This window comes from Hippopotamus amphibius, chromosome 4 (assembly GCF_030028045.1).
Source record: "Hippopotamus amphibius kiboko isolate mHipAmp2 chromosome 4, mHipAmp2.hap2, whole genome shotgun sequence".
Lineage (NCBI taxonomy): Eukaryota > Metazoa > Chordata > Mammalia > Artiodactyla > Hippopotamidae > Hippopotamus > Hippopotamus amphibius.
The window spans coordinates 136317507-136376693 of record NC_080189.1 but is presented as its reverse complement, the minus strand read 5'-3'; the positions used below and the strand labels follow the sequence as shown (position 1 = coordinate 136376693).

The 59187-nt window shown below is 38.6% G+C and overlaps 1 protein-coding gene and 1 pseudogene across 1 annotated transcript; both read right to left on the bottom strand.

Annotated features, from left to right (window-relative positions):
• Positions 1-3665: 3665 nt before the first annotated feature.
• Positions 3666-4159, bottom strand: LOC130851950 (malignant T-cell-amplified sequence 1-like; annotated as a pseudogene).
• Positions 4160-13598: 9439 nt separating this feature from the next.
• Positions 13599-43620, bottom strand: LOC130852577 (patched domain-containing protein 3). Its single transcript, XM_057733689.1, has 4 exons — positions 42601-43620; positions 41410-41531; positions 22689-22834; positions 13599-20211 (listed from the first exon to the last, which is right to left on the bottom strand). Exons 1-4 carry the CDS (start codon positions 43618-43620, stop codon positions 18707-18709), a joined length of 2793 nt encoding a protein of 930 aa, XP_057589672.1. The 3' UTR covers positions 13599-18706.
• Positions 43621-59187: the final 15567 nt, after the last annotated feature.

Sequence of the window (59187 nt, the reverse complement as noted above, 5' to 3'; positions counted from 1 at the left end):
CACAGCTCCCTCCCATCCTCCCTGTCCTGGCCCTCTAAGGCATCACCCATCATCGAGTTGATCTCCCTTTGTTATATAGCAACTTCCCACTAGCTATCTATTTTACAGTTGGTAGTGTATATATGTCTATGCTCCTCTCTCACTTCGTCCCAGCTTCTCCTTCGCCCCCCACCCCCACCCCAACCCCATGTCCTCCAGTCCATTCTCAGGGTGTTTTGCTTTTAATGGAACAATCCATGATGGAATATGCCCAAACAAGTTTTGAGAATAAAATGTACATTTTCTTCCCCTGAGAGATACTGGCAGCCAAATTAATTAAAACACGTCTTGTCCGTGAGCCTGGCATAAGTTATAAACTTCCTTTGGGCAAATAACTAAATTCACAGCTGACTTTAGGCCAGCAAATGCTTAAGGAATGTTCTAATGACAGACCCCTGTTGCATCAGCTTCCCCAAAACAACCCCTAGACTATTATTCTCAAAGATTTTTCTAACTTTTGGGCAATGGCTGTAAATAAATACTATGTGTTACTTTACAACTTTCTTTTGTCATAACAGTATGACTTTGAGGTATCACCATTTCCTGTTTGGGGTTTTTCCACTGCTGTACAATAACAGTGAAAAAAGCTTTCCCTAGAACCATATGATTCTGCTATAGGCAAGTCCAGGTTCATATTTCATTTCTGTCTCTCACTTACCATGCTAATCACTATGTGTATTACTAAAAGTTTCTAGTGTTTCAGAGATAAATTGTATTTAAAGTGAACATAAAGCCCAGTCACCAAGCAGTTTCTGTGGTATCTTAACATATTCCAGCCTTGTCTTGAATTCCTTAAAACTTTGAGGCAAAAACTTCATTGTAACAAGTTTCCAAAAGTGGAAAATCAGAAGACTAGATTAAAATTTAGGCTGTCAAGTATCTAGTGCAGCTAATTCTTTTATTGAAATTGGTGGCAATAACCAGCTTTCAGATTAATTGTAATAAAAATATCCAGCACATTAATGATAAAACAAAGTTATTATGAATGAGTTCATAACGTGAGGCTTTTGAAGCCACAGGAGTCAGTAGCGGCCTCTCCATGTGTAGAGGCTGAGGAGCCTCCTCTGTCTCCCTTCTGCACCATGAAGGGGTGAGAGGGTCTGACTCAGCAGGGGTATGGGGAGAGAACAAATTGAACCAGTAAACATGCCCCTGAACCTGACCTCCTCCCCACTCAGCCCTGTTCCAGACATTCACACGCAGGCAGACCTCAGCTGAGACGCAGACCTCAGCTGAGACGTGGCCCTGAACTGACTACTAAAACTTCAGACCCCTGTTGCATCATCTTCCCCAAACAACCCCTAGACTATTATTCTTAAGGAATTTTCTAACTTTTGGACAATGTCTGTAAATTAGTAAGTGATCTTCCAATGATTGGAGAGAATTTTCATTTTGTTTAATTATGCCTTTAAAACTAATTTTGGGGACTTTCCTGGTGATCCAGTGGTTAACACTGCCCGCTTCCACTGCAGGGGGCGCAGGTTCGACCCCTGGTCAGGGAACTAAGATCCCGTAAGCGGTGGGGTGTGGCCAAAAAATATATAAGTGAAACTAATTTTGTGGACAATATCATCTCTTTCCTTCCTTGCCACACCCAACACAGGGTTCAACTCAGTTCATAAGCAATTCAGAGGAAATGGAAATTGAAACTTAATACGCAGCATTGGGTGTATATGAAACTTCATGTGGTTTCAGTTTTTATTCCTTTTGATGTTACTGTATAGACTCTTTATATTAGTTCATTAATTTTGACCACTCCCTCAAAGCTCTCCAGATGTTAGCACTGCAACAGTTTCTACCTTGTCTCTGTTCATGTGAGGCAGAGGAAAGCCCAGCGGCTCCTGGGCACCTGGGGAGACAGAATCTGAAAACACCGCCTCTGTACACGGAGACGATTCTGCAGTTACCGTTTCAAGAGTCATCAGTAACTGAGCATAGAAAATGCATTTCCATCATGTGTCACTGCCCCCATCACCCAGTCCTTGAAAGCTGGCCGAACTGAAGTAGCATCACGTAGCTTGCCTCTGCTTATTCCAAGAGCCTGTTCAGAAGGTGTCTGACTCTGTATCATAAAATCCAGTGTGGTCTTCCTAACAATCATCTCTTATTTAGAAAGTCTTAGTGCAACACATTCATTTAAATGAGTTAGTTATCATCCCCCAAAGCCTGAGCCTTGAGGGGCCCCTGTGCTGAGGTCAGCAGCACTGATGGCGCAGAGCCCTTGAGAACAGCAGGTGGAGCAGGACCAGAGAGCTGCTTAACCCTGAACCCCACCTCTCCCCATTCAGCTCGTGTGTCCATCGTGGCAGCACTGAGGTGACAAATGACCGAGACTGGCCAACATCACCTGTCCTACATAGTCCTTTAGTTCCTCTTCTGTTCTGGGAGTTCTCTGGTGGACATGAACATGACACAGCAATCTGCACACATTCCTGGCCATCCAACCACAAACCAGTACTCAAGCCTTGTCCCCAAACTTACAGGCTCCTGGCCAGTGAGCCAGGTAATTCACCACTCTCTTGGGTCAGTAAGTAGTTAACCCTGACCTGCTTCTTCTACATCAGGTAGATGACCAGGCACATACCCCACTGAGGAGCATTTTCTCTCATCACCGTCTTTTCAATCCACTGCTGAGTGAGGCTCCAGGGATGTTGCCATCTGTATTTTAGCTTGCACACCCACAAGTGTAGCCAGCCCACCCATGAGCCAAGGTTGCTGATAGGGAACCCCCCATATAACTGCAGGTGTGAGCTGAGGCAGGGTGCTGGTGCACCAAGGGTAGGTAACCTGGGATCTGGGCCACCTGCTCACACAGCTGCCTGTGCCCTCTGCTGTCTGAGCCTGATTCCAGTAGAGCACGTGCCAATGGTGCTTCCTTGGCCTTATACTTTGGTGGTTCTGATAGAACTTAGCTCATGATGGACTTTTCCAATGCGTGTCCCGTGGACAGACATTCTGTCATTATCAGGGCTCAGTAAGAACTCCAGCAGTTGTTTTTGTAAAAGCACACACTCTGATGTGACAGTATGGCCTCGCTCTGTAACCCCAGGGGCCTGACCTGTGATCCTTACTCTGGCAGGTGCCACCAGCTCCAAGTAGCCTCTTGTCCCTCCCCCTGCACTGTAAGCTGCGGCAACTCTGGCGTTTCAGCGTCACTTGGCCTAGGCCATCACTTCCTCCATGTTCCTAGGACACATCTCAGTAGCAAGGTCATGCCCTTTCCTGGGGAACACGCTGGGGTGTTGAATCGTGTATCTTGGGAGAACTCACAAATCACTGATTCCTCCTATGCACCTTTGTGGTCTGGCCCTGGGTTGAGCACCCTTAGAATTCAGTCCCATTTGTCCTCTCCCAGCACTCTCTAGATGGATTGTGAAGCTCTTCTGGGAGAGTTATACCCTGATGGCCAGGAGAGGAGCAGGGGCAGGTCTTAAAGGAAGTGATATTGTCTTGCAGAGAAACATCTTTATTGCCTCCAAGCAAGATGGCCACACTTGTTGTTGCTGGGTGTTTTTAGCATCTGTTGAATTTATTCAACATAATCACAGAGATATTGTCTTCAGACTGCCACAGACACACATACCGCACTATATCCATATTGAGCCCAAGTGCATTCCTTCTGAGACTTATTTATATGTTTTCATATGCCAAAGTCCATCATTTAAATAATGGATGTTTTCACTGTCAATTCCTTTGTTGACTTTCTCAATGTTGTCTGCACACATCTTCATGACTTCAACACACAGAGCGAGCTGTTTTCCTTCTGCCGTGATTGCAACCATCCTATCTGCTGCAGCAGAGTGAAGCTCAGCTCCTGCATAAGCTAAGCCTGGACACATGATGTTTGCTCCTCTGAGTACAAATCTGACGGCTCCTTCATCCACCTGCTGCTGAGGCAAGAAGGGGCTTTGCATCTCTATTTGTGAAGTAACCTGAGGGTTGGATAAAAAGGCCCTTCTCTTTTTTCTAAATAGAGTAACTCCCATTCACTATAAGGATTTCTATATGTTCACGGCACCCTACGCTTCTAACTAGTTCCTTCTTAGGCATCTTTGATTAAGCCGTGGTTCAATGCCTGGTAGTTGCTCTGTTGGTTCTTAATACCTTTAATAACAGGTTTTCAACTGGATGAAGTTGGACATACATTTTCTTTTACAAAAAATTGCTGAAACATGATTCAAGGTGAAGGGGTGACGGTAGGGAAGGGCTGGGAATGGGGAAAAATAGAAGTAGCAGGGGCTCAGCAAACACCCCACACCTGGAAGGCCAAAGGGACACTCACAGCTGGTGTTGGTATCTGGAAGTGAGACCGCTGGCTACACTCTATGGTTCTAGGAATATATGTATATATATAGCCGATTCCCTTCGTTGTACAGCAGAAACTAACACAAAATTTTAAAGCAATTATACTCCAGTAAAAAAAGATTATTTCTCATTTTAGAGTAAATATTCTTGTAGATAAAATATTGTACCTAATTATTTGCTATAAATTCTCAGAAGTGAAAATTGAAATTTCCATGCCAAACAGAAATCATTTTTACAGCTTTTTGATCTATATGTACTACTAAAGGGCTAAGCAAGAAGGAACGTAGAAAAATAGATCTGCAGTAGCTGTGTTATGTTAACTGTATATGATATTACTTTAAGAGGCTCTTGTCTCCTAATAGAAGAGAGAAGACTACCTCAGTGTTAATTTGTTCGGGAAAGTTGATAACTTTTCTATTTTCTAGCAAGCATTTGTTTTTCCTTATGTGATCATGCCAGCTTAAGGATCTTGACAAATTTTTTGCTGGATTAATTTTATTGTAGATTTGTAGAACCTATTTATTGGCAATATCAGAGTTTTGTAAACTGTGTTATAACTAGCTTTATGAGTTTGTAGTTTTCCCTTTATTTTTACATAGTAAAACCCACTAAGCTTTTTCTGTGTAATTTGGCATTCAGGGTAATACTTATATACTAGTTTGCTGGGGCTGCCATGACAAAGTAACATCTACCAGGAAGCTTGAACAACAGACATTTGTTTTCTCACAGCTCCAGAGGCTGAAAGTCCAAGATGACAGTGTTGTCAGGGTCAATTCTCTGGAGGCCTCTCTCCTTGACTCGCAGACGACCACCTTCTCTCTATGTCCTCACGTGGCCTTTCTTCTGTATGCAACCACCCCTGGGGTTTCTTTTTGTGTCCAATTTTCCTCTTTTTATGGGGACATCAGTCATATTGGATTAGAGCACAACTTAAAGGCCTCTTTTTTTTTTTTCATTTTAAAAAGAATTTTATTGAGATATAATTGACATACAATAAACTGCATATATTTAATAAAGGCCTCTTTTTTAATTTATTTATTTCCTTAAAAACTCTGTCTGCGAATACAGTCACATTCTGAGTCTCTGCATGTTAGGGCTTCAACATATCTATACAGGGGTATACAATCCAGTCCATAATAGTTTATAAAGGTCTTCCCCATCTCAAGATCACAAAAATGTGATATTTTATTCTTAGGGTTTATGGTATCAAAATTTATATCTAAATGTCACTTGGAATTTATGTTGATGTGTGGCTCAATTTTTACTGAGAAATATATTATACAAAGAAAGGTGCATAGGTAATATAATTGCATAGTGTACAGAATAACAGTAAAAAAATTCCCATCTTCTCACCACTCACCTTCATAAATAGAACATTCTAATTTCTCTCTGTATCTCAACCCTATGACAGTCCGTGCACTGGCCTTTCTTCTTTGGCTCTTTACGTAGGTAGAATCACAGTGATTACCCTTTTGTGATGTAATTTTTATTTTGTGTTCAGTATCGATTTCTGAGAGTCATACAGTTGGATGCATGCCATTGAAATATTTTTACTGCTATTTAGTAGTCCGTACTTTAAATATACCAAAATCCATCCATTCTATGGTTAATGGATACTGGAATTGTTTACAGCTCTTTGCTCATATGAAAATGGTTCACATGCATCTACTTTATGAGTTGGATAAGAATGAAGGAAACCTAGGGTATGCACTTGTGCAGCTGTACTATGTAATGCCAAACAGTGGACTTTCCCCCTAACACAGAATGACTTCTCATTTTCCACATCTGGACCAGCCTTTTCATTGCCATTCATTAATGTTTGCCTGACTGTGAGGTGTCAGATGGTGTTTCATTGTGATTTTAATTAGCATTTAAATTATCACAAATGAAATCGATCATATTTTAAATTTTCATTGAACATCCGTATTTTACCTCCCATGAAATGCCTGTTGATGTCTTTTTAACATCTTCTACTTTTTAAAATATATTTATTTATTTTATTGGCTGTGTTGGGTCTTTTTTGCTGTGCGCAGGCTTTCTTTTAATTGCAGTGTGTGGGAGCTACTCTTTGTTGTGGTGCACGGGCTCCTCATTGCCGTGGCTTCTCTTGTTGGGGAGCATGGGCTCTAGGCGTGTGGGCTTCAGTAGTTGCAGCACATGGGCTCAATAGTTGTGGCTCACAGGCTCTAAAGCACAGGCTCAATAGTTGTGGCACACGGGCTTAGTTGCTCTGCAGCATGTGGGATCTTCCTGGAACAGGGATCGAACCCGCATTGGCAGGCAGATTCTCAACCACTGTGCCACCTAGGGAGCCCGACATCTTCTACTTTTAAAAAATATTTACTGGTGAAAGATCTTTTCACTTGTTACCCATGTCACTTCCCACTTCTTGGCTTTTATTTTCCTCCTTTTTATGATTTTTTTGATGAAAAGTAGGTCTTACTTGTAAGATAGTCATATTTTTCCATTTTTTTCTCTTTTTTGTCTTTTATTGAGATATAATTGACATATAATAAAATGCATATATTTAAAGTGTACAATTTATTTTTTTTTCTTATTAGTAATGTATATATGGCAATCCCAATCTCCCAGTTCATCCCAACCCAACCCCCACCCCCGCTTTCCCCCCTTGGTGTCCATCTTTTTCTTTATGATTACTACTCTGTTTGACATTTAAAGTTCTTCATACCTCAGACATCATAATAACATTCTCTTATCTGTGCATCTAAAGGTTTCATGTTTTTTTTTTCTTTCACACTTAACCTTCAAATTATCTTCGATTTAATCTTCATTTTACCTGGAGTTTATATTCATGCCCTTTCTCTGAAGGAAATCAGCTTCTCTTCCAGCAAAATCTGTAGGGAGAAGATGCCACACCAACCCCTCCTCACATCTCCCTTTACCCACAGCCCCCACTTGGGCTTAAGATCCCACATTTCCTGGCTGTCGGAGATACAAAAAAGAGAGGCTAGGACACATGGACAGAGAAAGATGGGGACTGATATTTACCATGGGTGGTGTGGAAGCTCTCTCCAAAGAGGGGGCATTTAAGTCGAAGCCTTGAAGACAACAAAGGAATCAGCTCTTCACTGCTGGAGGAGAAGCACATTTCAGACAAATCACAGAAGAAAGGGAAATGTTCTGTGGCTGGAGGGTGCCCGGAGATTTCAAAGAGCAGCACGAGGTATGAATGTGGTCTGAGCACATGTGAGAGGAAAAAGAGGGGAACCAGGATTCAGGTTTATTTTTACAAGCTTTCCTCCCCTCCTGATTAGCTCCAATTTACCTACTGGCTTCAAAAATATCTCCCTTGTATTTACGTATGTGTGTGTGTGTGTATGTGTATGTGTGCATATGTGTGTATGTGTGTGTGTGTGTATGTGTGCATATGTGTGTGTGTTTGTGTGTATGTGTGTGTTTATGTGAGTGTGTGTGTGTCTGTGTATGTATGTGTGTGTGTGTGTATGTATGTATGTGTATGTGTTGTGTGTGTATTTATGGCTGCACCATGTGTAATGCAGATCTGTTCCTGGACCAGGGATTGAACCCACTCCCCCTGCAGTGGAAGCATGGAGTCTTAACCCCTGGACCACCAGGGAAAGCAGCAACTTGAATATCCCCACATGTGAAAACTGCAAGCCCCCTCCCTTCTCTCTCTCTCTCTCTCTCTCTAGTAGGCAGAGCAGACACTGCGTTGCACTCTCATGAGCTTTTACTTTCTGTTTCACTACTAGATGATTTTCTCAAAGACATAGGTTTGTCCTTTTTAGTTGTATATCCCTAGTGATAAAAATGGCCATTGCTCAATAAATATTGAATGAATTTACAAATGAACTCAGGAATGAGTGATTGCAACATTTTCTTCAGTCTTCACCTTGGGCCATTAAGAGCCAGGTGTAGAAGGAACCCAGGGCTTCTGCTACAAAGAATGTAGAAAAGGTCCGTTCTGCCTTTAACCATGTCAGTGGGCCTTAGGAATGAGACTCAGGCCACAGCTTCCTGCCATCCCCCCTCAGTGAGGAGTGGTGACTGGCCATCCCCCTGTCTGTCTGTGTTCTGACCAGTGGGCGCCAAGTCCTGCTGGCTCAGGGGGTTGGCTTCTTGTCTGGCTTGGCTCTCCTTGTCTCCCATTGGCTGTCCCAGATTCACAGGTGCCTGCCTGGTACAGAGAACTGAAGATCTGAAGTAATTACCTACCTTGGGTTAGAGCCTTGGGACCCTGTTGATTTGCATTTCTTCAGGCAACAAGAGTGTCAGCCTGTCCCTGGACAGAGGGTCTGGCCATGCTGCCCTGGTCAGCTTCCCCTCACAGACAGCCTCCTGTCACTTCAGCCTTGACCCTGCCTGTTTATTTCACTCACTGGGACTTCCTGCATGTCACAGACATTGCTGTTCCTCTCCCTAAAATCAGGAAGTAGATAAGTTCTCATGACACTGAGAATCCCTGTGGCAGCGAGTTATGTGGCCAGCCCTGGCCCTGACACCACAGTGATTAGCAACGACCAGGCCAGCATTGCAATGGTGTCAATTCATTCTGCCTGAGAGAGAAGGAGAGGGTGGACTGAAGGCTAATCTTGGAGGGTTTCTGGGTTCAGGAATGAGGAGAGCAGATCTGGGTTTCCTGGTGGGGAATCAGAATCATCATTGAAAAACAGCATCCCTCACCAGCAGTATAGAGGCATCAGGAAGCACAGCCAGGGCCTGCGGACCCTCTGCTGCCACGTGAGAGAGAGCCCTGCAGACGGCTCCTCCAGGGGCACGTGGGCTGCTCTCTCTTGGTGTTTTCTGATGGTTTTGGTGAATTGCTGGCCTCATGTCTCCACGGTCCATTCAGCAGAAGTGATGCACACCTGTTCCCTGAGACTCTGAACACTAACTGGAAATTCCTGCTTTTCAATGACCTGAATTGTAAGCCTTCTAAATGTCTAACAGAGTCAGACACAAGAGAGTCAGAAGAAGAATGAAAATAAGGAGGAATGAAATGTCATTTAAATTTTTTGCTGGACTCAATCTTTTTGAAAGAAGTGAATTATTTTCAGAAGAGAAGTATAGCAGTGGCAAATGAGGCCAATGTTGGCTGGGGAATCTTTCAAGAACTACTCTAAAGGAAGTCTTAGGATGGCTGGAAAGAGTTCCCATGGCTGGGAATGAGAAGCCAGAGCCAGAATGAGAGCTGCTGGGCGACAGAATGGGGCTGTGCTAGTCCTCTGGGCACCCACATCTCTTTCAAGTCAGCTGATGCCCACAGACATCATTCTTTAGGATAATGACCTTGAGGGGAGGAAGGCTTGGCAGGAGGTTTAGCCAGGGAGGCAACCCACAGGTTTCTCACTGCATTAATGACAGCTGCTCATCTCCTCAGGCTGCAAGGTCATCTGAGTTGTTTGTGTTGGAGGGAAATTCTACATAAACTTATGGTTGAGGCTTGAGCTTTCTTATGGAGACAGGGGAGTGAGTGAGGCTTGTACTCGGAGGAAGCACACCCTTCTGGGAAAATAGAAAACCTAGAGATGGGCAGGGGGGAATGATGAAAATGAGTATACTTCCTACCTTTTTATAAGATGGACCTAAATGACAGAATATGTTTTGAGTGGACTTACAAATCTGTTCAATGGAAGATATAGTTGGTTCAATTTTTTTTCTTAAATACTAAACCAAGGGTCTAGGTTGATGGCCCTAGGTGGTGCTCCAGACATAAGTGGTACATGGGGATCCACATTTCTGCTTGAGAAGGTGCTGAGCCCCTTTGGGGTTGCCCTGTGTGGACACAACTTACTTCAAGTGGAAGAATACACATGGTGTCCCTGCAAACAGGGGTTGGGGGCCTTGGCACTCATAAGGGGCTCCAAAGTATTAAAGGAAGAGCCCCCAGCACCTGTTGCTGGGTGAGAGCAGACAGTGGCGAAACCAGCCCAATGGCAGGTGCCTAAATCCCATTAGATGGGGAAGGATCAATTATCCTTTGGCATCACTTCACTTTACTCCATCTTAAGTTCTATATTTAGTCTCCATTTTTGGTCAAAGGTTTTGTAGAATAAAAAAATTAGTATACATGGGGTGGGTACCTCTTAGACCCTGATCCACTTTCTTTCTGAAATAAAAAATTTCCAGTTAGGTCAATGGTTGAGATAAAATTTAGAACACCTCCTATAATTACCAATAAAAACCTAGTTTCCTTGTGCTGAAAGTGACCTCCATCCCACATGTGCAAGTGCAGGCAGATGAACTGGTCACGTGTGACTCATGTAACTGCACTGGGAAGTACAGGAATGGAATGATGAGGGTGAATGACCATGTGTGATTTCTTGTTTCAACTCCAGGGCTCTGTGAGGACTGTGAGGGGGTTACACTTTAAGTATTACTGCTGGCCTAAGAGATAGTGTGAACTGCACTTTATAGATGCGTGAGTGCACATGTGAGAAGCCCAAGGTAAACACTGCCTACAAGTATCATTGTTTATTGACAGATTAAAAAAAAGACACTAGAGAGTTTCTGGCTCTTGCAAAAGCATGTATTAATCAGCTGCTTGGAGGCCTGACATGGTACTACTGTCCGCCTAGACTCTGAACCGGCCTCACCCACCCTCCTCCTCTCCCTTCTCCTCATTTTCATTTGTCTGTTTTCTAAGAGATGCGGTTTCCTCTCTAGAATAACAAAATTACGAGGTAATTTATTAGAGCTACCCATTGTGGTAAGTCTCTTTACTACTGGAGCCATCTTTCTGCTCCTTAAATCCATGCCTAGATCCCAGCAGTTGCAAGGACCAAGGCGGACTTCCTGCGTGGCGCGGGCTCGGCCTGGGCTCTGACAACCGCGACGTCTCCTGAACCGCCCGCCGCAGGTCTCCAGTTAGGCCAGTTCCCCTGCCCAGAGTACCGGTGGCCTGGTCTGGATGTGAGGCTTGGATGTGGCCCCTGCCTCACTACCCCTCCTCTTTCTAGAGCCGCTCCAACATTCCCCCTGAGGCCCCAAACGCTGTGACCCCGTGCCGACTGACGACTGCAGAGACGCCTCTCAGGTTGACAACCAGCTCCTCTCCCCGCCTCTGACTCCACTTCGGGCTGCAGCTTCGCTTCCGGTTCAGCTTTACTTCCGGCCCCAGGCTACATTCCCGCTAGGATTCCGATTCGGCTCGGGCTCTCCCTCCGGACCAGCTTTAGGGAGAGTAAGGCTCATGTCCGGGAAGGAAAGGCAACGTTCTCAAACGGGACAGCAGGATAGAAAGGAGCTGCGGGACCCAGCACCCATCTCCACCCACCGGACGGTTTCCTGGAGAAATTCTAAGAAAGTCTGTTTCAGCCCGGGCTGCTCGAGCCCGGATGCGGGAGCTTCGTTGGTGGGCACGTGGTGCCTAAGCAGCCCCAAATTTGTTCCTGGGCCCATCCTCTCAGGTGTCATTTAATACAAGAAACATTTCTTAAAGGCGAACGAAATGCGTGCCTGTCCTACACAACTCGCAATTTATGGGGAGAATCTGGCTTGTTTACGGCACGTGCACACACACAGACACGCACACAGACACACACACACACACACACAAATGGCACAGATATTTCATGTGTCCTAAGTGGCAGCTTTTACCTTTGGGCGGATCATCCAGAAGCATGGTTCTCAGGTAAGGCTTTGGTGAACCTTGTACACTTAATTTAGTTATTTTTATTCTATACACACATAACATTCTCCTTGTAAAAAGTTAGAAGTAAATGCATAGAATGAAAAGTGAAAAAAAAAAAAAGAAAATAACCCCAAAACCCAACCCTAAAACTTCCTTCTGTCTCATTCCTCTTCTTAAGGGAAGTGTTAAAAAGTGGGTGTTTAGCCTTACAAACCGTTTTCTTTGTATTTGCTCACATGTCAAAATATATGCAGGTATATCTTTGTCATAAATATTATCGCACTGTGTATGCAGATTACATTATTCACCAAATATGTCAGAGGATCTTAACATGTTACTGCATGTAGATTTACCTTATTCTTTTGAATTGCTTTTTAATTTTCCAGTGTATGGGTGAAACATAAATTAATTAGCCATAACCCTATTGATAGATTTGTGGGTTGTTTACAATGTTTTGCTGTTTACAATGTTTCGCACGAACAGTGCTAAGTGAATGAATGTCTTTTACTTCGAGCACAAGAACTATATTTGTGAGATGTTATTTTAGAAAGGGATTTAGTGGAGCAAAAGATATCCCATTTAAATTTCAGAGTTATTGATAAAATCCATAGAAGCTGTATCAATTTGCACCCTCATGAGCAGGGTATGCAGTTTTGTTTTGCCACAGCCTATCCCAGAATGTCATTAAAGTGTTTGATTTGTCTCATTGGTATCTTACTTGGATTTTACTTTTTTAATTTGTTGCTTAGACTCACCATATTTCCCCTTTGAGTGAACTATCATCTTATATCTTTTCCTGGTTTCCCTTTTGGACTGTTAGAATTTTCTTCTTGAATTTTCCTGTGTTTTGAGTCATGAAGACTCCATGTCCTGACCCCATCTTACTGGTTGCCATTCCTTATGTTTGTGATTGAATTAACTAATGCTTTTTTTTTTTTTTAATGAGTTCAGGATTTTGTGTCATAGTAGACAGACTTTTCCCTTTCTGAGATTACAATTATCTATTTTTAACATTTAAATATTGATCCATCTGGAAATTTAATTTAGTGTAATGTAAAGAGGTTAAGAATCGATGACACTGAGTGCTTGTGTCAACCAAAAACTGTGCTACCTTTCCATAACATGGAATTTAATTGAAACATGGCTGCCCAATCAAGGACTACATTTTCTAATTCCTCTGACTTACACCTGTGGCCATGTGACCAGTAGTTGACTACAAGATATGCATGGAAGTGATGTGTTTCACCTATAGGCCAAGATCTTTAAGAAGTTCTCAGTCCCATCTGCCCTCTAGACATAGGCAACAGAAGAGGCCATTTGGGTTGTGATACCATAAGTTGGCAGGAGCCTGGGTCCCTGAATCATCATGGTCAGGATAGCTATTCACTGACCAGGAACATCTACAGTGACTGCTACATGAGTGAGAAGTACACTTTTTTATTGTAATAAGGGAAGTGTTAGTCGCATAGCATTTGTAAAGGATCTGGAAGGGAGGCGGTTTATCAGTGGGTGACTTTCACAGTTAACTACAATTTAAAGTGAAAATTCTATTTAGTGCACTTGTATCATCCACATCACTAGACTAGACCATGGAAGAACCTGAAAGTAAAAAGCAGAAGTATATCAAACCAATCCAGGCTTATTTTAATTCATCTCTTAATAATAATAATACATTTAAAACAAGACATCCAGGACAAACTTAAAATAGGTGGTATACCAGGACAATAGTAGAAACCAGTTTTGGCTGCTGGAGACAGAATTAACAATTGCATGGGAAATGTATCAATGATCTATACTAGGCAAAATAGGCTTCATTTGTAAATATGAATGGATTGCCAAAGATTACATCTGAGGAATACATGAAGAAGGAGGAGATGAGCTAATAAAAACACCTAAAGTAAGTGAACGACAAATATTTGGCGATTACGTTGAGGTTGAATTAAAAATACTCAAGCATGACAGTACACACTTGTTCTTCTTAGTTGCCCAATATCAGACAGATTTTACAAATGTTTGATTCTTTGAAGAGCTACTTTGAAAATCAATCAATCTAGTGCCCTACAAAATTATTGAGCTAGTTTGTGAATGTCTTCCATTCTTTTTTGTTGCAGTATGTTCAAAATCAGTTGTGAATCTTTAATCAAAGTGTTCAGTGAATGGAAAACCATAGAAACTTAAAAGTTTTGCAGCCTTTAGCAAATTGTAGTTCTTGAAAACATGGTGTATAAATAGGAAGTCATTGAATCTGTCACTACAAAAGTGAGGAAGGAAATGACCAAATCAAATAAGGGGAGTTCAAACAGTGTACCTGATTGAAATTTTATAATTGTGCTTTGTAATTTCATAACTTGTGAGAAGAACTTTTGTATGAGCTTCCATTTGGGGGATAAATTTACATTCTGTAATGAATAGAATGAAATTGAAAAGCCCTATTATTTTGTGACATCTCTATTGTGTTTGGCAAAATATTCAAGATAATTAGAAATAGAGACAACATAGTTGATGGGTTTTGTTATAAAAATATTTGTCTAAGAATGACAGTCTCAATGAAATAAAAATGGACAGTATGATGAAAATATTGGGACTAAAATATTTAAACATTTCCATACATAAAAGCATAATTAAGTACCTTCACTGAGCAGAATTTTCCTGAGCTTACCATGTGTAGAAAGAGTATTTTTTCAATAAAATATGGGCTACAGAGAAGAGTTTATTGAAGGTGTCAATAAATTTCAATTTATTAATGATAAAATGCAACCTTGGAGACTGTTACAATTTTATGAACCAACTGAAAATAACGAGAACATATTTGTAATTAAAGTCGCTAAAGGAGAGGGGAGAGATGATGTGGCAGAAAAACATTTGAAGAAATAAAGGCTAAAATTTTTCCAAATATGATGGAAAATATCAAGCCACAGGTGCTCAGTGATTAAAGATACCTAAGAAGATTGAACAGAAAAAACACCATATATGATCTCATCACAGTCAAATTGCTGAAAACCAGTACTAAAGAAAAAAATCTTAAATGAAGCTAGAGGGGAAAAAGTCATATTGCACAGTGATCAGTATAACAGTAAAGGGGAGAGAATATTTGCAAATGAAGCAATTGATGAGGGATTGATCTCCAAAATATCCAAACAGTTCATGTAGCTCAACATGAAAAAAAAAAAAATGAGCGGAAGACCTACATAGACATTTCTCCAAAGAAGACATACAGATGGCCAACAAACACATGAAAAGATGCTCAACATCATTAATTATTAGAGAAATGCAAATCAAAACTATAATGAGGTATCACCTCTCACCGGTCAGAATGGCCGTCATCAAAAAATCTACAAATAATAAGTGCTGGAGAGGGTGTGCAGAAAAGGGAACCCTCTTGCATTGTTGGTAGAAGTGTATATTGATACAGCCACTATGGAGAACAGTGTGGAGGTTCCTTAAAAAAACTAAAAATAGAACTACCATATGACCCAGTAATCCCACTACTGGGCATATACCCAGAGAAAACCATAATCCAAAAAGACACATGCACCCTAATGTTCATTGCAGCACTATTTACAATAGCCAGATCATGGAAGCAAACTAAATATCTATCAACAGATGAATGGATCAAGAATTTGTGGTACATATATACAATGGAATATTAATCAGCCATAAAAAGGAATGAAATTGGGTAATTTGTAGAGACATGGATGGACCTAGAGACTGTCATACAGAGTGAATTAAGTCAGAAAGAGAAAAATATTGTATATTAATGCATGTATGTGGCGTATAGAAAAATGGTATAGGTGATCTTATTTGCAAAACAGAAATAGAGACACAGATATAGACAACAAACATATGGACACCAAGCGCAGGTGGGATGAATTGGGAGATTGGGACTGACATATATACACCATTGATACTGTGTATAAAATAGGTAACTAATGAGAAGCTACTGTATAGCACAGGGAACTCTACTCAGTGCTCTGTGGTGACCTAAAAGGGAAGGAAATCCAAAAAAGAAAGGATATATGTATACGTATAGCTGATCCACTTTGCTGTACAGTAGAAACTGACATAACATTGTAAAGCAACTATACTCCAATAAAAATTAATTTGAAAAAATAACATGCAGAAGACAATGCAATGACATTTTTAATGTGCTGAATGAAAAATAATCTTCTCAGCCTAGAATTCTATATCCAGTTAAACTATTCTTAAAAAATGAAGAGAAAATAAATGTATTGTTTGATTCATGGTCAAAGAGATCACAAGGAAAATAGGAGCTTATTTTGAAATGAATGCTAATGAACACCCCTCATACAGAAATTTGTGCATACAGTTAAAACAGTAGTTAGAAGGAAATTTATAGCATTAAAAGCTTTCTTAGAAAAGAATAAATGTTAAAATCAGTGATTTATCCTACCACCTTAAAAAGCTAGAAAATGGAGAGAAAGTTAAAGTCAAAGAAAAGAAGAAGGACTAAAGAGTAGAAATCAATCAATTAGCAAATCGAGAAATAAAAGAGAAAATCAATAAAGCCAAAAGTTGGTTCTTGGAAAAATTTAATTAAAATTGATAATCCCTTAATCAAGAAATAAAAGGTATATGATACAAATTACCAATATCAAGAATGGCACAGGGAACATCACTAGAGACATAAAGAAAATAATCGATTAGCCAGTTAGCAAAATAGGCAAATTCCTTATAAAACAAAACACACCAAAATTGACCCAAGAAGAAAAAGAACATCTGAATGGCCTTCTATTTATTAAAGAAAGTGAATCTGAAATAAAAGATCCTTCCCAGAAAAACTCCATGCCCAGAAGACTTCACTGCTGAATTCTACCAAATATTTAAGTAAGAAATAAAAGAATGATATCAACTATACATCATATATTTCAGAAAACAGAAGAGGAGGAATATTTACTGGCTTGTTTCCTAAGGGCAGCAGAACCCTGATATCAACACCTGAGAAAGGCATTACAAAAAAGGGAATTGTAGACCAGTATCCCTCATGACAAAATATTAACAAAACAAAAACAGCAATATATGAAAATAATAACTTGCCATGACTAAAGGTGAGTCATCCTAGGAATTAAAGGTTGGTATAATATTTAAAAATCATTCAATATAAACTGTTAGATTCACACATTAAAGTAGAAAAATAGACATAATAATCTCAGTCAATGGACAGAAATTACTTGACAAAATTTAATACCCATTCATGTTAAAACATCCCAGAAAACTAGATGTAGAAAGGAGATTCCACAATCTGACAGAAGATGGCTATGAAAAACTTCCAGGTAATCATCATACTTGATGAGATATTGACCACATTCCTTACAAAGCTGGGAACAAGGCAGTGATGTCTGCTTTTAGTACATTTTCCCACATTTTACTGAACATTTTAAGCCAGAGCAATAAGTAGGGGATAAAGTTTTGTAGGGAGAAATAAGATGGTCTTTATGTGACCTTTACATAATTGCATAGATAAAAACTACTAGAGAAACTACACAATTCTACATGAACTAATAAATGAACCTAAAAAGATTACACAGCATAAGTATACCAAAACCAACTGTATTTTTATGTAAAAAAAATGGAAAAGGGATTTTAAATATTTACAATGCTATAAAAAATTAATGTCCTTAGAAGTAAATCTATGTAAATCTATAACATATTCCTGAGAGAAATTAAAGAAGATATAAATAAATGGAGAGAGAAACCATGTTCACAGATTGGAAGACTCCATGTTGCTAAGATATCTTTTTTCCTCAAATTGATCTGTAGATTCACCATAACCCAATCATGATCCCAGAAGCCTTTTTTTTTTCTTTTGGATAAATTGACAAGTGATTCTAAAATTTGTATCTAAATGCAAAGAACCTAGAATAGCCAAAACAATTTGGAAAAGAGGAAAAATGTTGGATAACTTGCCTAACCTAATTTCAATAATTAATATAAAGCTTCAGTAATCAATGCAGTGTGGTGTCCACTTTAATACAGACAGATTAATGCACAAAAATAGAGCCACACATAAATTGTCAATTGGTTCTTTGACAGAGGTGGCAAATTAATCCTATGGTGAAAGGATAGTCTTTTCACTAATGATGCTGGGACAACTGGATAACTATAATGGGAAGAAAATGAACCTCTACCCATACTTCCCAACACACACAGGTCTATGAATCATAGACCTGAATGTAAAAATAAAACTACTAGCTTTGAGAAGAAAACACTGATGAATTTTTTGTCATCTTGGACTAGGCAAAAAGATTCCAAAACTTTAAAAACCTCAGTTCATCAAAATACACCACTAAGAAAATGCAAAAAAAACCCCATACTAGGAGAATAAATAATAATCAGTTGTACTTTTACACACTATTGCATATGGGAAGTACAACGAAAATAACACTCCATTTATAGTATAATGCATAAAATGTCTGAATTCCAGGTATAAACTACTAATGAAGAAATAAAAGGAAAAAATAACTGGAAAGTTATACTTATGCTTGCTTGTATAGACCATAATAAAGATGACAACACTTCCTAATTTAGTAAAGATATTTTAATGTAAGACTAATTTTTCTCAGGATATTTTAAATAACATTTTAAAATGGGATTTCCAAGCCAAGGAAACATGCCTTTGTTTTTAGTTTACTGACTATTCTTAATAGTGCATTTTTATCAGACTGGATTGGGGCAATCAGGAATTCTATAATTGGTCTTTGATTTGTTAGTGGCTAGTCAAACAAACTTTCAAAAAAAGGTTAAGAATACTGGAATAAAAATTAGGCCATGAGCAGCTCCAAATACCATAACAAGAAACATAATCTTAAAAAATGTCCTGAAGATGTATGCTTTAGCTGCAGATAAGACACACACCCCTATTATTGTTGAAATTGTACTTTGTAATACGGGGTAGCCTAGCAGATACAATGCCTCGATGGTTTTTTGGTTTACTGAGGGCTTTGAACTGGAAACAAATGCATAGGAAATGTGTGCAGAAAAATCAAAAGAAAACCCTATACAAATGACAAGATTAATCATGGATATGGAATCAAGATTGACATTCCAGAATGCCATGAAACCTGTTACTCCCACAATCACAGAAGCAATAGCAAAAGTGACCCACAAAGAACACAGGGGATGAGGAATTAACAATAAGGAAACAATGAACATAGCTGTTGATGCAACAATTACATTTCGAACAGTGTTTTCTAATATTGCAGAATACTGATCAAAATATATGAACGCCTGGTTATACACCATTAGGGGAATTTCACACTTTTCGGCCATGTTTCGGAACTGGAGCAACATCAGCTTCTTACTGGTTGAAGAAGAAACATCCATGGTCTGAACGAAGGCCCGGGAACAAATGATATCCTGTGATGATGTAATATTAATATCATACATAAAAAGTGGAAAATCCACCAGAAAATTGGGAATATTTTTTAGAAAAGTTATCTTATCATTTACATCTTGATGGTGGTTTTGCATATATTTCACATATTCGCGTAACCAAAACTCTGTAAGATTTTTATCTACATAGTCACTGTTTTCAAAATCTGCCAGACATTTTTCCAATTTTTGCCTAGCATCTTTATCCCAGTAGTCAAGAGCTTCAGTAACAATAACCATAACCCTGGGACCGTAACTTGAAAAATGTTCTTCCTCTACGTTAAAATATGGTGTGATGTAGGAGTCATCACTTGCCAAATTGCGAAGGTCTAAACCTTCCTGCACTTGGAAACACCCATAGATACTACTTATGATGTACAAAATGTATAAAAGCACTACAAAAAACTTGGACTCGGTGCTTGTGAGAAAAGGACCAAAATAGTCTCTAAAGAACAAATTCATTGGATGGATATCAGCTTTATGTTCATCTCGGAGAGAATCACACGGGAGGCAGCAGGACTTTTTTAATGAGGGGCATTTTTGCTCAGGAGTTTCTGGCTTCTTCAACCAGCGTAGACAGACTACTTCTCTTTTACCATCCAGGGCCATAAATGCTCCAAAACAGGTGATGTTATAAAAATAACAAAAGAGCAGGGTTGTTCCCGTATAGATGCAAAAGTACTGTACAGACCTGAAAGAGGTCATAATTCCTGTATAGAAGGCCAGGACGTTGGTGATGGTGGTGATTGTAATGGACACTGCCACTTTCGAATAGACATTGGACATCCGCTCTTTTATGCCATCCATGAGGTTGGTCTTCTGCCAGGCAGAAATCATGATAAACATGTCATCGACTCCAACACCTGTTAAAAAAAGAAACAGAATCGTCATACGCATGAACATCCATTAAAAAAATTAGATCAATTCAAACCATTCCCTTTGTCCATCTCTTAAGGTCTTACTTATCTGGCTCAGTCTGTGTTTTGATACTACTTTCTCTGGTTGCCTCTGAATCCACAACAGAACGTATCACTCCTTGCTCTGTAATAACTCTGTGCTTTGTACATACCCCTGTTTGCACATAGCACAGGATACTTGACTCCTAGTTGTCATGCAGGGTGTTTTCATGATGAGTCAGGAAACCTGGCTGACTGGGTATTAGGTGAAGCAGGATTAGCAGTGTATCTTCGATTCCATTAGAATACTCGAGAGACCATTTTCTCTCACAAACCATTTTATTCTAATGCACTAACACTGAGCCAACGTTCTATTGCTTAAAATATGAGCCGGATTTATCTGTTCTCCAGTTAGCATCTAGCTATCCATGTGGTATGATTTTAGAGGCATCCCATCATTTATAGACGCGCGCCCGTGCGTGCGAACACACACACACACACATGCAGTTTTCCTGCTAGTCTGTTGTTGATACCCAGAATGCTGTCATTCAGATTTCACTTGCCCAGGTTAAGGCATTATCTCAACAAAATGCAGGTACTCTTGAGATCAGAAATATGTACCAAAGTAAATATTAAGAATCCTCTACATATTAAATGCCTACTAAGGTACTCAGTCTTTTCCACAGTGAGATTTCCTGATTGGTTTGGAATAAAGAGGACAGGAGAACATCTGAGGACGGGAAATCATCATTGAAGGCGGGGAGAGGAGAACTACAGAGACGAACAGGGATTACAGAGCACAGCAGGAGCCTGCTGCAGATCAAGCTCACCTCCCTCAAGCTCTCCACTGCTCTCCCTCATGCACACCTCTGTTTCTGTGTGCTTGGATACAAAAGCAGTACTTGGAACTGAGATGCTGATTTTAATTTCAATTTAGAGAGATCTTCTCCATGGATTGCACGGGAGGGTACTGGGAACTGCACTTTGCCTCTCATTCAGATGTTCAATGTGTATGATCAAGGTAGGAGGGCTTACGTTGACACAAGTTTACGCAGTCTCTCATAAACTGCGTCCTGACACTCCCCCGCTGCCAGCTTAATGGATTTCAGTTGTATGCAGCTGGACAGAAGGGAGGAATCAGAAGTACTAAGGACCACGAATAAACTCATTGATATTTATTAGGTATTTAAAAACCAGTTTTATTATTTATAGAACCTTGTTCAGAAATTGTCCTCACATTTCTTGAGTTACTGAAATCCCCACACACACACACTCACACACCCCTACACTCATACACACACACCCCTACACTCATAATTCTGTGTCTACACAGACAATACAAAGATGGTTTATATTAAATCAGTTGTATACGCTTTGACTATAGTTATTTATGGCTGTGGGAACATTGAGTGCTTACGTGTGGGTCTGCACTAGGAAGGTTTCCTCCACTATCTCCCCTAGGAAACCAAATATTGTTTCTTACAAGTTGCTTACTTTCCAGAATATAAATATATTTATCTTCTCATGCTTATTGTAAAATAAATCCTGAAAGTACAGGAAAATGCAAAGAAAAAATTTTAACAACTGCAATTCCACCCTTCAGGGATAATCCTTGCTAATATTTTAAGTATATCCATCCAGAATTTGCTGTGTACAAATATACACGTATATTTGTATATCTGTCTATTTTAAACATCTTGTTTCATAAACAGCATTTTTCATTTAACACTTTATATCTACCTCTTTTTAAAGACTGAATAGGATTCCAAAACTTTAATTTGCTATGTTCGAGAGGACAAATTCCATGTTGATATGGGATTAGGTTTTTTTTTTTCCTATTCTAAATCACACTGAAATGAACACACCTGTTCTACTTTGTGAGCACTTGTCCAATAATTAGGACAAATTCCTAGAAGTGGAGTTGGCAAGTCAAAGGTGTTCCCTTTTAAATTTTTAAATCTTTTGATTTGCTGCAAAGTTGTATTTTAAAAGTGCATGAATTTACAAATTTCTGCAGCAGAATATGAGTGTTCATTTGCAGGCAACCTTCCCTAAACCTTCAATCTTGCTAATATTCATTAATCTAATAAGAAAACAAGGTGTCTCACTTTTGGTTTAACTTGCATCCCCTGATTAATTGAAAGATCAAATATTTTTTTCTTATATTTTCCGTGATTAGTATTTTGGGTTTTGTGTGTGTGTGTGTGTGTGTGTGTGAACTGCCTGTTCATGTCCCTGGTCTGTGTTTTTCCATTTGGGGTACTAGATTTCTAACTATAAAGACACATAATTCCATTTGATTTTCTTCTTTCCTGATACCCCATTTTGGATCTGTAGAGCCACCTAAATATAATTATTTTGGTTAATCAAACATGATCCCCTTCCTTTATCCACCCCACACCCCCACATACACAATGTGCAGCCTTGTGTTTTGTTTTACTCACCTAGAATAAGAAATGGTGAATTTGCAACTATGATCACAAATGGAACCCCAATGTACAACATCAGGCCAAAGCTGCTCACCACTGCCAAGGCAGCAGAAATCACTCCAAAGGCCGCAACCCACATTTTGTTTCGTACACAGTCACACCTGTGAATTTGGAGGGAAAAATCATGGAACTTGTGGTGGTAGCTTCCATACTGAAATTCCAGCAATTCATAACATTCTTGACATGGACACCTATTCAGAGCCCTCTTGGCAATAATTCCCATATCTGTCTGCTGGAGAACTTTAATTTCCAGGCACCAGCCCAGACCAACTGAAAAAAAAAGGGGGGGGAGGTGGAGACAGAAAAAGTTGGGAATCTGTACTTTTACGAAACTATACTGGTTCATTTTTTTTTTTAAAGTGAAGAGCATTTTATTTTATTATTCTTTCTTTCTTTCTTTCTTTCTTTCTTTATTTATTTATTTATTGGCTGTGTTGGGTGTTTGTTGCTGCACATGGGCTTTCTCTAGTTGCAGTGAGCAGGGGCTACTCTTTGTTGCAGTCAATGGGGTTCTCATTGCAGTGGCTTCTCTTGTCGCAGAGCATGGGCTCTAGGTGCACAGACTTAGTAGTTGCAGCGCATGGGCTCAGTAGTTGTGGCGCACAGGCTTAGTTGCTCCACGGCATGTGGGATCTTCCTGAACCAGGGCTTGAACCCGTGTCCCCTGCGTTGGCAGGCAGATTCTTAACCACTGTGCCACTAGGGAAGTCCCTATCCTGGTTGACTCTTATGCAGCTAGCCAAGCACAAATCCACTGACTGGCATTTCAGAACCACAAAGATATACTAATACAGATAGTTAATTCCACTCTGATCTTCAAAGGAGTGTGAATGGAGTAAAACAGCAAATGAAAAGCAGGCAGTAGGAAGGTACCTGTATCCAGTTATCTTCTCACCCACTGGTGACTCCAATTAGCCACAAACACAACCCTATATAGCTCCTGTATTTCAAAGATGGTTCACTATGTACTGTGGCTAACAAAAAACATGAAAGCCTCCTTCTAAAAGATTTTCATGACTCTCCTCTGCTGGAGAAGTGGGCTCTAGAAAAGTGGCTGCTAACTGCAAAAAAAACCATGATATGTACTTCATTTTGAATAACACAACCTATGCCTTTTTCTTGGTTGGACCAACAGAAATGGGAATATATACACAGCATTTTAAAGAATGGATTTAATACTTTACCTCCCTGACAACCACAACTTTACATTTTAAAATACTGACAACAACCTCTGGTTTTCTATTTTACTCATTTGCTACCTGCTACAAAACAAATGACTGATACCCGCCTCTAGATATTTTTAGTAGGAGACAGAAACTAAGTTTGGTTTGAAGACTAGGAGAGTCAGCTATGAAAATGGAGCTACTGATTCCAAAACAACAAGAATATAACTAAAGACCCTATTCAGGCAAGACCACATTAAAATAGCTAAACTTTCTTATTATTACAGAAAAAGAAAAAAAAAAAAACTACATTGTGGCTGTATCTCACAGTTTTTCTCAAACTGCTGGTGCCATCAGTTAAACTCTGGGCCCAAAACCCACACACACACACACACACACACACACACTCCAGAGCAAAAGTAAATCTGTTAGGACAAAATTTGATTATAATGGATTCTTCCTTAAAGCAACAAAATTGGTTTATAGGAGTTTAAGATAAGAAAGTAACACAGATGAACCTTCAAATCAGAAAGGTTAATGAGAATAAAAGCTATATATGACATGTTTATCCCCATTCCCTCTTTCAGGTTTCTGGACTTTTTGGTGTAAATTTTTCAGAGGATGGGGGCGGAGGTGAAGTATATTATTGGCTACATAAACTTGACTTTGACTAGTTGCTGTGTTGACTTTCCCTAAATGACCTTCATTTTAGTGGTCAATAGGCAATGGAAGGAAAGATGTGAATGTAAAACAGTTTAGTGAATACACTTGCAGATTTTCTAGTCCCCAAGAAGGACCTTGGTTAAGCAGTTTCTCAGAATGAGAGTCTTAGAACTTCATATTCCTGCAGTCCTGAGACACAGCTCTGAAGATTGATGAATAGGTTTGTAGAGAAGCTGCAAAATCCACATATCTAAACATTTCTTCATACGATTTCAATACTCAGGCAGAGTTGGGCATCACTGGCAGCAAAACAGCAATTTTCTGAATGTTCTATTCACTTATCAGGAGAGGGCTAAATCAGAAGTCATTCCATTTAGAAAACCATCTGTATATCTGCTTGGTGAGGGATCCACTTCTTCCTTGTAAGATAACAATGTCTGTCTAGACTGAAAAATAGTTTACAGTGTATTTCAGAAGGGAAAGAGTCTCCAGATTTTTTTCCTGAAATTGATCTCACATTTGGTATAAGTTTTGTCATTTTCAAAATGTCAGACAATTTTGAAATAGTCTGGAAGCTGAACATATCAGTACTTGCTATAGAATGAAGTTCAATTTGGAGCATACCTTTTGTTTAAATGACTTCACTGCAAGACAGTAAATATGGAACCACATAATGTGTTTGAATAATGGTTCTGTATGAGGTAAATGCATGTAGGCAAGGAATACCTTCATATATAAGTGTGTGAGACAGGCAGGATGGGACTGTCTGGGACATCCCACCCAGAACAGAGATAAGATTCTTAGTGATAACAGAGAAGTGGGAGTGAGAAATAACCAAGGAATTACAAAAGCTCTCACTGGAGAATCAGTTGTATATTCAAACCCAGAAAAAGCATCTATTAGACCATCACTCAGCATGTGTGGCTTAAGAATCTTCCTGTTCCCTTTCCTCCTTGGGCATGCTCCAGCCCAGGAGCTGGTACAGCAAGATGAGAAGGGATAGAAGAGGGCAGGCAGGTCCTGTTTTCCTGTAAAAGGCTCTCATGCAGCTCCAGCTAAGAGGGGGGGAACCTTAGCTTCAAATCAAGTTACCACTTTTGTTTATTGCATAGACATGAACATTTTAATTCTGATTGGAGGACTTCATCTTACCTAAGAATGACAAAAGTCATGGAGCCTGCCTCAGTTTTCATGGGGCAGAGGAAGAACTTGCTCTACCTACAAAACTTAAAGGGAACAAAAGGAGATGAAAATAAAGTTGCTTTATGTTTACACCTCATGAGTCTTGTGTGTTCAATATGTTGGTTACATACGCATAAAAAGTCTTCAAAGACAAATATAAGTCATTTTCTAATTGCCTTCAATACAAGATTATCTGTATTACTGTCCACAATTATTTGCCAAAGATAAGCAAGAATTGACATAACTTTGTATATTCAGAACCAACTATCTAGTAGAAAAGTTTTGTCACACTAGTTGTTGGTACCTTGTAGATTCCATACTAATTTAAAAAAATTCTTTATCCTACTAACTTTAACAAGATTGAATTTTGCTTTCTTTCCTCCTCCCCTCCCTCCCTTCTTCCTTCCCTCCCTCCTTCCTTCCCTCCTTCCTTCCCTCCTTTCCTCCTTCCTTCCTTCCTCCTTTCCTCCCCTTCTTTTTTCTTCCTTCATTTTTTTTTTTTGTTTATTTTCTAAGGGATGTGATCTTCCTTTCCAGAATAACAATGTTATATATTAGTTTATTTACTGTAATGGGGTACCCAGTGTGGTTAAGTTTCTTTACCTATTGGAGCCTATCTTTCTCTACCTTAAACCTAGAGTGTTAAATTATATCATTTCCCCCAAACTTATGTACATATGAGAGTAAACTAGAGAAATTTTTGAAATATAGATTCTCAGATTTAGCCTCCAGATACTTGATTCAATAGGGCAGGGCCTCAGAATATGTGGTTTTAGGGCTCTCTCTCTGACTCTGATGTGACAATCACTAGAATAATATTATTTGTGAGGTTCTTTCTACATCTAAATTCTATTTTTTTATTGCTGATATTTTTCATATTTTAGCTTTCTGGCCCAAAGAGCTCAAACTAACCCTAATGCCTAGATAACAAGTATTTAAGAAGGTAAACTCCACATCAGAACATTGGAGATGCCCATGTCAATTAAATTAGAGCCTAATTTTTTGTGTAGTTAAAAGTACTAGTTCAAATTTATAATAGAAATAAAGATTTGTTTCTTAGTTCTATCAGCATATCTGCCTCCAAACGACACAACTAATCATAATTGCCACAACATGTAAGGTAATAAACATATGCCAATTCAAACAAAACTGGCCAAAACTTCTTTTTACTATTCCATTTGATTGCATACTATTGCTAATGGGCATTTTCTTTTAAGTCATTAGGTTTAAAAAATAAGAGTTTACTGCTGGACATGAGAAAAACATAGAGTAAGAATTTTCCAACTCTTGTCTCCCAACCAACACATAGAAAAACAAGCAGAAGTTGTCAGAACTAACTCTGATCTCTGGAAAACAGTCAAAAGTTTAGAGAGTGCTGAAAGTTAAAAAAAAAAAAAAGGGTGGGGGGAACCTCAAAACAGTAGGAAGGTTTGTATTGAGTTTATATGTTTTACCTCACCTCCCTCCCTGGTGGGATAGAAGTTGTAAAGTGGCAGTGACCATAAAGTGGCAGATGTGTGAAACTGTCCCTAGTCTTAAAGTGACAAGAGCCATAAAGCAACAGCAGTCTTAAAGCATCAACAGCCCATGTTACCAGCATGGGACTATTTCCCTATTTCTGGAAGGAGTAGAGCAGACCTTATTCACATAATATTTTATATATCTGTTCTAATCTGAAGGACTGATGCAAGGCACTTGTATGTTTTGTGTAACTCAAAAGTCAGGTTGAGAAAGGTGGATACACCACAAACTGAAAAAACAACCTTCACGTGCATAGGGCAAGAGATTACAGCCCAAACATGCAAAAGACTGCCTAAAGTAAAAGCTGGGGAGCATTTCTTTGGGAATTTAGGATATTCAGAAGTGCCCGTGTATACTGGGGAATTGAGAAACTCACCCAGAGCAAGATATAATGCTCAGAAAGGACTGAAGACACTAAGCTTTTACCCGTGGCTAATCCCCAGGCATGGCATAAGCCTGGGTAAGTGTTGAAGGAGGGTCCAGGCACAGAACCATTTTGAAAAGACTGGGAGAGCTCCTGGCAATCAAGGACATTTCTGTCAAAACATTAGGTGAATACAAGCCAAGGAACAGGGCTTCAGTGACAACATAAAGAGGGAATACAATCTTTGCAATAATAGTTAGGGAAAGTCACTAAGAAAATCAACTACTACAATATTAAATGAACAAGCAAACAAACAACAGGAAACCCTGGGGAGGTGGGAAATATGATTTCCAGTTACCACATTATAATAGTCAAATACCAAGTTTTCAACAACAACAACAAATCACAAGGCATACAAAGAAATAGGAAAGTATTGCTCATGCAAAGGAACAAAGTAAATTGACAGGAATGACAGAGACAGCACTTAGTAGACAAAGACTATAAAACACTGTCCTAAATATGCTTAGAGAATTAAAAGAGAGCACTGACAAGGATATAAGGAAAATAATATATTAACAAAGTGATAATTTAAATAAGGAGCTAGAAAAAAATTTTTAAGGAACTAAAATTCTGGAGCTGAAAAGTACAATAACTGAAATAAAAAACAAAATACTAGAGATGTTCAACAACAGACTTAGTAGTCAGAATAAAGAACCAGTGAACTTAAAGATAGGACAATTGAAATTATTGAGTCTGAGAGGCTGAAAGAGAAAAGAATGATGTGAAAAGTACCTCAGAGACCTGTTAGATTCCAGCAAGCAGGCCAACATACATATTATGGTTGTCCCTGAAAAAGAAGGGAGGGAAAAAAAGGCAGAAAGAATATTTGAAGAAATAATAGCTGAAAGCTTCCCAGATTTGATAGAAGACATGAAGCTACAAATCCAAAAAGCATAACAAACTCCAAGTAGGCTAAACTCAAAAAGAATCACACCAAGAGACATTATAATCAAACTGTTGAAAGACAAAGACAAAGAGAGAGTCTTAGAAGCAGCAAGAGAGAAGCAACTGATCACATACAAAGGATATTTAATAAGTATAAAAGTTGATTTCTCATCAGAAACCATGGAGGCCAAGGGACAATGGATGATATTTAAAGTGTTAAAAGAAAAAACCTGGGGGACTTCCCTGGTGGCCCAGTGTTAACAAATCCGTCCTGCAATGCAGGGGATGCAGGTTCAATCCCTGATCAGGGAACTAAAATCCCACATGCCACAGGGCAACTAAGCCCACATGCCACAAATACTGAGCCCATGCTCCTCAACTAGAGAAGAGAAAACCCACAAGCCACAACTACAGAGAAGCCTATGCACTGCAGTGAACTGCCTGCATGCAGCAACAAAGACCTTGCATGCTGCAACAAAGACCTGACGCAGCCAAAAATAAAAAATAAATAAATTAAAAAAAAAAAAAGAAAGAAAGGAAAAAGCCCAATCAACTTAAAGATGGTATCCAGAAAAACTGTTCTTCAAAAAGGAAGGGGGCATACAGAGTGAAGTAAGTCAGAAAGAGAAGGACAAATATTGTATGCTAACTCACATATACGGAATCTAAAAATGGTACTGATGAACTCAGTGACAAGAACAAGGACGCAGATACCGAGAATGGACTGGAGAACTCGAGGTATGGGAGGGGGTAGGGGGTGAAGAGGAAACTGAGACGAAGCGAGAGAGTAGCACAGACACATATATACTACCAACTGTAAAACAGATAATCAGTGGGAAGTTGTTGTATAACAAAGGGAGTCCAACTCGAGGATGGAAGATGCCTTAGAGGACTGGGGCGGGGAGGGTGGGGGGGACTTGAGGAGGCGGGGAGTCAAGGAAGGGAGGGAATACGGGGATATGTGTATAAAAACAGATGATTGAACTTGGTGTACCCCCCAAAAAATAATAAATAAATAAATAAATAAAAAAGGAAGGGGGGGATGAATTAGGAGATGGGGATTGACATATATACACTAATATGTATAAAATAGGAAAAAAAATTAAAATAAACTTTAAAATATATACAAAAAAATGAAGGAGAAATTAAGACATTCACAGATAAAGAAGAGCTGAGGGAGTCTGTCATCACTAGGCCTATGAGAAATGCTCAAGGGACTCCTTCAGATTGAAATGAAAGAAACATAAAAAGTAACTCTAAGTCATAAAGAAATACAGATCTCCAGTTAAGGTAAATATATGGGCAAATATAAAAGCAAGTATTATTGTATTTTTTGGTCTGTAACTCTACCTTTTACTTACTACAGAATTGAAAAGACAAATACATGAAAATAATTATAATCCTATGTTATAGTGCATACAATGTATAAGGATGTAATTTGTGACAAAAACATAAGGGAGGGAGGACAGAGATGTATAGAAGCAGTATAGTTGTATGCTTTAGAATTCATTTAATATAGATTATTTTAAATTTAGGATGTTATATGAATCTCCATGGTAACCACAAAGAAAATCTCTAAAAATCACCACAAAGGAAATGAGAAAAGAAACAAAACAGGTCACTAGAAAAATAGAAACTAAAAATAAAAGAAGGCATAAATCAGGAATTCCTTGGTTGCCTAGTGGTTAGGACTCAGCACTTTCACTGCCAGGGCCCAGGTTCAATCCCTGGTCAGGGAACTAAGATCCCACAAGCCGAGTAGCATGGCCCAAAAAAAAAAAAAAAAAAAAAAGGCATACATGGATGAAATGAAGGGCATAAAGGACAATAAGCTATAATATATACAGAATACAAACAGCAAAACACAGAAGTAAATCCTTCCTTGTCAGCAATTATTTTAAATGCAAATAGATTAACCTTTCCAATCAAAAAGCAGACACTGTCAGAATGGATAAAAAAGCATGATTCAACTATATGCTGTCTATAAGAAACTCACTTTAGATCCAAAGGCATGAATAAATTGAAAGTTAGAGAAGTGAAAAAGATACTCCATATGAATAGTAACTAAAAGAGACCAGGGTGGCTATACTGATATCAGACAAAATAGACTTTATTTCAAAAACTATTAAAACAGACTGAAGGACACTGTATATTGATAAAAGGGCCAATTAATTTGGAAGATATAACTACTGTAAACATAAATGAACCATATAACAAAGACCTCAAATATATGAAGCAAATATTAACAGAATAATAGAATTATATAACTCTACAATAATATTTGGAAAATACAATACATCATTTTCAATAATGCATAAAACATCTAGGCAGATAATCTATAAGGAAAATGAAAACAAACATACAAAATACCATAACTTATGAGATATAGTGACACCAGTGCCCAGAGGTAAATTTATAGCTACATTAAAAAAGAGAAAAGATCTCAAACCACTCTATGGATTTAGACACCTTGTGGAACCAGAAAAAGAAGAGAAAACCAAACACAAAGCTAACAGCAGGAAGAAAATAATAAAGATTAGAACAGTAATAAATAAAATTGAGAACAGAAAAACAATAGAGAAGACTAACAAAACCAAAAGTTGGTTATTGACAAAGATGAACAAAATTGACAAACATTTATCTAGAGTGACAAAGGAAAAAAAAAGATACAAATAACTAAATCAGATATGAAAGTGAGGACATTACTACTGAACTTACAGAAATATAAAGGATTATAAGAGGCTACTCTAAACAACTTATGCCAACAAACTGGATAACCTAGATAAAATGCACAAATTCCTAGAAATACACAAAGACCTAAACTGACTCAAGATGAAACAGAAAATCTCAACAGACATGTAACAAGTAAAAGGATTGAATCAGTAATCAAAAACCTCCCAATAAAAAAAGTCCAGGACCAGATGGCTTCACTAGTGAATTTTACCAAACATGTAAAGAAGAATTAATACCAATCCTTTTCAAACCCTTCCAAAAAATTGAAAGGAAGGGAACACTTTCTAACTCATTTGATGAGACCATCATTACATTGATATCAATGCTGGACAAAGATATCACAAGAAAGCTACAGATAATACCTCTTATAAATATAGATACAAAAATCCTCAACAAAATTCTAGCAAGCACAATTCAATAGCATATTAAAAGGATTATACATCATGACCATGTGGAATCTACCCCAGGAATGCAAGAGTGGTTCAACATGGGAAAATCAATGTAATACACCACACTAACAGAACAAAGGATAAAAACCACACGATCATCTCAAAAGACGCAGAAAAAGCATTTGACAAAATATCTTTTTGTGATAAAAACACTCAAAAACAAGGAATGGAAGGAAATTTCTCAAAATTATAAAGGCAAGTACGAAAACTGCACAGCTAACATCATACTCAATGGTGAAAAATGGAAAGCTTTCCATCTAAGATCAGGAACAAGATAAGGATGCCCACTTTCACCAATGACATTCAACATTGCACTGGAAGCGCTAGCCAGAACAATTAGATAAGAAATCTAAATAAAAGGCATTCAAATTGGAAAGGAAGAATTGTAACTATCTCTTTTCACAGATTATATGATCACATATATGAAAAATAAAAAGAATCCACAAGAAAACTATTAAAGTTAGTAAACAAATTCAGTAAAGCTGCAGGATACAAGATCAACACACAGGATTCAGTTGTTTCTATCCATGCACAATAAACAATCCCAAAAAGAACTTAACAAAAGTAACTCCATTTAGTGTTTAAAATAATGAAATACTCAGGAATACATTTAACCAAAGAAGTGAAAGACCTATACACTGAAAACTACAAAACATTGGTGAAAGAAATTTAAAGAGACAGAAGTTAATGGAAAGACATTCTTAGTTCATGGGAAGGAAGACTTAATATTGTCAAAATGACAATCTCACCTAAAGCAATCTACAGATTCAACACAATCTCTATCAAAATTCCAATGTTTTTTTTTTCAGAAGTAGAAATATCAACACTCAAATTCATATGGCATTATTTTGGATATCCAAGGAGCCCTGGATATCCAAAATAACCTTAAAAAGAAAAATAATTGGACAACTGAGATTTCCAGATTTCAAAACTTATAACAAAGCTATAGTAATTAAAGCAGAGTGGTACTAGTATATATGGATACACATATAGACCAAAGGAATAGAACTGAGTGTCTAGAAATAAACCCATACATCTACAGCCCATTGATTTTTGACAAGAATATCAAGTCCAATCAACAGGCAAAGAACAGTCTCTTCATCAAATGGTACCTGGAAATTGGATTTCCACATGTACAAGAATGAAGTTGAACCCCCTACTCCACATCATATACACCTATGAATTAAAAATTGCAATCACCTAAATATCAGAGCTAAAACCATAAAACTCTTGAAGGAAGCACAGGATAAATGTGCATGACCTTGTACTTGTCAATGGATTCATAGATATAACATCAAATGTAGCAAAAATAAAAATAAATAAGCTGAATTTCATCAAAATTAAAACTTTTGTGCATTAAAGGACATTATCGAGAAAGTAAAGTGATAATCTACAGAGTGGGAGAAAATATTTGCAAATCATTTATCTTGATAAGGATTTAATATCCAAAATAAAGTACTCATCAACAACAAGACTCAACAACAAGAGGTCAAACTTCATTAAAAATACGCAAAGGTGGGAATTCCCTGGCAGTCCAGTGGCTAGGACTCTGCACTTTCACTGCTGAGGGCCTGAGTTCATTTCCTAGTTGGGGAACTAAGATCCTGCAAGCTGTGTGGCGCAGCCAAGAAAAAAAAAAGTGGGCAAAGGACTTGAATAAACATTTCTCCAAAGAAGATATACAAATGACCAATAGACACATAAAAAGATACTTAACCTCATTAGTAATTAGGGAAATGCAAATCAAAACCACAATGAGATGTCACTTTGCACCTCCTAGGATGGCTATAATCAACAAAACTGAAAATAACAAGTGTTGGTGAGGATGTGGAGAAATTGGAAAACTTATACATTGTTGATGGGATATAAAATGGTGTAGCTTCTGTGAAAAAAAAGTTTGGTGGTTCTTCAAAAAGCTAACCAGAGAATTATCATGCAACTCACTAATTCCACTCCTAGGTCTATAGTGAAAAGAATTGAAAACAGGGGCTCAAACAGAGGTTTGTACACCAAGATTCACTGCAGCATCACTCACTATAGTCAAAAAGCAGAAATATTCCAAGTGTCTATCAACAGATAAGTAGATAAGCAAAATGTGGTATACACATAAATGGAATATTACTCAGCCATAGAAAGGAACTCACACTACAACATGGATAAACCTTGAAAACATGCTAAGTGAAATAAGCCAGTCACAAAAGGGCAAATACTGTATGATTCTACTTATTTGAAATCTCTAGATTAGGCAAATTCATGGAAACAAAGTAGAGTAAAAACTAACCAAGACTTGGGGGAGACAATGGGGAGTTACTATTTAATGGTTACAGAGTTTCTGTTTGGGGTGATGGAAAATATTTGTAAAGAGATAGTTGTGACGGTTGCACAACAGTGTGAATTTAATTAATGCCACTGAATTGTACACTTAAAAATAGTTTCTAGGGACTTCCCTGGTGGTCCAGTGGTTAAGACTCCATGTTCCCAATGCAGTGGGCCAAGGTTGGATCCCTGGTCAAGGAACTAGATCCCACATGCCTCACTGAGAGCCCACATGCTACAACGAAGATCCAGCACACGGCAACAAAGATCCCACATGCCACAGCTAAGACCCAGCGTGGGCAAATAAATAAATAAATACATTTAAAAAATGATTTTTAAAATGGTAAATTTTATGTTATACATATTATATATATATTACCACAATAAAATATTTTGAAGTTAGAGTTTAAAAAACTAATAATAGACAGCTCTGATGGGCTGATTGTGAGGCCTCTCTCTGCACCAGCAACCCACGAGCAATTGAAACTGGGCTAAGCGCAAAGGAAAGACTTAGTATTTGTTTAACCCAACACCCGGACATTAGTCTGGGGCTTGGACAGTCTTCTATAAGCCCCTCTATCACCGGGACAAGCAACCCCAGAAGTTTGGACAACCAGGAGGAAACAAAGAAACACCATGGAGAGAAAAGATGGCGGCAAAGTAGAGAGACGTGGAGTGCATCCCTCTCCACAGATGCATTGGGAATGCACGGAAGGACGCAGTGATTCCCACAGAGAACCAGCTGAACACCAGCAGACAGCCTCGGACACCAGGGAGGGCTGCGGGGAGCCCGACATAGCCGGTAGGGAGGCATCTACGAGGGCTCAGAGACGGTGAAGCGGCGGAGCTGTGGCAGACGGGAGGGAGTGAGAAACATACGGAGGGTCCGCGGTGCAGCTCAGTGTTCCCGGACCGAGACATCGATCCGCGGCTGAATGGAGGGTCCAGGAGCGGGAGCGTGGGAACTGGAGAGCTGGTTCAGGGTGAGAAACATTGTTGCTGGTAGGGTGACGGACCGAGAGGACAGGAGGGAGGAGGTCCGCGGAGAGGAGTGCCGGTCCCTGAGAGCTGCCCGGCCATGATGGCGGCTGGAGGCTGCAGGCTCCCGGGCGGGGGGGAGGAGCCGCTCAAGTAGCCTCTCCCTCTCTTTTGGCGCCTCTGCAACAGGCAGTGGAGAGACGCCCTGCAGGCCACCTAAGGCACTCAGGGATAACAAGCACCCTCAGGCGCTCGGGCGGGGCTAGATTAAAACCCCTTGCAATGCCAGCAGCAGGGAGGCTGCCCAGAGGAAAAAAAAAAAAAAAACGGCATCAAAAAGAAAAAAAAACCCCGAGAGAGGCCCAACTCTAAGACTTTCTGTTTACGCCTGAGCCACCAGCGCCCTCTGCAACAGGCACCTCCAAGCCTGACTGAAACAACAGTGCGCCACTGCTCACTCACTCCCAGGAGAAGGAGCCACTATTGTACCCTCTCCCTCCCCACACACCGACGCTTACAGACGAACAATAAAGGAACCTCTGCTGGTCACAGAATAACGGAAAAAAAAACCCAAGGCAAGGAGAAGGACACTTACAGCTGAGACGCTAAGGAAACAGAAATAGTAGTATCAGTACCTATTGAACTGGTCCATTCTGGGATCAGTTCTGGATTTTTTTTTTTTTCTTTCTCTTTTTTTTTTTTTTTTCTGATTTATTAAATACGATCTTAGCCCTAAGAGATCTACAAGTTTTATAACATAATTTTTTAATGATATTTTTTATTCTTTTTTTTTGTTTTGCCTTTTTATATATTTCTATATCTAGCTAAGTTTTTGGTAGTACGGACAAAATATCTCTCATACTTTCCTTTCATCCCTATCTTTTATACATTTCTATTCCTTTCTTTTTATTTGCATATTTCCAACCACATTACGCTCTTCTGTTCCCCTTTCTTCCAGCCTTTTTAAGTTTATTTTATCTTAACATACTTATAAGCAACACTATCGGTCTGCTCAGACGCCTTGCTCTATTCTCCAGATGATGCACTGCCTTGGTATTTAATATTAGGCTTTTGTCTTTATCTTAGTTCTTAGTACAGTTGTCTAATTACATTCTGAGAATCTCCACTCTCTCTGGTGGTACTCTAGCTCTTTTCTATATTTGATCCTAGCTTACAAAATCTCCCTGGATTGATGTTTTGTATGTGTAGGGTGTTATTTGTTGTTTGTTTGCTTTTGCTTTTGCCTCTGATTTGTTCTGTTTCAGTTGTCAATTTCTGCTGGGTTTCTCTTTGAATATCTGATAGCACACTGAGGTTCTGTCAGGTCTTTCTAGAGCCTTATGCCCTAACGGATTCAGTATTTGTGTGTCTTATACATGTATGTGTTTCCTAGACTGAATATTCATTTAATCCAATACTTGGACATTAGTCTGAGGCTTGGACAGTCTTCTATAAACACCTCTATTGCCAGGACAAGCAACCCCAAAAGTTTGGACAACCATGAGGAAACAAAGAAACACCATGCAGGCAAAGGAGCAGGAAAAAACCCACAAGACCAAATAAATGAAGAGGAAATAGGATAAATGCCTGAAAAAGAATTTAGAGTCATGATAGTAAAAATGATACAAAATCTCGATAACAAAATAGAGAAAGTACAAGAAACAGTTCATAAGAACTCAGAAAAACAAATAGCAATGGATAACAAAATAACTGAAATTAAAAATACTCTAGATGCTCTAACCAGCAGAATGACTGAGGCAGAAGAACGAATAAGTGAGTTGGAAGATAGAATGGGGGAAATAACTGCCACAGAGCAGGAAAAAGAAAAAAGAATAAAAAGATTAGAAGACAGTCTCAGAGACCTCAGTGATAATCTTAAACGTACCAACATTCGAATTATAGGCATCCCAGAAGAAGAAGAAAACAAGAAAGGGTCTGAGAAAATCTTTGAAGAGGTTCTAGTGGAAAACTTCCCCAACATGGGAAAGGAAATAATTCACCAAGTCCAAGAAGCACAGAGAGTCCCATACAGAATAAACCCAAGGAGAAATACACCAAGACACATATCAATCAAACTAACGACAATTAAACACAAAGAAAAAATATTAAAAGCAGCAAGAGAAAAGCAACAAACAACATATAAGGGAAAACCCATCAGGATAACAGCTGACCTTTCTACAGAAACTCTGCAGGCCAGAAGGGAATGGCAGGATATACTGAAAGTCCTGAAAGAGAGAAACCTACAGCCAAGAATACTCTACCCAGCAAGAATCTCATTCAGATTTGAGGGAGAAATCAAAAGCTTTCCAGACAAGCAAAAGTTAAGGGAATTCAGCACCACCAAACCAGCCTTACAACAAATGCTAAAGGAACTTCTCTAAGTAGGAAACACAAGAAAAGGAAAACACCTACAAATACAAACCCAAAACAATTGAGAAAATGGTAATTGGAACACACATGTCAATAATCACTTTAAATGTAAATGGATTAAATGCTCCAACCAAAAGACACAGACTGGCTGAATGGATACAAAAACAAGACCCTTCTATATGCTGCCTACAAGAAACCCACTTCAGACCAAGGGATACATATAGACTGAAAGGAAAGGGATGGAAAAAGATATTCCATGCAAATGGAAGTCAAAAGAAAGCTGGAGTAGCAATACTTATATCAGACAAATTAGACAAGACACACAAGCTTTAAATGACACATTAGACCCTCTCGACTTAATTGATATTTATAGGACATTCCATCCAAAAACGACAGAATACACTTTCTTCTCAAGTGCACATGGAACATTTTCCAGGATAGATCACATCTTGGGTCACAAATCAAAACTCGGCAAATTCAAGAAAACTGAAATCATATCAAGCATCTTCTCAGACCACAACGCCATGAGACTAGATATCAATTACAGGAAAAAAACTGCAAAAAATACAAACACATGGAGGCTAAACAATTCACTCTTAAACAACCAAGGAATCACTAAAGAAATCAAAGAGGAAATCAAAAAATATCTGGAAACAAACAACAACGAAGACACAACAACCCAAAACCTATGGGACGCAGCAAAAGCAGTTCTAAGAGGGAAGTTTATAGCAATACAGTCCTACCTTAAGAAACAAGAAAAGTATTGAATAAACAACCTAACCCTACACCTAAAACGATTAGAAAAAGAAGAACAAAGAAACCCCAAAGTGAGCAGAAGGAAAGAAATCATAAAGATCAGAGCAGAAATAAATGAAAAAGAAAGGAAAGAAGCAATAGCAAAAATTAATAAAACTAAAAGCTGGTTCTTTGAGAAGATTAACAAAATTGATAAACCATTAGCCAGACTCATCAAGAAAAAAAGGGAGAAGATGCAAATCAACAGAGTTAGAAATGGAAAGGGAGAAGTAACAACGGACACCACAGAAATACAAAACATCATGAGAGACTACTACAAGCAACTATATGCCAATAAATTGGATAACCTGGAAGAAATGGATACATTCTTAGAAAAATACAATCTTCCAAGACTGAACCAGGAAGAAATAGAAACTATGCACAGACCAATCACAAGTACGGAAATTGAGGCAGTGATTAAAAATCTCCCAACACACAAAAGCCCAGGGCCAGATGGATTCACGGGCAAATTCTATCAAACATTTAGAGAAGAGCTAACACCTATCCTTCTCAAACTTGTCCAAAATATTGCAGAAGGAGGAACACTCCCAAACTCATTCTACGAGGCCACCATCACCCTGATACCAAAACCAGGCAAAGATGTCACAAAGAAAGAAAATTACAGACCAATATCACTGATGAATATAGATGCAAAAATCCTCAACAAAATACTAGCTAACAGACTCCAACAGCACATTAAAAAAATCATACACCATGATCAAGTGGGGTTTATCCCTGGGATGCAAGGATTCTTCAATGTACGCAAATCAATCAACGTGATACATCCTACCAACAAATTGAAGCATAAAAACCATATGATCATCTCAATAGATGCAGAAAAAGCTTTTGACAAAGTTCAACATCCATTTATGATAAAAGCTCTCCAGAAAATGGGCATAGAAGGAAATTACCTCAACATAATAAAAGCCATATATGAGAAACCAAAAGCCAACATTGTTCTAAATGGGGAAACACTGAAAGAATTCCCTCTTAGAACAAGAACAAGACAAGGGTGTCCACTCTCACCATTATTATTCAACATAGTTTTCGAAGTTTTAGCCACAGCAATCAGAGAAGAAAAAGAAATAAAAGGAATCCAAACTGGAAAAGAAGAAGTAAAATTGTCACTCTTTGCAGATGACATGATATTATACATAGAAAACCCTAAAGACTCTACCAGAAAACTGCTAGCACTCATTGATGAGTCTAGTAAAGTAGCAGGATACAAAATTAATGCACAGAAATCTCTTGCATTCCTATACACTAACAATGGAAGAGCAGAAAGAGAAATTAAGAAAACTCTCCCATTTACCATTGCAACAAAAAGAATAAAATACCTAGGAATAAACCTGCCTAAGGAGGCAAAAGATCTGTATGCAGAAAACTTTAAGACACTGGTGAAAGAAATCAAAGACGACACAAACAGATGGAGGGACATACCATGTTCCTGGATTGGAAGAATCAACATCGTGAAAATGACTGTACTACCAAAAGCAATTTACAGATTCAATGCAATCCTGATCAAATTACCAATGGCATGTTTCACAGAACTAGAACAAGAAATCTTATGATTTGTATGGAAACTCAAAAGACCCTGAATAGCCAAAGCAATCTTGAGAAGGAAAAATGGAGTTGGTTGAATCAGGCTTCCTGACTTCAAACTATACTACAAGGCCATAGTGATCAAGACAGTATGGTACTGGCACAAAAATAGAAAGGAAGATCAATGGAATAGAATAGAGAACTCAGAGGTAAGCCCAAACACATATGGGCACCTTATCTTTGACAAAGGAGGCACGAATATACAATGGAAAAAAGACAGCCTCTTCAATAAGTGTTGCCGGGAAAATTGGACAGCTACATGTAAAAGAATGAAATTAGAACACTTCCTAACACCATACACAAAAATAAACTCCAAATGGATTAAAGACCTACATGTAAGGCCAGACACTATAAAACTCCGAGAGGAAAACATAAGCAGAACACTCTATGACATCCATCAAAGCAAGATCCCTTTTGTCCCACCTCCTAGAATCATGGAAATAAAATCAAGAATAAACAAATGGGATCTCATGAAACTTAAAAGCTTTTGCACAGTGAAAGAAACCATAAACAAGACAAGAAGGCAACCCTCAGAATGGGAGAAAATACTTGCCAACGAAACAACGGACAAAGGATTAACCTCCAAATTATACAAGCAGCTCATGCAGCTTAATACCAAAAAAGCAAATAACCCAATCCACAAATGGGCAGAAGACCTAAACAGACATTTCTCCAAAGAAGACATACAGATGGCCAACAAACACATGAAAAGATGATCAACATCACTCATCATCAGAGAAATGCAAGTCAAAGCCACAATGAGGTATCACCTCACACCGATCAGAATGGCCATCATCACAAAATCTGGAAACCACAAATGTTGGAGAGGGTGTGGAGAAAAGGGAACTCTCCTGCACTGTTGGTGGGACTGTAAGTTGGTACAGCCACTATGGAAAACAATTTGGAGGTTCCTTAAAAAACTACAAATAGAACTACCATATGATCCAGTAATCCCACTCCTGGGCATATACCCAAAGAAAACCATAATCCCAAAAGAAACTTGTACCATAATGTTTATTGCAGCACTATTTACAATAGCCAGGACATGGGAGCAACCTAAATGCCCATCAACAAATGAATGGATAAAGAAGATGTGGCATATATATACAATGGAATATTACTCAGCTATAAAAAGGGATGAGATGGAGCTATATGTAATGAGGTGGATAGAACTACAATCTGTCATACATAGTGAAGTAAGTCAGAAAGAGAAGGACAAATATTGTATGCTAACTCACATATACGGAATCTAAAAATGGTACTGATGAACTCAGTGACAAGACAAGAACAAGGACGTAGATGCAGAGAATGGACTGGAGAACTCGAGGTTTGGGGGGGTGGGGGGTGAAGGGGAAGCTGATACAAAGTGAGAGAGTAGCATAGACATATATGTACTACCAACTGTAAAATAGCCAGTGGGAAGTTGCTGTATAACAAAGGGAGTTCAACTCGAGGATGGCTGATGCCTTAGAGGACTGGGAGGGGGAGGGTGGGGGGGAGTCAAGGGAGGGAGGGAATTCGGGGATATGTGTATAAATACAGATGATTGAACTTGATGTACCTCAAGAAAAAAAAAACTAATAAAAGTGTTTTACCTGTAGCATGATGTGATCGCAAATAATATGATTAGAAGGTATGCCAGGTGAAACAAGGGGATCACTGTCATAGAAGTTGCCTCAAATTCCAGTTGTCTAGAAAGTGATGTAAAGTAGACCACCTGCCACAAAAAATATACTCAGATAAGTAATTTTAATTCTGATATTGTGTGTGAGTTACAAATATTAAAACACTGCAGCTTATTGATTGAAACATTAAAAGTCAGTAAAAAATCAAGATATATGGATTATGATTTTAGAATAAATAATAAAAGGTAATAAAGATTGCTTCTTTCCACAAATCTCTGGCATGTTTTCCAAAGTTTAAAACTCCTGAATATACAAAATCTGAATCATATAAAACTGTGAAATCATTAATAAGTATAGACATTTTGGCTTTTTCTAAATTTTTATTAGTTTGCTATCTATTACTATTTTAATTGCACAAGTATCATTTCATTAAGGCCTGGGTATTCAAAGGCTTTTTCCAGAAGGTGTCTCACTTGCACCAGTTTTATTCAGAGAATTAGATGTGCCAGTCCAACAATTACTGAACAGCTAACATGTGCCTGGCACTATGATATACTTTACTTTAAAAATGCTAAGCTTTCTTTCTTAATAACACCATGGAACTTTTGCTTAAAGATTTGTTTTTTTTTATTCCAATGAACTCCAAACAAATTTTAGGGGGCTCCCAAAAACAGCAAAGACTTTAACTAAAAGTAAGAATTTCAAAGTAATATGACCAGAAAACCAAACTACACCTGAAGAGCAATGTTTGTACTGAACAGAACAACCTCGAGGATGTAGGATTTGTGTTTTTCACCAGAATGTTACCAAGGATTTAAGATTTGTGGCTTTTTCTTTTTTAGTTCCTAGCTCTCTTTTTTATTTTATTTTAAAAAATTTTTATTGTAGTACAGTTGATTTACAGCCATGTGTTATTTTCAGGTGTACAGCAAAGTGAATCGATTATACTTATACATATATCCACTCTTTTTAAAATTCTTTTGTGGCACTCTTCAGTGTGCTCTTTTAAGAGAGTTGGGTTAAGGACAAAATACAGCAGAACACACCCAGCTTCAAGTCAAGGGCTCGATCATACTCAGGGAGTGCTGCTGCTACGGTCCTCAGAACAAGTCTTATCCCTCCCACCTTCTAGCCTCCCTATAAACCCCAGCCGCTAGGTACCTGGATCTTCTTCAAGGCCAGACTCTTTTCAAGGTTGCCAACCTGGCTCAGGAAATGGTTCAGCCACGTCTTGCTTCGTTTGTTGTCCTCTCCTTCACCGGTCTTCAGGTAGTACTGCAGCCGCATGGCTTTGGCCTTCAGGAGTAACTGGCTCAGTCCCATACTCTCGCCTACAACAGTTCCTCCAAGGATGTTGGCCAGGTAGACGACTTGACCGGCTAGGCTGTAGATGGGGAAGGTGATGTTTTTCAGGTTGAGGTCACTGTTCGTTTTCCAGGCGAACAAGAGTGGGTTGGAGGGTACACAGTAGCCCTGATTCTTGGAGCACACCTCATTGTAGAGGATCTGGGTTCCGTTTTCCTGTGTCACAGACAAAGCCTGCACCGCGTCGTCCACTTTACTAATTTCTGATAAGATTTCTCGTTCCAGCAGCGAGTTGGTGTTAGAGACCACTAGGATGGAAGCATAATTGACCTCGGTGCTCTTCCTGGAAATGGAGAAGACATTAGAGTCGTTAGCGGTGAAATATCCCTGCACGAAGCGTCGCTCAGCCTTGGCGGGGCTCCCTATGGGGGTGTACTGCTCCTCGAGGTCTTCTTCTTCATCCTTGGGCAGGTAAATCAGGCCAGTGCCTAGAGCGGCCGTTAAAACCATGGGCAGCAGCAGGAAGATCCAGGGGTGCGAGCCCACCTCCCACCCCAGCCGCCGGAAGGCCCGGGAGAGCGGCGCCTCCAGGCAGTCGGTGTGGCAGCGGGGCCTCTGGGGCACTTGATTCTCAGACTCCGACGCCGGCAGAGGCTGCGCCTCCAGTCCCGGATCCCACACCGAGAGCGGCTCCGGCTCTGGCTTCGCGGCCGGGAGGGGCTCCGAGCCCGGCCCTGCGGGCGGCTGCGACCGGCTCTCGGCGTCCGGCCATGGCCCAGCCTCCGGCCCCTCCGACCTCGACCTCGACCCCGGCTCCTGCTCCGCCTCCGGCCAGGGCTCCGCCTCCGGCGCAACCGTAGAGGGATTAAGGCTCATGTCCGGGAAGAGGAGGCAACGTTCTCAGATGGGACAGCCCGTTAGAAAGGAGCTGCGGGACCCAGCACCCATCTCCACCACCCGACGGTTTCCTGGAGAAATTCTAAGAGAGTCTGTTTTAGCCCAGGCTTGCTCGCGCCCGGCTGCTGGAGCTTCGTTGGCGGGCTCGTGGTATCTAAGCAGTCCCAAATTTGTCCCTGCGCCCATCCTCTCAGGATTCAGTTAATACAAGAAACACTTCTTAAAGGCGAATGAAATGCGTGCCCGTCCTACACGATTCGCAATTTATGGGGAGAATTTGGCTTCTTTACGGCGCGTGCACACACACACGCACACACAGACACACGCACACAAATGGCACAGATATTTCATGTGTCCTAAGTGGCAGCTTTTACCTTTGGGCGGATCATCCAGAAGCATGGTTCTCAGGTAAGGCTTTGGTGAACCTTGTACACTTAATTTAGTTATTTTTATTCTTTACACACATAACATTCTCCTTGTAAAAAGTTAGAAATAAATGCATAGAATGAAAAGTGAAAAAAAAAAGAAAGAACCCCAAAACCCAACCCTAAAACTTCCTTCTGTCTCATTCCTCTTCTTAAGGGAAGTGTTAAAAAGTGGGTGTTTAGCCTTACAAACCGTTTTCTTTGCATTTGCAGGCATGTCAAAATATATGCAGGTATATCTTTGTCATAAATATTATCGCACTGTGTATGCAGATTACATTATTCACTAAATATGTCAAAGGATCTTAACATGTGACTGCATGTAGATTTATCTTATTCTTTTGAATTGCTTTGTAATTTTCCACTGTGTGGGTGAAACATAAATTAATTAGCCATAACCCTATTGATAGATCTGTGGGTTGTTTACAATGATTTGCTGACATGAACAGTGCTAAGTGAATGAATGTCTTTTACTTTGAGCACAAGAACTATATTTGTGAGATGTTAGTTTAGAAAGGGATTTACTGGGCCAAAGGATATCCCATTTTAAATTTCAGAGTTATTGATAAAATCCCTAGAAGCTGTATCGATTTACACCCTCGTAAGCAGGGTATGCAGTTTTGTTTTGCCACAGCCTATCCCAGAATGTCATTAAAGTGCTTGATTTGTGCCATTGGTATCTTTTTTAAAATTAATTAATTAATTTTTTGGCTGAGGTGGGTCTTCGTTGCTGCCGGTGGGTTTTCCTCTAGTTGCCACGAGCGGGGGCTACTCTTTGTTGTGCTGCCCGGGCTTCTCATTGCAGTGGCTTGTCTTGCTGTGGAGCACGAGCTCTAGGTGCATGGGCTTCAGTGATTGAAGCATGTGGGCTCAACAGTTGTGGCTCACGGGCTCTAAAGCGCAGGCTCAGTAGTTGTGGCACACGGGCTTAGTTGCTCCACGGCACGTGGGATCTGTCCGGACCAGGGATCGAACCTGTGTCCCCTGCATTGGCAGATGGATTCTTAACCACTGCACCACCAAGGAAGCCCTGTGTCATTGGTATCTTGTTTGGATTTTACTTTTTTAATTTGTTTCTTAGACTCACCATATTTCCTTTTTGGGTGAACTATCAATTTATATCTTTTCCTGATTTCCCTTTTGGACTGTTGGAATTTTTTTCCTGGTTATGGAAACCATTCATATACTAACGAAATGATCACTTCTTGAGTCATAAGTCTCCCCACCCCCCTACTCCCCCATCCCCATTTTGCTGATTGCCATGCCTTATGTTTGTAGTTGAAATAACTAATTTTTAAAATGAGTTCTGGATTTGTTTCATAATAGACAGCCATTTCCCTTTCAGTGATTATAATCTACATTAAAAATTTTGCACTTATTCCGTTTTATTGTTGAAGTATAGTTGACTTACAATTTTGTGTTAGTTTCTGGTGTACAGTAAAGTGATTCAGTTATACATATAAATACATATTCTTTGTCATATTCTTTTCCATAATGGTTTATTACAAGATATTGAATACAGTCAATATCCAGTAGGATCTTTTTGTATGTAGTATCTATTTTATATGTAGTAGTTTGTATCTGCTAATCCCAAACTTCTAATTTACCCCTCTCACCCCCTTTACCCTTTGGTAACCATAAGTTTGTTTTCTATGTCTGTTTCGTAAGTAAGTTCATTTGTGTCACGTTTTAGATTCCATATATAAGTGATATCATATGGTATTTGTCTTTCTCTTTCTCACTTAACTTCACTTAGTATGATAATCTCTAGGTTCATCCATGTTGCTGCAAATGACATTATTTCATTCTTTTTTATAGCTGAATAGTATTCCATTGTATATATGTACCACATCTTTTTTTATCCATTCATCTGTCGATGGACATTTAGGTTGCTTCCATGCCTTGGCTATTGTAAATAGTGCTCCTATGAACATTAGGGTGCCTATGTCTTTTTGAATTAGAGTTTTCTCTGGATATATGCCCAGGAGTGGAATTGCTGGATCATAATAGTAGTTCTATTTTTAGTTTTTTAAGGAACCTCCATACTGTTTTCCGTAGTGACTGCACCAATTTACATTCATGCCAAGTATAGGAGGATTGCCTTTTCTCCACACCTTCTCCAGCACTTATTACTTGTAGACTCTTTATTAATGGCTAATGGTGTGAGGTGGTACCTCACTGTAGTTTTGATTTGCATTTCTCTAATAATTAGCAATGTTGAGCATCTTTTCATGTGCGTATGGGCCATCTGTGTATCTTCTTTGAGAAATATTTATTAGGTCTTCTGCCCATTTTTTGCTTGGGTTGTTTGTTTTTTTGTTATCGAGTTGTATGAGCCGTTTTGGGGGAGAGAACATGGCCGGGACATTGATCCCCACTAGGCCCCAGAGGGTACAGACTTCAGAAGGACAAATAAGATGTTCTGTTCAAGAATCTGCTGAGGATGATTCTGAAGGTGAAAAGGATGTTGGGACCTTAAAGGAAAGTGCCCATGAGACACGAGTTCCAGGATCTGCATAAATTCTGCTTACATAGAACTAGACAGAATCCACACTCAGTCCAGGAACGCATGGTCTACCTGGGCAATGGAAATTAAGAGGCTTTGGATCTTTTTCAAGGCATTATGACATCCTAAAGTAAGACTTTGAGGCTAGTATGCCAGGGTTCAAATCCCAGCTCTACCTCTTATTACCTGTGTGATTTGGGGCAAGTTATTTAACCTCTCTCTGCAACACTTTTAACATCTATCAAATGGAAAAATACCTAGCTCATGGAGTTCTTAAGAAGATTAAATTATTTGATACATGTGAAACTACTTAAAATATGAAATTCAAATGGGCTATTATTATTTGAAATATTTTGACCATTAAGTGATTTCTTGGTTTTTTGTTTGTAGTTTTATACTTTATCAAGGTAAGGACATTTTGCTACAGAGTTTTGTTTTCTTTTCTTTTTGTCATGTATGAGTTAAATTTTTGTCAGAGCACATTTGTTAATTCATTGAAAGATCATATGGTTTCCCTTCTTCAATGTATGTACAGGAAAACAGTGTTATTATATTTTTATAATTTTGAAAAAAGCTAGAAAACCCTAAATGTCAGAATATAATATGGGTTCTATTTACTGATCACTTATATAGCATTTCTGCATTCATGTTTATAGTTTAGATTGGCCTATAATTTTCTTTTATTGTCCAATTTAGGTAACAATGTTATGTTAGCCCCTTAAGAAAGTTGGATAGCTTTCTCTTTTTTTCTATTCTCTGCAAGAGTTTCTATAAGATAGAAATAAGTTGTTGCTTGGAGGCTGCTAAATCTCTTCTCTGAAATACCTGGTTCCAGTGCCTTTAGGAGGTGGACACTTTTATTTTTCTCAAAATGTGTTAGTCATTTGTTTTAAAATTAATTGTCATAACATTTGTCACGTGTTTTTTAAGGTTAAAAAAAATCTGTTCTTTATCTGTACTTACTGCACTTCTTCCATTCTTAATGTTAATTTGCATGTACTCTCTTTTTTCCTTAAGCAGACTTTCTCTATTTACTACTCTTTTAAGAGAAACAGGTTTTGATTTTGCAATTTAACTCTTTTAAAATTCTTTGATCATTGTTTCTTTAATTTCTACTTTTGCCTTTAGTTACTTCCTCCAACTTTCATTATTCTTCTGATCTCTTAGGCTCACTGCTTCTTGTTTTATAATAAACACATTTAAAACTATACATTTTCACTTAAGTACTGGATTAACTCTTTTACAGGTTTTGATGAGTAGTGTTCTAAAGATAAATTTTCAAAAATGTACTAACTTCCTTGGAAATTATCCTATTTTGTGTCATCTGTTTACCATGCTTTTATCCCCTTTGCTTTTCCTGTTGTTATTCTTTGCTCCTTTTGTTGGATTAGTATGATTTTCTTAATTCTTGGCACTGTATTACTATTAAATATTTGGGAAGATTTAAGTTCATTTGCCAATAACTTTGGAAAAAACATACCTTTGTTTTAAATAATAATAGTAATTATTATAACAAGAATTAAAATAAATGACTAGGTTAATATCTAGAAAGTTTATAGTATTCTGTTCCCTTTTTGTCGACCAAGTTCACACTCAATGACATTACATTTGCTCAAAGTTACAAAGGAAAGAATATCTGATGTCTTATTATTATGGACAATGTAATAAAAGGAAACTTTAAAGAAATGGTTTAAAAATTGTGGCATCAGAGGCTGAGAAAAAAGGTAAGGAAGAGTAAGGTATGTATTTATGTATTTGTGTTTATACTCTTTTATTAGGATGTCTAATTAAGAGAAATATAGTTTGTGGAAAGGTGATTAAGTATGCAAAATCACTGTCCAAGAAAATGGAGCATAAAATTTCAAAGCATTTTTGAATAAATTAAATCTAGTTCACGGATTATGAGAACAGCAAGTCTATTTCTGCTATGATTTCTGTTGATAATAGAACTTGTATTCAAAGACTGTGTACATCTACTGTGCTTAAATTCTTGGAAGGCGAGTATTTCTTAGGTCAAGAGAGCCCTAATTCAAACGTCTATGTCTCTGGCTGCTTAATCGTGAGCCTCAATTGATTCTTCATCCAAGAGTTAATTGCTCTGGGGTCTGGTTGATGGTCTGCATGTTTTTCTCATCAACCACTTTTCTTTGTGGATTACACTTTCTCTCTCTCTCTCTCTCTCTCTCTCTCTCGACTTTGGTTTTGGTTTTGGATTAAGACTGCTATTCTGCTATCATAGTTGTTCACTGTGAGAGTGACTTACTTTATTTGCTAGTCCCTTGTCTTTGCTGTATCTGGAGCTTAAAATCTGTGAGCTTGGTATTGTTGAGCTAACAGCATAGTAAAAAAAAAATGAAAGTCTTATATTGTTTATCAGTGTCACTTTAATCCCCTAAGAGTGTTTCTGGACATCTGGAATAAATGTCCAAAACAAGGTCATCAATGATGTCTCAAGGAATACATCATAATTATGTGTAATTTTATTTCTTTCCATGCTGATGCTCAAAAAACATTAAATTTATATTTGGGATCAAATGTTATAGTCCAGTTTGGAAAAAACTTTACTTGTATAAACTGCCATAGAAGTCCTTTCTTATTATCTTCCATCCATTCTTTTTTTTAAAAATAAATTTATTTATTTATTTATTTTATTGGCTGTGTTGGGTCTTCTTTGCTGTGTGCGGGCTTTCTTTTAGTTGTGGTGAGTGGGGGCTACTCTTCGTTGTGGTGCGCAGGCTCCTTATTGCCGTGGCTTCTCTTGTTGCGAAGCACGGGCTCTAGGCACGTGGGCTTCAGTAGTTGCATCACATTGGCTCAATACTTGTAGCTCACGGGCTCTAAAGTGCAGGCTCAATAGTTGTGGCACAGGGGCTTAGTTGCTCCGCAGCATGTGGGATCTTCCTGGAGCAGGGATCGAGCCCATGTCCCCTGCACTGGCAGGTGAATTCTTAACCACTGCACCACCTAGGAAGCCCCCTTCCATCCATTCTTAAGATTAATAAAACACACTTACAAAAGCAAGCTCAACAGTTACTGGATACCACATGCATATTGTTCAAAATAACTTGTTGAATAAGTTAACGTGTCAACTTGTATTGACATGCCTAGATTCAAACCCTTCAATCGTACACTGATAATATGACAAGAATATAAATTCTCTGTCTTGTTTCCTGCATCCTGAAAGGTAAAAGTCCTTATATTTGTTAACTCTTAAAGGGGATTAAGTTTCTGACTTTTTATAACACAAAAATCAATAAGAGCACATGTTATACGGTTCAAATGCAAGTTCCTTACGGACACTAAAGATGATGTGTACTCATTTGCTGCATAAAAGAGAAGAGAGATCAGGACTGGTTAAGATTATTATATTTCTGTGCTGTAATGTGTTTTTGTACTAAAGGGAAATATACTTAAGTGGAAAACCTTCAGATTTCTTGAGTGGATCACATTCTACATCATCATACCCTTCTTTCTCACATTTTTCCCTGCTCCATTTTGCAACATGGTATCAAGAATTCAAGTCAGTTGTTGAATCACTAAAATTTGCCATTTCTCAGCAATAAAATGCTCAATAGTTGCTTTTTATCAAAGATGTTCAGTGATTACACCACATTATCCATATGCAATTGAAGTTTTTTAATCCTGTTGTAACAAACATGCATTTGAACTCAAACGTGGAATCTAAAGGATTATCTCTAAGACGCAACCTCAGTGCAGTGACTTTGTAAGGAGGCATTTCAAACAGAAAAGAGCCATTTGTTCCTCTCCCTTCAGGACTGAGTGGGGGAAGGAGACTCTAGGACATGTATTAATGATAAAACGATTCACATTTACCAATTTGATGTTGCTTCTTTTAACACAATTGTATTATATGTGCATTGTAAACCTTAATGCGAACATTTTGTTTTTCTCTAACTTTGCTTTTGAATAAATCATACTACTAATTTATTACTTTACCATGAGAAACATAACAAACAGGCCAGGTTTTCTTTTATGAATTAACATTCTTCCTGTATAGTACAAGTTATGTGGGAAATCAATTTTATAGTTTAAAAGATTTTAGTGCAGTGGTTCTTCATGCTTTGGGATGTGAATATTCAATATGTGACCTCTCCTCAGGCAAAATACACATGTGTGCGTGTATTCAAGGTTTGCCCTGTTTCCAGGAGTTCCTGGACCCCCTGGACTTAACCTTGACTTGGTGGTTTGGTGAAGGCAGAGCGGTGCAGATTCTTTGATACCTATTCTCCAGTACTGCAAATGGGAGAGCCACGGGATTTCAGGCCCATTTTTTCTTTAAATTTTCACTGTGTGCAATTTTGCATGTGCAGTACTAATTGGGATAAACCACATTCTGTAAACATTAATATAAGACTAAAAAGCTCAGATCAGAAAGTCTGCTTAGCTACACCCCTGATAATGTAGCCTTGGACAAGAAGGCAGGAAGTTATGTTTGCATTATTTGTACCAATAAATCTAGCCCTTGACATTTGGTTATTTGGAGGTAGAATTATGCAGTGGTCAGGGCACCAGCTCCATAGTGGGGCACCTGTGTTCACCCCCAGTGGGGCAACATCTTAGGTGTATAACCTTGAGCAAGCTAAATGGGCATAGTTAGAGCACCTGCCTCTAAGGAGTTTAGGATAGTGCTGGGTTTATGAGGACTCAATCATTGTTCAATAATTAACAAATTACTATGCTAGTATTTATAATATTTAGAACAATTGTTTTGATTATGGGACACCTTTCTGATCTCCTTTTTTGTGCCAGGTTGGTGAAATAGACTCATCTAGAAAGAGTTTCTTAGACTTCTCTGTGTTGCACTGACTCAGTTCTCTTCCTCTGGCACAACCCCTTGGAAGGATGGGATGGGGTGGGGACAGACGGGTCCCAACATGGAACCAAGCTATGGTGACTTGCTAGAACACAGACAATCTGCAATGCTTTCCAAGCTTGCAGACTGAAATTGTGACACATTCTATATTCCCTTTCTGCAATTTGTAGTTTGAATTTGAGGTCATTAGATAATAGTTCTTGGTTTTGACTTTTTGGAGAACTTAAGTCTACCAAACAAAAGACTTTGTGACAGCACCACTAAATCTTCTCATAAGGAAGATTTCAGAACTTGAACTTTAATTTTAGAAGTTAGATATCTAGAAATAAATGACAATACATTTTGCACAAATAAATTTAAATAATTATAATTTTTAAAACTTTCCAGAGTGAAGCTCTGGAAGTGACATATTTGGGCACTAATTTTGATAATGGGTAATTTAGACAACATATGGTAGCATTTACAAAACTGTATAAGTAAAAGATCAAAATTAATTCATTAGACATTTATATTTCTGTCATGTGCTTGCATAAGTGTTTCCTGATTCTGTAGGATCAGTGGTTCTTTTGGTGACATAGCATGCAGCAAACAGATGGAAAACATTAACTACTATTTTCCATACTTGTCAAAAATATTTTGTCATCATTACTCTAATTATATATACATATTGTACTAGGTCACAATAAAGAAAATATTCATGATAAAGAGAACCATTGGTGTGAAAAGAGAAATAAACTAGACTTTAAAATGAAAATAAATATAAGTTGGATCTTGAGTCGTGATTTTAAATTAAAAGGCATGGAGAAATAAAATGACAGGGGTTGGATTTTGCTTTCTTGGATCTTTTCGCAACATTTATATATATTTTTAGCATCCACAGAGCATATCTGATACTTCAGAAGTCACCTCTGAGAGCTAGTAACAATTTGTTATAAACTTGTTAACTAGCCCATACAGCATATTCTGAACTACTTGGTCTGATTTTATCTTGGTACTGTCAGCTAACACCTCCATTTTTGACAGTGATGTTCAATAGGAAATAATTTTTGTCATATTTTCAGGACTTTAAAAAAATTGTAAATTACTATTAATGTTTTTAACATCAGAGCTAAAGAACTTCAGAGCTCGTGAGGAGGTAGGCAGTTATCTGGTCCACCTCCTTTATTTTACACAAAATAGATACATTTGCACAGAAGAATTTAAATGGTTTGTTCCTGTTGATGGGGATCCATTATTCCTACTTTGACTCTCAATTTTTTTTTTTTTAATTTTTTTCTAGCAAAGGAAGTTCTGCAAGTCTGGTGATTTTACTTTTGTCTGTTTTTTTTGTCATGACTAATAGGGTATACTTCTTGATTTGCTAACTGTATTTTCTTCTGGCTATGCAGTGTAAATACTTGCTGTGAATCTATAATCTATTAAATCTCAGTGGCTAGCGGAGAAAGTCCTTATTATCTTGAGAGCTGTCTTCTTAAACCTTTGCAGCACCCGCTGCTGATTTAACTGACCTAAGGAAATTAGAACACTCTTAGGTAAAAAAGAAAAATTAAAAGTACTTTTTTTTAAAGTACTTTAAAAAAGTAACTTATTAAATGTGTACTGTGAACTCTTACAAAACAGCTTAGCTCTGGAAGGTTTTGGGTGTAGCTGAGCCTCAGGGAGGCCAGCAAGACTCCCCCCACCCCACCCCCCACCCCTGTGGCTTTTTTTTTTTGCATTCCTTCTTTTTGAATGCAAATGAATTTTTCTTCAAAAGTCTACCAGCTTTGAATCCTAATAATTTCCCAATTCTGGTTCTGAAATTCTAGGTAAAGGACACTGATTGACTTAGCCTAAGACATGTGCCTACCTATAGACCAGTCCACTCGGGCCAGGAAATGAATTACCAGAGAAACAGTATCTTGGCCCAAGGGACCTTGCTTGGTGCAGTCAACTGTATCCAGGAAGTGGGATCATTATGTCTCCACCATAACCGTGAATACTGGGAAAAGAGTCCTTCCTAGTGAAGGGATGCCAGATGGACAGTTGCCAGAGTGGTCACCATGTGACCGGACTTGCGATTTGCTCTCCGTGGGTTCCAAAATCATCATTCCAATCTCTCCTTTCCCCAGACACGTAGGAACTGGGGAAGAACTCGTCCTTAGATTTTACCCACACATCTTTTTACCAGTACTGGGATTTTTATCAGTTTTAATTGTGTAATAGACAATTACATATGAAAGTTCATATGTGACATTGACGTAAATTAAGAAACACAAAAATAAACAAATGCTTTACATGTTTCAAAAAAAAAGAAAGAAAGAAACACAAAAATAAACACCTGTGAATCCATGACCTGAGCTGAGGGAATAACATATTACAAACACTACTGCAGTGGCAGTGTGTACCATCTGCGGCAGACCTGCAACACCTTACTTAATATGGTAGATAAATATTAACACAGTTTCCCTGGCTGGCAGGAAGACGATGGGAGGTAGTAAAGAATGCAGGCTCTGGATCAGAATTCTACCTGTTCCATTTACTACGTGCATGAGATTAGGCAAATTACTTCAGTTCCCTGTGCCTCTCTCTAGTCTTCATCAGTAAAATGGGTTGAAATTGTTCCCATCTCATAGAGTTTGAAGATTGTATGAGAAATGCAACATTCTTTGTAATAGTGAAAACCTGGAGCCTGGACACAGTGTAATATAACATTCATTAACAAGTTAAACAAGTTGGTGGATTCAAACAATTGACTACTCCAGCACAGAAAAAGACATCAGATGTGTGGCTACCAAAGGCAGTTGAGGGGGGTGGGGGGGTGTGTTGGGGGGAAGAGGAACTGGATGAAGGTGGTCAAAAAGCACAAACTTCCAGTTATAAGATAAATAAGTACTAGGGATGTGATGTGCAATGTGATAACTATAATTAACATGAATGTATGTTATACATGAAAGTTGTTAAGAGTAAATCCTAAGAGTTCCCACCACCAGGAAAAATAATTTTTTTTGTACTTCTTTTATTTTGTGCCCACGTGAGATGACGGATGGTCACTAAACTTATTGTGATAATCATCTCCTGATGTCTGTAAGTCAGATCATCCTGCTATACATCTGACACTCATACAGTGCTGTGTATCAATTACATCACTACCAAACTGGAAGGAAAAAGATAACTATAAGAAACAACGCTAAAAATCCCATATCTAATGGAAAATAACCACACAATACACAATGTCATATATTAATACAATATTTTTTTTGCATTCAAAGTTAATAAATAAATCAGTGTAAAGTCAATTTTTCTTTCTTTGAAAGGACTGTCTCTTCCTTCTGAAATTATCTTTTTTTCCCCACTTTGTTGGGAAGGAATATTCTTTCTCTTAAGAAATTAATTAAGAATCCCTATAATTTGCAAAGTGTTCTAGTCTTAAGGAATTAGCAGTGAGCAAAACACAGAAAGTCTCTAAACATATAGAGCAAATTCTAGAAAACAAATATATAATATGTCAATAGTAATAAGTGCTATGAAGAATAATGAAGCAGGGTCAGGAGTTGAAGCAGTGCAGCTTAACCTTGGCTCAACACTAGAAACACCTGGGCACTTTAAAAAATGCTGAAGCCTTGGTCCCACCAGCAGAGATTCTGTTTCAGTTACTCGGAAGTGCAGCTTGGGCATCAGGAATTTTAAGTTCCTCAGGAAGGTCTAATGCACAGCCAGAGCTGAGGACCACTAGGTTAGAGAGTGACATAAGATGCTATTTTAGGTGAGTGTTCTCTCCTCTTTTACAAGGCCATGTGGGGAGGGACCTGAATGAAGAGAGACCCTGAACCAAAAGGACATCTAAAGTTTCCATCCAGGTAGATGGACCACACGGGTCACGTCCCCGGGAGAGTGGGAAGGTGGTTAATGGGGGTGGAGCGGAGTGAGTGAGGGGAAGAATGAAATAGCGTTCAGCGGCGGAGACAAGAGCCAGGCCGTTTAGAACGCTGTGCGCCATGGAAGGAATGTGGGTTTATTCTAACGTGATGGAGACCATAGGAGGATTGTGAGCAAAGAGGAGTGAAATAATCTAATTTATATTTTAAGAGGATTACCCTGGCAGTTAGTTGTGTGGAGAAGAGACTAATTATCAGGTGTGAGAGTGGAAGTAGGGGCTAGTTCGGAACCTGTTGCTGTAGGTCAGGCTGGAAATCATGGTGCTTAGACCAGGGTGTTGGAGATCAGATGGTAAGAAGTGATTGGATTTGGGATAATTGGAAAAGGTAGAGACAAAGGAATTTGCTGCTAAATTGGACATTGAGTATGAGAGAAATAAAGAAAGGAGTCAGGAGTAACTTCCAAGCCTTTGGCTTGAGCAAACATTTTGGGCGAATGGTGGTACCATTTACTAAGCTGGACAACACTAGAGAAACGTATTTGTGTTGGCAGGAAGGGGTCAAGTGTCTTTTTTTTTGGATATGTTTTGTTTGAAATGAAATGATGTTGTGTTTTCCTTGTCGATGTTAACATCCTCAATTGACAGTCAGTGGTAATTTTGGCCCCTTAACTGTAAAAGATTCACTATTCCATAAATATTTTAAGGCACTGAGTTCTTGTTACAGAGCATAATTAGGAAATGTGTTAATGTTATAAATATCTCCTGGTAAAATATATTTAAAAGAAATTGGAGGATTTCCAGTTTTAAGAAATTAATGCTCTTTCACCAAGTAGACTTTCAATGTCGCATGTCCCTGGTTTTATCATTTCCCTGAAGTGTCTGCATTATGGCAGAATTAAAACATTAGTCTAATATTTGACTGGGGGTTTATATGGAAATAAATTCACAACAGTGGTTGGAGCAAATCCTTTCAGTTTCAAGCCACTATCTGTGTATAAAATTAAGCTACCTATAATATTATGGGACATCTGCATCCATTGCAACATCTCAGAAGATGAAAATCAAGAATTTATGTAAACTAGGAAAAAAAATCTTTTCTTTCAGCACCATGGGTGATACCAGAATATAATGTGTTATAAATGCTGAGATGTTTTTACTTTTTAGTAGTCATATTGAATTTCTGACTTTTTTTCTCTGTTATTTGGAAATGAAGCAATAAAATAATTCCCTATGATGTCAGCAGCCACGCTGTGAACTTGAAGGTTTGTGGGCAGGTTCCCCTGTGGCTCAGAATGTCTGAACAGGAGTCAGAATCGAGACTGTGATATTACAACATCTTTTGAATGGGAATGAAAGAAAGAGTTCTCCCGTGCTTCTCTAGCAATAGAAGCAAAAACCTAATTACATTTTTTTGGAAAATAGACAATATGAAAGAAAAAAGAATCTGCATATCTTTCAGTGATGCCTATTTCCTAATACCGAATGATTTTGTTTAGTATCACTAGGTATATAAGCCTCTGTTTTGAAAATACACTTAGCAAAATGGATCCAAAAGCAATAAAAACATCCCCTGGGGAAGAGAAACTGCATTTTGTAACTTCATTTATTGCAAATTTATCTGAACCTAATCTGTAGCCATATGGACACTAGTGAAATTAAAAGCACTGTCATGATGTGACTTTGTGGGTCACCTTTCTGGGTGATTTCAAGAGTTCTCTCAGTAAATATAAGCAGCAAAAGTATCTGCGCATTAGTGAAGTCTCAACAATGCTCTTATGTCCATAATGTTTCTTTTGACTGGTTTTTCTTTGCGGGTCCACGATGTGTCCCCAAAGCAGAGCTCAGTGTATTTGTTGAAGAGCTTTTTAGAAAAACACATAAAGCCGGCTCCAATGGGGCTCCCAAGCATGCCTTCTCTTGGTCCAAAAAAGTAGCCTTCACTGGTGATATGAGCTAGAAAGGAGGCTTGGAGCAGACATCCCAGGGATTCTGATTCCCCCTCTGCCTCAGCTGTCAGTTCACCGCTTCCTCTTGATGGTCTTTTCACAATCATGAAAGAAATTTAAAAACATGATATATCTGACTAAAGCTGACAATGCAGTCCTACTGGTACAAATAAAATCTGGTCGTTGTGCAGTTACATGAGTCAAACACACACACAGACGTCGGATAGTAATGGCTAACATATGTTTAACGTTTACTCTGTGCTCTTTCTATATTGTTTAATGCAAACAACAGCGTGGTGATGGAGGTGTGACCATTAGCCCCATTTTACAGATGAGGAAATAAACCTTAGAGATTAAGTAACTTGTCCCAGTCTATCCAACCACTAAATGCAGCAGCTGGAAACACTATCCTAGTTCTCCACTCACACCTATAAAACCTCCAAGAGCAGCCAGTAAGGTCTCTCAGGCTTCTGGGCTCTAGACTAACCCCAAATAAGGCTTGCAACACCTCCTCCTCACCAGCTTTTCAGGAGACCCACGACATCTCTAGAGCCTTCATTAGAGAGTGATTAATGCCTGTCCTTGATAAGGAATATCCCAGAGCCTTAGAGAGATAAAGATATTTAAAGCTGGAAAGACTCAGCCAACCAACACTATTTACTCACCTGGCAAAATCTGGTTGACAGGGCAAAGGAAAGGACAGTAATGATCTAATAAAACTACCCTTGCTTTTCCTAAAAGTTAATTTGAAAAAGGATTCTACTTTTAGAATATGTAAAACTCTACAGTTGAAAAGGACCTCTAGAAGCAAAGAACAGATCAATTCTAGTTGCTTTTTAAGTGAATTCTTGAACATGAATCTTTGTTTTAAAATTTTTATACATTGTGAAGTTTTGTAATAACCAAAGATGGCTGGTTTTCAGGTCTTAATCTTCTCCTGAAGGAAAAGTCTTGTCTTGAAGGCATTTCTAGCTAAAAAATGCTTCAGCGAATTCTGACTTAGGAATTATGAGCAACCTTGTTCTTTCTCATACTGTTCCACTGAGAAGTCCTTTCTGTGTAGTCCTCGCCAAATGTTGCGGTGCTTCCCAGAATCCATCTGCAGTCAGATTGGCCCTGCTGCCTCTCCCGGTGAATCTGGTTCTGTGCTCCTGAGCAGGACGACAGATCCAGAGGTTATAATACACTTAGGCAGTTTTTTCCCTTTGGACTGCCAGCCTGAGTCAGGCCCAGGTGGGTGGTGATTCAAGTTGAAACAAATATGGGCTCAGTCCAAGCCTCTGGTTTTGATCTGTAGAAAAACTTCTTTGTAATGTGTGCCAGGGAAATGCAATTTAAAAACTAATAATAATATGCAGGGAATTGTTATATAAGAGCGAAGACTGCATTATGGTCCCTTGGCTGGGATGTTTAAAATGCTACAGTACAAGGAGAAAAATGTAAAGTAGGGAATATTACAACCAAGTTTTGGTATAAAAACATAGTCTTTTAAAGGAGATTGGAGTTTAAGTACTCCTTTTAAAGGACTTTGAGGCCATCCTTTAGCTTCTCAAGAAATCAGTCCAAATCATGAAAGTGTTGGAAGGTGATGAGTCACAAAGCCGAGAAGAATTTTCTCATTCTTTTTCTCATCATTTGGTGAGAAACTATATAATATCCTTTTTAAAAATTAGCTATAAAAGGAGATTTCTTGAATTCTGAGTTGATTTATAGTTTAGGTAAATTTTTACTTGGGACAACATAGGCCCAAATTGACGTCAAGGTCACTTATTTCTCCCTTCCCTTCATTCAACCAATTTTAATCTATAGAATGATGTGGATAGTAAAAAACTATTCAAGTAACTATTACAAAAAATTTTTAAAACATGAGTTAAAATGATTGCTTCAATTCCCTACTTCTTAATAGAATGCTGACATATCACTTATAGAAAAATTATTTGTACTCCAGTTTTTATTTCTCCGATTAAATACTTTTA

Bases quoted from the DNA above. Each gene is read 5' to 3' on its own strand.
- LOC130852577 (XM_057733689.1), bottom strand. From the start codon at position 43,620: ATGAGCCTTAATCCCTCTACGGTTGCGCCGGAGGCGGAGCCCTGGCCG. The intron at 22,835-41,409 runs GTAAAACACTTT...CCAAATTCACAG, and splicing joins GCGATCACATCATGCTACAG to GTGTGACTGTGTACGAAACA. The intron at 20,212-22,688 runs GTGAGTAAAACA...TTTTTTTAACAG, and splicing joins TTCACCATTTCTTATTCTAG to GTGTTGGAGTCGATGACATG.